General features: G+C 43.8%; 2 protein-coding genes across 3 annotated transcripts in view; both read left to right on the top strand.

Annotated features, from left to right (window-relative positions):
* The first annotated feature begins 18,593 nt into the window (after positions 1-18,593).
* Positions 18,594-55,915, top strand: ptpn11a (protein tyrosine phosphatase non-receptor type 11a). Of its 2 annotated transcripts, XR_014620254.1 has the most exons (17): positions 18,594-18,862; positions 21,629-21,751; positions 22,502-22,696; positions 26,782-26,992; positions 28,821-28,940; positions 34,242-34,355; positions 35,351-35,447; positions 36,092-36,189; positions 37,310-37,468; positions 40,171-40,302; positions 43,357-43,511; positions 46,775-46,842; positions 48,836-48,987; positions 50,170-50,288; positions 51,776-51,881; positions 53,415-54,561; positions 55,868-55,915. XR_014620254.1 is itself a non-coding variant. In XM_084324604.1 (16 exons), exons 1-15 carry the CDS (start codon positions 18,849-18,851, stop codon positions 51,843-51,845), a joined length of 1,827 nt encoding a protein of 608 aa, XP_084180730.1. In that variant the 5' UTR covers positions 18,594-18,848; the 3' UTR covers positions 51,846-51,881; positions 53,415-54,707. The 2 variants fall into 2 exon arrangements, 1 of the variants encoding a protein (XP_084180730.1); XM_084324604.1 differs by lacking the exon at positions 55,868-55,915 and having other exon boundaries at positions 53,415-54,707.
* A 1,641-nt stretch (positions 55,916-57,556) lies between these two features.
* Positions 57,557-72,089, top strand: part of ttc28 (tetratricopeptide repeat domain 28) — a gene marked incomplete at its 5' end in the record, with an annotated part of 70,899 nt that continues 56,366 nt past the window's right edge. Inside the window, 3 exon segments of the mRNA XM_084324161.1 lie at positions 57,557-57,907; positions 60,194-60,212; positions 71,537-71,624. Of these exon segments, the coding sequence (XP_084180287.1) occupies positions 57,557-57,907; positions 60,194-60,212; positions 71,537-71,624 (458 nt within the window).

Raw genomic sequence — 72,089 nt, 5'->3', positions numbered from 1 at the left:
AACATCTCCTCAAAGTGGCACACGATGAAGAGATGGGCCTTGCGCATCAGGTCAGGGCAGCAGTAGATGTCCGCAAACCTCCAGATGCCGACACAGTTTTCCAGAGACAGCTGGCCTTCTAGGAAGTCAGAGCACGCTCCTACTATGCCAGTGACGAGAAGCTGGTCTGCAGCCACCAGAAGCTCTTCCACGTTCTCTGCTGTCACCGGCACAAAGTGTGTGTAGGAGTACTCTATGATGAGCTGCATCATAGCCGCGGACACCCCAGGGATGGTGTAGACTTGTTTCTCTGAGTCACTCCAGCGAGTGAAGAGGGCTCTGTGGGACGCAGAGTATAGAGATATCTGATCAGTAAGCAACATTCTATCCTGTGTACTAATATATATTCACTGTAGAAGTATAGGGTCTTAGCGCAGTAGAGGTATAGTATGTTTTTACAGTAGAAGTACAGTATAGTATCTTTTTACAGTAGAAGTACAGTATAGTATCTGTTTACAGTAGAAGTACAGTATGGTATCTGTTTACTAACCAAGCTAACCTGAACCAAGCTAAACTTACCTGAAATAGGTGCTGCAGCCACACAGGATGTTCTTGTGGGCGTTAAACTCAGTGCTGTTGACTTTAATAACCACATCACAGAGACTTCCCTCCAGACGCAGCTCATTAAGGATTGTACAGGACATTGTTTCCTTTTCCATGTGGTGATTTTTAAATTGTATCTACAGTATATATTCAAGCTTACAGACAAGTAGCCGGAAACAACAAGTGATATCTTCACTTGTCTTCTGAGATCTGAGCCCTTCTGAGAGAATTGTTGAATATATACTGTACACAAATATTCTAGAATGTTTGATTATGACATCATACTGTGACATCACAAATGTTCTAGAATGTTCTATTATGACATCATACTGTGACATCACAAATGTTCTAGAATGTTTGATTTTTGACATCATACTGTGACATCACAAATGTTCTAGAATGTTCTATTATGACATCATACTGTGACATCACAAATGTTCTAGAATGTTTGATTATGACATCATACTGTGACATCACAAATGTTCTAGAGTGTTTGATTATGACATCATACTGTGACATCACAAATGTTCTAGAATGTTCTATTACATCATACTGTGACATCAGAAATGTTCTAGAATGTTTGATTATGACATCATACTGTGACATCACAACGGAACATGTTTGAGGTCCATTTGAATAATTTAAAAAATATGTTGACATTAAAAAAGAACAAATAAAATGATACAAAAACTACATAAAACAATGATACAAATTATAATAAAATATTTAAGTAAAATGTATAGAAATAAAGAAAAATAAGACAATGAAATAAAGATAATAATTAATTTAAAAGCTATTTTAAAAAGGTAAGTTTTGAGCAGTGCCAACCGAGTTTCAAGTTTCAAGTTTCAAGTTTCTTTAATAGTTGTCATACAGAAGTACAGAATACTTTTATACAAAATGCTTCTTACTGTTACGCTCCAGAGACTGTGCTAGACAAGATAAGTATGAAATAAAATAAAATAAGGTAGCATGTAAAAAGAAGTAAAAATAGAGGTCACAGTGTTCAGTATAGACATATGTACAATGTTCAATGCAGACTAGAGGTAACTGAGTTACCATACAATATACAATATACTATGCAATATACTAATATACAATACTATATAGTGCAAAGCAGAATGGGATGAGGTACAATTTAGGTACAATTTACAGTAAGGTGTACTAAAAACCGATATTGTCTGAATTACTAGAAGAAAGAAATGCACCACCTTTGGCTGATAGTAATTTATTAATTTCTTAGGATTTCTTTTGGTCTAATACATGTTTAAGGTTCTTAGATGGATCCCCTGCTGCCTCCTCCTCCTCTTCTTCCTCCTCATCCTCTTCCTCCTAATCCTCCTACTCCTCCTACTCTTCCTCATCTTCCTCCTCCTCCTCCTCCTCTTCCTCCTCCTCCTAATCCTCCTCCTCCTCTTCCTCCTCCTGCTCCTCCTCTTCCTCCTCCTCCTCCTCCTAATCCTCCTCTTCCTCCTCCTCCTGCTCCTAATCCTCCTCTTCCTCCTCTTCCTAATCCTCCTCTTCCTCCTCCTCCTCCTCCTGCTCCTAATCCTCCTCCTCCTGCTCCTAATCCTCCTCTTCCTTTTCCTCCTCCTGCTCCTAATCCTCCTCTTCCTCCTTCTCCTCCTCCTCCTCCTGCTCCTAATCCTCCTCCTCCTCCTTCTCCTCCTCCTCCTCCTGCTCCTAATCATCCTCCTCCTGCTCTTAATCCTCCTCTTCCTCCTCCTCCTGCTCCTCCTCCTGCTCCTAATCCTCCTCTTCCTCCTCCTCCTGCTCCTCCTCCTGCTCCTAATCCTCCTCCTCCTCCTGCTCCTCCTCCTGCTCCTCCCCCTAATCCTCCTCCTCCTCCTGCTCCTCCTCCTCCTGCTCCTCCTCCTAATCATCCACCTCCTCCTGATGATGTTTTAGTAATATTGATGAGCATTCTAAAAGCAATTCTTAAAAAGATTCAATTTTAAAAACAATCTTAAATTGTATTTAACACTGTATTTTGTATTTTGCTTTGTTTTTTTGTTTTCTGTTTCTTTGCTTGCATGTCATTTTAGCCATCTTAATTGTTAGTTTCATTGTGTATTGTATGTTGAGTACTGACTTTTAATAATTCTGTTTTGCAATAATTGTTTTTGTATGTTTTTTTGTGTGGACCCCACCTCCTCCTCCTCCTGCTCCTCCTCCTCCTCTTCCTGCTCCTCCTCCTCCTCCTGCTCCTCCTGCTCCTCCTCCTGCTCCTTATCCTCCTCCTGCTCCTCCTCCTCCTCCTCCTCCTCCTCCTCCTCCTCCTCCTCCTCCTCCTCCTCCTCCTCCTAATCCTTTCCTCCTCCTCCTCCTAATCCTTTCCTCCTCCACGGGGAGCGGTGTACTGGCTCATGTTAGGCAGGCCATGCATTATGCAGCAGCTTAGGCCACCGCGCTGGGTCTTCATGTCCTCTGCTACAGTCCACCTGTCGCTGCTCTGGTCGTAGCGCTCCACGTTGTTGGAGATGGAGGTTAAGCTGAAGTCACTGTAGCCTCCGACCACGAAGAGCAGGCCGTCCAGCACCCCGATGCCAGGGTATCTGTGGGGGGTGAGCGTGGCGGGCAGGGCACGCCAGGAGTCAGTCAAGGGGCTGTAGGCCTCCACGCTACGCAGGACGTTTCTACCGTCCCACCCTCCCACCTGAGGACAGGACACATGAGAGGAATGTTTTAGTGTGTGGTTAAGGCAGGCAGACATGTTATTAATCCACTTAGGCAAATGAGGGCATCACAGCAGCATTGCAAGTCTAATGATACATATCTATATAAAAAATATCTAGTATAAAGCATTTGTCTCCCTGTGCACCTACCGCATAGACTTGTCCTCCGTATGCAGCGACTCCCACTCCGCCACGCCTGCTGCTCATGGGGGCGATCAGAGTCCACTGGTCGGTGTCTGGGCTGTAGCACTCAGCTGTGAGCAGATACTCCGCCCCGTTGAAGCCACCACAGATGTAAACCTGTAATAAGAAAGAATATTCTAATTTAGTTTATATATTCCATTTTATTTCATTGTACTTTAATTGTCTTGTCTGTTAATGTTGATGGACCAAAGGACCCAGACAAAATCCTTGTATGTGCAGCTGACTTGATGAAGACATTTCTGATTCTGAATGATACCCACCTTGCCGTGGAGGGCTGCTGCCCCGGCGCGGCCCCTGTGCTCCAGCATGGGTGAGATCAGTGTCCACTGGTTGGTTTCAGGCTCGTAGCGCTCGGCGGTGTTCAGATCCCTGTGTCCGTCTCTCCCTCCCATGGCGTAGATACAGCCGTCCAACACGACCACGCTGAGCCCACTGCGGCGTGAGTGCATGGGAGCCGCCTGCAGCCAGCTGCGAGTGACGGGGTTGAACCTGCGCACACTGCTGAGACGCTCTCTGCCGCCGTATCTGCCACCGACGCAGTAGACCAGACCGCGGAGATAAGCGGTGCCGTGGAAGGCCCGGGGACTCTCCCCCTCAACGCTCACGTCCATCCATCCACCGGCTCGGATATCGTAAGCCTCCATGGTCAGTTTGCCGCGAGTCTGGCCTCCGATGGCCAATAGAACCTCCTGGGGCAGGCGTGGACGCATCAGGGGGTTTGGGAGCCTGTCGGAGCCAGGGGGGTTCAGGACGCTGAGGATGAGGGGCCTGCAGTCGTGGCTGTCCCTCACGACAGGGTTGTTCTGGACGTTGTTCAGGAAGTAGTCAGGCCTCATCAAGCCCATGCGAACCTGGGAAGAGACAAGCAGACAGCGGGTACAACTTAGACATCGGTTGTAGACGGTTTCTGTTGCTAGGGAACAGTTTGGACCCAAATGTTTGAGAACCACTGTACTAGGGAACCTAGTGTTGTTTTAATGTATTGCAATGCACAGTTATACAATTAGTTACCTTGGGCAGCAGCAAAGGGATGTGTGTTTTACGCTCCTCACGGGAGTGGTCGATCCAACGGAGGACGGCCTCGAACACCGTCTCCTCGCTCTTCACGTTCAGGTCATCCCTCTCGATGATGTCCACCAGTTGCTGCAGGGACAGCTCCACAAACTCCTGTGAGACGTGCAACATCTCCTCAAAGTGGCACACGATGAAGAGATGGGCCTTGCGCATCAGGTCAGGGCAGCAGTAGATGTCCGCAAACCTCCAGATGCCGACACAGTTTTCCAGAGACAGCTGGCCTTCTAGGAAGTCAGAGCACGCTCCTACTATGCCAGTGACGAGAAGCTGGTCTGCAGCCACCAGAAGCTCTTCCACATTCTCTGCTGTCACCGGCACAAAGTGTGTGTAGGAGTACTCTATGATGAGCTGCATCATAGCCGCGGACACCCCAGGGATGGTGTAGACTTGTTTCTCTGAGTCGCTCCAGCGAGTGAAGAGGGCTCTGTGGGATGCAGAGTATAGAGATATCTGATCAGTAAGCAACATTCTATCCTGTGTACTAATATATATTCACTGTAGAAGTATAGGGTCTTAGCACAGTAGAGGTATAGTATCTTTTTACAGTAGAAGTACAGTATAGTATCTTTTTACAGTAGAAGTACAGTATAGTATCTGTTTACAGTAGAAGTACAGTATGGTATCTGTTTACTAACCAAGCTAACCTGAACCAAGCTAACCTGAACCAAGCTAAACTTACCTGAAATAGGTGCTGCAGCCACACAGGATGTTCTTGTGGGCGTTAAACTCAGTGCTGTTGACTTTAATAACCACATCACAGAACCTTCCCTCCAGACGCAGCTCATTAAGGATTGTACAGGACATTGTTTCCTTTTCCATGTGGTGATTTTTAAATTGTATCTACAGTATATATTCAAGCTTACAGACAAGTAGCCGGAAACAACAAGTGATATCTTCACTTGTCTTCTGAGATCTGAGCTCTTCTGAGAGAATTGTTGAATATATACTGTACACAAATATTCTAGAATGTTTGATTATGACATCACAGTGTGACATCACAAATGTTCTAGAATGTTCTATTATGACTTCATACTGTGCCATCACAAATGTTCTAGAATGTTTGATTATGACATCATACTGTGACATCACAAATGTTCTAGAATGTTTGATTATGACATCATACTGTGACATCACAAATGTTCTAGAGTGTTTTATTATGACATCATACTGTGACATCACAAATGTTCTAGAATGTTCTATTACATCATACTGTGACATCAGAAATGTTCTAGAATGTTTGACATCATACTGTGACATCACAACGGAACATGTTTGAGTTCCATTTGAATAATTTAAAAAATATGTTGACATTAAAAAAGAACAAATAAAATGATATAAAAACTACATAAAACAATGATACAAATTATAATAAAATATTTAAGTAAAATGTATAGAAATAAAGAAAAATAAGACAATGAAATAAAGATAATAATTAATTTAAAAGCTATTTTAAAAAGGTACGTTTTGAGCAGTGCCAACCGAGTTTCAAGTTTCAAGTTTCTTTAATAGTTGTCATACAGAAGTACAGAATACTTTTATACAAAATGCTTCTTACTGTTACGCTCCAGAGACTGTGCTAGACAAGATAAGTATGAAATAAAATAAAATAAGGTAGCATGTAAAAAGAAGTAAAAATAGAGGTCACAGTGTTCAGTATAGACATATGTACAATGTTCGATGCAGACTAGAGGTAACTGAGTTACCATACAATATACAATATACTATGCAATATACTAATATACAATACTATATAGTGCAAAGCAGAATGGGATGAGGTACAATTTAGGTACAATTTACAGTAAGGTGTGCGAGTTGTAGTGCAAATCCTTTACCAATAAATATAAAGTGTGTTTAGGTGATCTAAAGTGTGGAGAGTGGGTGCTGCAGTGTGTTGTTTGTTTAAAGTGAGTGTGTGCGTGTGGATGTGTGTGCTGTGTGCATTTGATGGTTGTTGCATAGTGTTTATTGTTCGTTGAGCAGCCTGATGGCCTGGGGATAGAAGCTTCTTCTGAGTCTTTCTGTGCTCGCCTTGAGACTCCGGTATCGCTTGCCTGACCGCAGCAGTTCAAAGAGGCAGTTGTTCGGGTGGCTGGAGTCCTTGATGATTCTCTTAGCCTTGCCCCTGCACCGCTTGTTGTAAATGTTCTGGAGGGTGGGAAGCCCCCCTCCAATTGTGCGTTCCGCTGAACGTGTCACTCTTTGTAGTCTGCTTCAGTCTTGTGCAGTGCTATTCCCAAACCAGGAGGTGATGTTGCCAGTCAGGATGCTCTCTATTGTACATGAGTAGAAGTTCTTAAGGATCTTCTGACTGACTTGGAACTTCCTTAGGCGCCTGAGGAAGTAGAGGCGTTGTCGTGCCTTCTTCACAACACTGTCAATGTGTGTGGTCCATGTCAAGTCCTCGGATATGTGGGCTCCCAGGTACTTGAAACTGTTCACTCTCTCAACCGGTGCCCCGTCGATGCTGAGGGGGCTGTAGTCCTTGACCCCCGACCTCCTAAAGTCCACAATCATCTCTTTTGTTTTGCTGACGTTCAGGGAGAGTCTGTTCTCCTGGCACCATCCCGCCAGGACCTTGACCTCTTCCAGGTAGGCCCTCTCGTCGTTTGCAGAGATCAGGCCAACCACTACTGTGTCGTCAGCAAATTTGATGATTGTGTTGTTGCTCCAGATTCAGATTCAGATTCAGACAACTTTATTGGTCCCCGTGGGGCAATTCATATTTGCAGCTTCACCACAAGCAACAAAGACAGACAAACAAACAACAAAACATCTCAACGACAGCACGGAAAATAAAAAGAGAAACACTCCATGTGATACAATCCAGCAATAAAAGTAAAAACAGACAACCAAGTGCAAAAGGCTACTTAAAATGACTACTGTCTGTGTTTAAAAGTCTGATAGCCGAGGGGACAAAAGATTTGGCGTAGCGGTTGGTCCTACTTGGTGGGACGTCATAACGGCGGCCAGAAGGCAACAGTGAAAACCGCTGAGACAGAGCATGGAGAGGTTGATTTGTGATGCTCGTCCCCTTCTTGACAACCTGGTCCGTCCAGAGAGAACATAGGTCTCTCTGTTTTACTCCAATTATTTTGGAGCACACTTTCACAATATACTGTAGGCTGTTCCTATCTTTAATAGACAGGCCACTGAATCGGCAGATAAAAGAAAAACTTAGGAGGCTGTTGGGGAAAATGTGTATATGAAGTGAACTAGTTTAATATGGGTCAACTAAGCAGTACTGAAAGACGGTCTGGCTGATGTTCTTAAAACAACTTTGAGATAGGCAGATAGACATTTCAGTACATCACGTCGTGTGCTTTTAATCTTGTACATCATATCGTGTGCTTTAATCTTGTACATCATATCTTGTCCTTTTCTCTCTTTCATATACACACATATACACACACACATCTCACTAATCTTTTCTCTCTTTCATACACACACATATACACACACACATCTCACTAATCTTGACTCTCTCTTTCATACACACACATATACACACACACATCTCGCTAATCTTGACTCTCTCTTTCACACACATTTCCCCAACAAGGCTTTCAATAAAATAACTATAAAAAGTGCTCAGGATCTTCGCACTAACATTAAAAGAGTTCAGCTTTCTTAGCAGGTAGATCCTCTGCTGACCTTTTTTAGCATGTGTCATATGTGTGTACAGGGAGTAGAGGAGGGGACTCAGAACACAGCCCTGTGGGGCCCCTATGTTGAGGGTGATGGATGAGGAGGTGCAGTTGCCTGCTCTCACCACCTGGGGTCTGCTCGTCAGGAAGTCCAAGACCCACTGGCAGAGGTCATAGTTCAAGCCCAGGTCCCTGAGCTTGGCTATGAGTTTGGAGGGGACTATGGTATTGAATGCTGAGCTGTATATGATGAATAGCATTCTCACATAGTTCCCCTGCCTCTTGTCCAGGTGTGATGCTGCTGTGTGCAGCACATGGGCTATGGCGTCCTCCGTGGACCTGTTGGGGCGGTATGCAAATTGCAGGGGGTCCAGGTTGATGGGGAGGGAGGAACAGATGTAGCCCTTCACTAGCTTCTCAAAGCACTTCATGGCTATGGAGGTGAGAGCTACAGGGCGGTAGTCGTTGAGGCAAGTGGGCGTAGATTTTTTGGGTACAGGGATGATGGTGGACTTCTTCAAACAGGTGGGGATGACAGCCTGTTCTAAGGACAGGTTAAATATGTCAGTGAATACCGGGGCCAGTTGGTCTGCTGTCCTAACAGACTTGGGGTCTGTAGGGTAAGCACTTATTCCCTCCACCCTCAACATTTATGGAGATGTATGGGCCTTTTAAGTCAGTGATAAAAGTGTCTTTCAAGGATAAGTGAGCTCCTGCACTGATTATTATAGTTCAATATTCAATATTTGATCACCAAAACCCCCCAAAAAGCATAAAAAGGCCCATCCCCGCCCAAAAAGGGCCCCCAAAAATAGCACAGGCCCAGTGCCCTTTTCAGCCTTTGAGCACCTGCCCCTCTAAAGTCCTGTGCACGTCCCTGATCAGAATAATATCTTTAATATCACTGATGTTTTCAAACACACAGCTGCAGCAGGACCTCTGATCCCGTTAAGAACGGAGAACAAAATATTAGCATATTTGATTTCGTTAGCGGCACAGACAGATCCACAGCTACATCGTGATTGACACTTTAACGCATTGATCTATTGATGACAGGTAAAATCCATGTTGTGAAAGTCGTTTTAGTGACTGACTGAGTGAGTGGGTCAACAGCTGGCACCCAGCTCCTCTGGTCGTCATAGGGTTACTGACGTGTGCGTTATAGCTACTCTGTGTTAGGGTTAGTGTTACTGACGTGTGCGTTATAGCTACTCCGTGTTAGGGTTAGTGTTACTGACGTGTGCGTTATAGCTACTCCGTGTTAGGGTTAGTGTTACTGACGTGTGCGTTATAGCTACTCCGTGTTAGGGTTAGTGTTACTGACGTGTGCGTTATAGCTACTCCGTGTTAGGGTTAGTGTTACTGACGTGTGCGTTATAGCTACTCCGTGTTAGGGTTAGTGTTACTGACGTGTGCGTTATAGCTACTCCGTGTTAGGGTTAGTGTTACTGACGTGTGCGTTATAGCTACTCCGTGTTAGGGTTAGTGTTACTGACGTGTGCGTTATAGCTACTCCGTGTTAGGGTTAGTGTTACTGACGTGAGCGTTATAGCTACTCCGTAGTGTGCAGTGTAGTGTGTAGTATAGTGTAGTGTGCAGTGTAGTGTGTAGTATAGTGTAGTGTGCAGTGTAGTGTGCAGTGTAGTGTGCAGTGTAGTGTGCAGTATAGTGTAGTGTGCAGTGTAGTGTAGTGTAGTGTGTAGTGTAGTGTAGTGTGCAGTGTAGTGTAGTGTGTAGTATAGTGTAGTGTGCAGTGTAGTGTGTAGACAGTCATCAATGTGGAACGCCCTACCCAAAGCTGTAAAGGAATGTGAATCACTACCCACTTTCAAAACCACTCTCAAAGAACACCTACGGGAGACTGCAATTCGAAACTGGCCCCTGTAAATGTCCTAACACAACCCCCTCCAATGTAGAGTAAATGACCAAGTATGGTTTTGTCAATATTCCAATGTACAGTTTTGCTTGTACAGTTGTACAGTGTCCCCCACCCACCCACCCACCCCTCCTACCCACCCCCCCCCCCCACCCAACCACCTCCAATGTACAGTCCCCCCCCACCCCCACCCGACCTACCCAACCTCCTCCAATGTACAGTTTCTACGTCAAATGTATATACTCTCTTTTTCTGGACTCTTTTTGTATCACAAACAGTACTGTATTTGCAAATCTGGTATGTCATGAATGTATAGATGTAGCAGTACTGTCTATCTGTATGTCATGTATGTCATATATGTTATGATGAATTGAAAATGGGGGACCCTGATGTAAACAAGATGAAAGCCTTTCTCTGGTCTGCATCCCCTTAACAATTGTATGTATTGAGCTGTACTGTACTGTACTGTACCCATTCTGCAATCTGTTAATAAAGTTTTCAATCAATCAATCAATCAATCAATCAATCAATCAATCAATCAATCGACCACCAAAACATGCATATTTTTTTTCCTAGACGCATTTCTGGCAAGACGCTCTCTGATTGGCCGACGCCTGTTTCTATACTGGTTAAGCTTAGGCACTCTTTCGAAGTTGGTTAAGGTTAGAGTTTGTCTTAGAGCGTGACGATAGAACGCCAGGTAGTTTGCAGGCTGTTAGACGTGGAAATGGGCAAAGACACAGCTCGTCACGCGATTGGGCAAACGCGTCAGTGGCCAATCAGAGAGCGTCAGTCAGTGGCCAATCAGAGAGCGTCTGCCAGTGCCAATCAGAGAGCGTCTGCCAGAAATGCGTCTAGGAAAAAAAATAACCGCATTTTGAGGAGACGCTCTCTGATTGGCTAGCCGCGTACAGCGAAGCCCCTCTCTGTTTGGTTGAGCGAAGCCCCTCTCTGATTGGTTGAGCGAAGCCCCTCTCTGATTGGTTTAGCTCCTCACGCCCCGAGGCGAGCGAAATATGTTATGTTCGAATCCATGAATACATATTTATCAAAACAACTACCAGATTCACTCATAACGTTATTTCGCGTGACAAGACAGCCCAGCTGTCAGAAACTGTACATTGTAACGTTATATAACATAACGTTATATAATGTTATTTCGCGTTTTATTCATAACATGGTACAGTAAGTGGGGAGTGTAAACATTTATAGTTAAAGACAGTAGAGCTTGAGTACTTTCGATAGGGCTTTGATTCAAACCGGTGCATGAGATGAGGTTTTATATGTAGAACATGGTACAGTAAGTGGGGAGTGTAAACATTTATAGTTGTGAATGAATGAATGAAAACTTTATTTAACAGATTGCAGAATGGGTACAATACAGTACGGCTCAATACATACAATTGTTAAGGGGATGCAGACCAGAGAAAGACGTTTGTCTTGTTTCCATCAGGGTCCCCCATTTTCAATTCATATAGACATTTATGACATACACAACATACATGACATTTATGGCATAGGGACATATAGGTATTTAGTACTGATACTGATAGTACCCAACCCCACCCCACCTACCCAACCTCCTCCAATGTACAGTTTCTATGTCAAATGTATGTCAGTATTCCAATGTACAGTGTGTGTCCCCCCTACCCAACCCCCCCCCCCCCCACCTCCAATGTACAGCCCCACCCCACCTACCCAACCTCCCCCAATGCACAGTTTCTATGTCAAATGTATATACACTCTTTTTCTGGATTTTTTTAGTATCACAAACAGTACTGTATTTGAAAATCTGGTATGTCATAAATGTATAGATGTAGCAGTACTGACTATCTGTATGTCGTGTGTGTCATATGATGAATTGAAAATGGGGGACCCTGATGGAAACAAGACGAAAGTCTTTCTCAGGTCTGCATCCTCTTAACAATTGTATGTATTGAGCCGTACTGTACTGTACCCATTCTGCAATCTGTTAATAAACTTTGGTAGCACTTTATAATAACACCCTGTTATAATACATTTATAAGGTATTTGTAGATAATGAACTAATCATGAACAAACCATTTATATACATTCATAAATGATTATTAGATCATTTATAACTATATTTGTATACCATTTACAAAGTATTTATAACGCATTAGTGGATAATGAACTAATCATGAACAAACCATTTATATACATTCATAAATGATTATTAAATCATTTATAACTATATTTGTATAACATTTACAGATTAGTTCTACATTATTTATTATAACTCATTATCAACATTGTTTGTACTTGATTTGTTCATCATTAAATAATGTTGTTTAATGTGTAGTAACACATTTGTAGATGCTTTGAAAAATAGATATGAAAAAACGACTATAGTGTATCTCCATTTATTTTTCATGTTCAACAAATGATTTGTTAAGACATTCATAAAACATCTATAAATCATTTGCAGATGCTATCGTGGGGGCCAATCTAAAGTGAAGCATTCATCATTAACAAGTGTCTAATACAGTTAATTATTTGTTGACTTTTTCATCACATGTTACAAATGTTGTAGGCAGCTTTCGGATACACCCTTCTTTGTGACATCAAACAGTGACAGAATTAGGACTAAAGATAAATGCAATTTTATTAACATATAAAATACATGTGCATGACATATAGTGTAACATCGGGGGGCACTAGGACCCAGGAGTACCCTGGCCAGGTAGAGTATCTAGAGAGGAAGTCTCACGCGAGCGAGACTTGACGTCACGTGTGTTGCACTGTTGCGTCTGTTTGAATGAGATGCTTCCACCTGCAGAACCCCAGATCCCCGCAGGCTGAGGACAGCCGCAGGCTGAGGATCCGCAGGCTGAGGACGCTCGGTTCCATTGGCTGATTTGGGTCACGTGACCGTTGTTGCACCCAATGGCTGAGGGGACCCGCAGGCTGAGGACGCTCGCTTCCATTGGCTGATTTGGGTCACGTGATTTGGAGCGGCGGAAAGGAACCAAAAAATAATAATAATAAACACTGAACAGACGTAGACAAAATGGGGGCATCTTTGGACACCCCTGCGGCTTGTCCTTTGTGTAGTTATGCATATCGGGACCCGATCACGTTGAAGTGCAAGCATCGTTTCTGCAAGTTTCTGGAGTGACTTCGCGACCGGTCCGTTTTATTGTCCCGAGTGGCGGTGCAACACCTCGTACAAGATTGATTGATTGATTGATTGATTGATTGAAAAGTTTATTAACAGATTGCAGAATGGGTACAGTACAGTACAGCTCAACAATACACAGACCAGAGAAAGACTTTCGTCTTGTTTACATCAGGGTCCCCCATTTTCAATTCATCATAAATGTACAGTTCCCTCCCCCTTGTATATATTTACTGTATGTCACAAATGTAACAGTACTGCATGGTCTGCATCCCCTTAACAATTGTGTGTATTGCGCTGTACTGCATTCTGCAATCTGTTAATAAAGTTTTCAATCAATCAATCAATCAATCCGGGCCTGTGACGTCACTGTACCCATTCTGCAATCTGTTAATAAAGTTTTCAATCAATCAATTAATCAATCAATCAATCAATCAATCCGGGCCTGTGACGTCACTGTACCCATTCTGCAATCTGTTAATAAAGTTTTCAATCAATCAATCAATCAATCCGGGCCTGTGACGTCACTGTACCCATTCTGCAATCTGTTAATAAAGTTTTCAATCAATCAATTAATCAATCAATCAATCAATCCGGGCCTGTGACGTCACTGTACCCATTCTGCAATCTGTTAATAAAGTTTTCAATCAATCAATCAATCAATCAATCAATCAATCAACCAATCAATCAAACAATCAATCAATCAATCGGTCACTGTACCCATTCTACAATCTGTTAATAAAGTTTTCAATCAATCAATCAGGGCCTGTGGCGGTCACGTGTACCCATTCTGCAATCTGTTAATAAAGTTTTCAATCAATCAATCAATCAATCCCGCAGTGCAACGTGACCCAAATCAGCCAATGCCCGCAGTGCAACACTCCAATTCAGCCATTGGGTGGGACGGTCACGTGACCCAAATCAGCCAATGGAAGCGAGCGTCCTCAGCCTGCGGATCCTCAGCCTGCGGCTGTCCTCAGCCTGCGGGGATCTGGGGTTCTGCAGGTGGATAGTATTGGTTTGAATGGAAGCACAAGTTATCCGTGCTGCGTCTATACTTTCGATTTTAATAAGGTATGAGCAGGTTAAACACCTTTTTTTGTTGGTAAATCTATTCCATCATTTCCGACCTACAAACAACTCTTATGTTGTGTAGACGTTCGTGTAGATGTGGTGGCCGCTAACGTTACATGTGTTCCTAATGTGTGCTCAGTGTGCTCAGTGATGATGACACGACACAAATAATTATTACTCTTGTGTGTCGTGTCGAACAAATGTAACGTTAGCGGCCACCACATCTACACGAACGTCTACACAACATAAGAGTTGTTTGTAGGTCGGAAATGATGGAATAGATTTACCAACAAAAAAAGGTGTTTAACCTGCTCATCCCTTATTAAAAGCGAAAGTATAGACGCAGCACGGATAACTTGTGCTTCCATTCAAACAGACGGCAACAGTGCAACACACGTGACACAACATACTCTACCTGGCCAGGGTACTCCTGGGTCCTAGTGCCCCCCGATGTTACACTATGTCATGCACATGTATTTTATATGTTAATAAAATTGCATTTATCTTTAGTCCTAATTCTGTCACTGTTTGATGTCACAAAGAAGGGTGTATCCGAAAGCTGCCTACAACATTTGTAACATGTGATGAAAAAGTAAACAAATAATTAACTGTATTAGACACTTGTTAATGATGAATAGGCTTCACTTTAGATTGGCCCCCACGATAGCATCTGCAAATGATTTATAAATGTTTTATGAATGTCTTAACAAATCATTTGTTGAACATGAAAAATAAATGGAGATACACTATAGTCGTTTTTTCATATCCATTTTTCAAAGCATCTACAAATGCGTTACTACACATTAAACAACATTATTTAATGATGAACAAATCAAGTACAAACAATGTTGATAATGAGTTATAAATAATGTAGAACTAATCTGTAAATGTTATACAAATATAGTTATAAATTATTTAATAATCATTTATGAATGTATATAAATGGTTTGTTCATGATTAGTTCATTATCCACTAATGCGTTATAAATACTTTGTAAATGGTATACAAATATGGTTATAAATGATTTAATAATCATTTATGAATGTATATAAATGGTTTGTTCATGATTAGTTCATTATCTACAAATACGTTATAAATGTATTATAACAGGGTGTTATTATAAAGTGCTACCTAAACTTTTCAATCAATCAATCAATCAATACATTTGTGACATAAATGGTATTCAAATATACAGTACTGTTACCCCTAGATCCTGACAGAGTATATACATATGATGGGGAGGGGACTGTACATTAGGAGGGGGTGGGTGGGCGGGAGAGAAATATACATACGGCGGGGAGGGAATATATACATGCGGTGGGGAGGAGACTGTCTATTAGGAGGTGGTGGGGGTTTTGGGCATTTACGGTGGCCAGTTTCGAATTGCAGCCTCCTGTAGGTGCTCTTTAAGAGCGGTTTTGAATGTGGGTAGTGATTCACATTCCTTTACAGCTTTGGGTAGGGCGTTCCACATTGTTGTGGCATAATTGCGAAACATGTTTAGTCCCTTGTTTGAGCCGAATCTGGGTTTAACATGATTTGTTGAGCTTCCTCTGGTGTTTGATTGATTGATTGAAAACTTTATTAACAGATTGCAGAATGGGTACAATACAGTACAGCTCAATACACACAATTGTTAAGGGGATGCAGACCAGAGAACGACTTTCGTCTTGTTTACATCAGGGTCCCCCATTTTCAATTCATCAGGACATATATGACATACATGACATACAGATAGTCAGTACTGCTACATCTATACATTTATGACATACCAGATTTGCAAATACAGTACTGTTTGTGATACAGAAGGAGTCAGGAAAAGGGAGTATATACATTTGACGTAGAAACTGTACATTGGAGGAGGTTGGGTGGGGGGGGTTGGGTACACTGGGATATTGACAACCATACTGGGTAATCTACATTGGAGGTGGTTGGGGGGGGGGGCACACTGTATAAACAAGCAAAACTGTACATTGAGGGGGGGGGGGGGGAGACACTGTACAAACAAACAAAATTGTACATTGGACTATTGACAAAACCATACTAGGTAAATGACTGTACATTGGAGGGGGTTGGGTTAGGATATTTACAGGGGCCAGTGTTGAATTGCAGTCTCCCGTAGGTGTCCCTTGAGAGAGGTTTTGAAAGTGGGTAGTGATCCACATTCCTTTACAGCTATGGGTAGGGCGTTCCACATTGATGTGGCATAATTGCGAAACGTGTTTAGTCCCTTATTTGAGCCGAATCTGGGTTTAACATGATTTGTGGAGCTCCCTCTGGTGTTGTGATCGTGGTATTCACTGACCTTTGGGAAGTATTTTGACATGTACATGGGACATGTAGTGGTTGTGGTATTCACTGACCTTTGGGAAGTATTTTGACATGTACATGGGTACCCCGGTCGTATAGTGTATCTTGTAGACCAGGCCCATTGCAAGTTGCTGTACTCTGTCGTCTACTCTAAGCCATCCTAGGTTGTCAAAGTGGGCATGGGTGAGGTGGGTTCTGGGGTTCAGGTCAAGTAGTAGTCTGACCAGTTTGTTTTGTGATGTTTGTAATTTTGTTTTAAGCGCCTTTGAGGTGCTTTGGTACCATGAGGTGCACGCATAGTCGTAGTACCCTTGAATGAGTGCTCCTGCCAGAGTCTTCAGGGTATTCTTGTTTACCAGAGAGGAGATCCGGTACAAGAATCTAGTTCATTGGTTGACTTTTTTTATTACATTGGATGCCATTTTGTCACAGGAAAGATTTGCCTCTAGGATGGAACCCAGGTAGGTAATTTCGTCTTTCCTTGTGACAGTATTGTCACCCACTGTAACTGAGAAGCCGTCGGTCTTGCTGAGTTTGTTATTTGAACCGAAGAGAATGGACTCTGTTTTGCCCATGTGTAATGATAGTTTGTTATCAGCGAGCCATATGCAGATTTTGCCTAGTTCCGAGCTGAGGGTTTTTTCAACCTGCAACTTGTTCTTGTCAGAGACCAGCAGGGCTGAGTCGTCCGCAAACAGGAACAAGTTGCAGTCACAGGCTGACGACATGTCATTTGCATAAATTAGGAAGAGTAGCGGTCCTAGTATGCTTCCTTGTGGAACACCACAGCTCACTGTGAGGGGGGGGGGGGTAGAGTACCGTTTACCTCTACCATCTGTTCTCTCCCCTCCAGGTAGGATTGCATCCAGCTCACTGATGAGCTATCAAAACCAATTGCTTTTAGCTTGTCCATCAGAATGGAGTGATTGACAGTGTCGAAGGCCTTTTGTAGGTCCAGCATGACCATGCCGCAGTATTTGCCCGCGTCCACCTCTTGTTAAAGTTAAAGACAGTAGAGCTTGAGTACTTTCGATAGGGCTTTGATTCAAACCCCCTCAATGTACAGTGATTCAAACCCCCTCAATGTACAGTTTCTGCACATTGATTTTTTTCCGTAGCCTATGTTTGCGAAGACGCTCTCTGATTGACTAGCCGCGTACAGCGAAGACCCTCTCTGATTGGTTTAGCGCCGAAGGGTCTCTTCCGCCTTGTACATATATATTAGGCGTGTTCGAGATTGATTTCGGCTCGCCTCGAAAGTAGACGAGAGTAGCCGAGTGAAGCCGGGGGAGTAGTCAGAACGTCGGACACTTCAGATTTCACAAGAGTTTTGATTGATTGATAAGTTTATTAACAGATTGCAGAATGGGTACAGTACAGTACAGCTCAATACATACAATTGTTAAGGGGATGCAGACCAGAGAAAGACTTTCGTCTTGTTTACAGCTACAGCTACTCTCGTCTACTTTCGAGGCGAGCCGAAATCAATCTCGAACATGCCTAGGTACTGTGGAGCCTCGCTCTGAAGGCTGTGCGTGGCTCGCTCCCGCGAGAGTTCCGCGCCTCGTCTCTTCAGATTTTCAGAGCAAGTCAGACAACATTCTAACCGTCATGCAACGCGCTTGGCAAGGCCGTAGTAAAACCTGCGCAGATCTGCGTCCGCCTCGCCAATCTCGAACACGCCTATTCTCTGCTTCAAAGTGGTTATGCTTTATCCCACTTTCGAAGTGGGTTATGCTTAGAGTTAGGGTTAGGGTTAAGGTTAGGGTTAGGGAACAACATATCAATTGTTGTTGAATATGCGGAAGAGACCCTTCGGCGCTAAACCAATCAGAGAGGGTCTTCGCTGTACGCGGCTAGCCAATCAGAGAGCGTCTTCGCAAACATAGGCTACGAAAAAAATCACGCGACGCTCACGCCGTTATATCCCGTGTCGCATGTTTGATGACGTCACGCTCCGACAACACTCACCCGTGTCGCATGTTTGGCGACGTCACGGCCCGACACTAGTCTGAAGAAGAAGTGTCCTGAAGGCCTCTCTAACTCAGGGACTTGTTGTTGTCGCTGTTATTAAATATTACAGTACATTGACCCCCCGCTGCCCAGCTGTCTGTGGGGTGTAGCAGTACAGTAGTAGTGTGGTTACTGTAGTACAGTACTGTGCGCCTCTGAAGCGGACAGAAGAACACAGTTAGCGACGCCGAGCAGCGAACTAAACCGCAACTATTGCGAACTCCGAGCGCGGCGGCGGCGGTGAGGAGCGGAGAAGGATGACGTCTCGCAGGTAAAGAGTCTGAGTTCAGGACCTGATCTCTCACCTCCAGCTCGTTAACACTCATCACGTCTCCAGCTACTAACTAACTAACTAACACCGTGTCTGTTGATGACATGTCGACGGTGTAAACATCACCGTGGAGCCGACAAACACACACCGGCAGACTCACTCACAGCCCAGAGCGCATTAGCTTAGCGTTAGCTACTAACACACAGCTATTAGGCTAACGTTGTGTTTTAATGAGTCTGACTGACTTTAATAACTTTAAACGTAGTGTCGGTAAGTAGATGTACAGTGTACAGTTATTGTATTGTAGGTGTACAGTTGTACAGTTATTGTATTGTTAATGGTAGGTGTACAGTTATTGTATTGTAGGTGTACAGTTATTGTATTGTAGTTGTACAGTTATTGTATTGTATTGTAGGTGTACAGTTATTGTATTGTAGGTGTACAGTTGTACAGTTATTGTATTGTAGTTGTACAGTTATTGTATTGTAGTTGTACAGTTGTACAGTTATTGTATTGTAGTTGTACAGTTGTACAGTTATTGTATTGTATTGTAGTTGTACAGTTATTGTATTGTATTGTAGTTGTACAGTTATTGTATTGTATTGTAGGTGTACAGTTATTGTATTGTATTGTAGTTGTACAGTTATTGTATTGTATTGTAGGTGTACAGTTATTGTATTGTAGGTGTACAGTTGTACAGTTATTGTATTGTAGTTGTACAGTTATTGTATTGTAGTTGTACAGTTGTACAGTTATTGTATTGTAGTTGTACAATTATTGTATTGTATTGTAGTTGTACAGTTATTGTATTGTATTGTAGTTGTACAGTTATTGTATTGTATTGTAGGTGTACAGTTATTGTATTGTATTGTAGGTGTACAGTTGTACAGTTATTGTAGTTGTACAGTTGTACAGTTATTGTATTGTAGTTGTACAGTTGTACAGTTATTGTATTGTAGTTGTACAGTTATTGTATTGTAGGTGTACAGTTATTGTATTGTATTGTAGGTGTACAGTTATTGTATTGTATTGTAGGTGTACAGTTGTACAGTTATTGTAGTTGTACAGTTGTACAGTTATTGTATTGTAGTTGTACAGTTGTACAGTTATTGTAGTTGTACAGTTGTACAGTTATTGTATTGTATTGTAGGTGTACAGTTATTGTATTGTATTGTAGTTGTACAGTTATTGTATTGTAGGTGTACAGTTATTGTATTGTATTGTAGGTGTACAGTTGTACAGTTATTGTATTGTAGTAGTTGTACAGTTATTGTATTGTAGGTGTACAGTTGTACAGTTATTGTATTGTAGGTGTACAGTTGTACACTGAGTCTGTACACCTACAATGTACAGTTTCTTCGTCAAATGTATATACTCTCTTTTTTAGACTATTTTTGTATCAAACAGTACTGTATATTTGTAAATCTGGTATGTCATAAATGTATAGATGTAGCAGTACTGTCTCTGTTTGTCGTGTGTGTCATATATGTTATGATCATAATGTACAGTCTCCTCCCCACTGTATGTATATTTCTCTCCCACCCACCCACCCCTCCTAATGTACAGTCTCCTCTCCTCCCCATCATATGTATATTGTTTAACCTTTATTTACCCAGGGTAGGTTCGCTGAGCACAGATGCTCTTTTTCAGCTACGCCCTGCTTCACATTCACACAGTTCCATTCATACCTGGGAGCTGCCCAGTACAACCACAGTCTGACACCATTGGCCACTGAGCAACTCCACTGGAGCAGTTGGGGGTTAAGTGCCTTGCTCAAGGGCACTTCAGCGGCAGATTTTTCCTGCCGGTCCCGGGGATCGAACCGGCGACTCTGTCGGGATCTATTCTATGGCTAACAGTACTGTATATTTGCATATCGTATATGTCACAAATGTAACAGTACTAAATACCTGTATGTCATTTACTCATTTGTCATGTATGTCCCTATGCCATAAATGTCATGTATGTTGTGTATGTCATAAATGTCACTATGAATTGAAAATGGGGGACCCTGATGTAAACAAGACCAACGTCTTTCTCTGGTCTGCATCCCCTTAATAACAATTGTGTGTATTGAGCCGTACTGTATTGTACCCATTCTGCAATCTGTTAAATAAAGTTTTCATTCATTCATTCATTCAGGAATTGAAAATGGGGGACCCTGATGTAAACAAGACGAAAGTCTTTCTCTGGTCTGCATCCCCTTAACAATTGTGTGTATTGAGCTGTACTGTATTGTACCCATTCTGCAATCGGTTAATAACATGTTCAATCAATCAATAGATGACGTTACAGTGTGTGCAAGGTCGGCATGACTGTTTAGTAGTAAAGTGAAGTGTTAAAGTTGTCTATTCTGCATTAACTTGGTGCTCAGAAAACTTGACAACTAATGTTATTAATGGGGCAGCTAGCTTACAGAGTGGGCGTCCCCTGATTGATTGATTGAAAACTTTATTAACAGATTGCAGAATGGGTACAATACAGTACAGCTCAATACACACAATTGTTAAGGGGATGCAAACCAGAGAAAGACTTTCGTCTTGTTTACATCAGGGTCCCCCATTTTAAATTCATAGTCAAATGTCCCAATGTCATTGTAAAATGTCCCTTTCGGTGTCATTTCTTGTTGTGGACTATTGTTTACCACAACGTGAACGTGCATGGATATACTTTGTAGGGATGTTGGATTGAAATTCTGTCTGTGATAAAAAAAAAAACGAAATAAATGCAAGCCACCAAATTTAACCTGAGGTTCCCCCCTGCCAGGTGGTTCCACCCGAACATCACAGGTGTGGAGGCTGAGAATCTACTATTGACCCGAGGGGTCGATGGAAGCTTCTTGGCTCGACCCAGCAAGAGTAACCCCGGAGACTTCACTCTCTCTGTAAGGTGAGTGTTGATTTCACACTGACGTTATTCGAGATTGTTTGGCGCCTTGACACATAAATCTTATGTAGGAGGGGAGCTCCAGTAGCTCACCGCGTACCTCGGACGCTATTTCGGCGTCGGGGACAACCGTGCGCGTCACGGATCTGGGGTACACGAGTTCGACTCCCGGACTCGCCGTATTTTCTCAGTGTCTTTCCCCCGATCTATACCCTATTCAACCTGTTTCTGTCGGTCATGCTTGACCAGAAAAAGCGATAAACGCTAAAAGAACCAGCTGACTGGTCAAAGTTAAAAAAAAAAAAAAAATCTTATGTAGGAACAGAAGCTACCTACTAGTCAGACTCGTCAAGTCTCTCTCGTCAATCCACTTTCCGATTTGCTGCTCCTTCAATTGGAACGAGATGCAAAATACTTTGATCCCCCCCCTCACTACTTTTAAGGTCAATATCACAGAGTTGTTTATACACACCTGCAACTGCCACCCAGCCTTTTAACTAATTTGTCTGTTCTGCTTCATGTTTGGTGTGTGTTTTAATTATTTCCCTTACCTCTGTGACGTATGTATCCTCTGTCTCTGTTCTATTTAATTTCTTTGTCCTCCTCTTTCCCTGTTTCCCTTCGAGAGGTCCTTTTGTCCGTCATTGTAAATTAGAACAAGTTCTTAATTGACCTGCCTGGTTAAATATAATGGTTAAATAAAACCGACGATATTCCTCCTCTCTACATACGGGTTGTGTTTTTTTTCTGCAGGCGAAATGGAGCGGTCACCCACATTAAGATACAGAACACGGGGGACTATTATGATCTCTACGGTGGAGAGAAGTTCGCCACGCTGGCCGAACTGGTGCAGTATTACATGGAGCACCACGGGCAGCTGAAGGAAAAGAACGGAGATGTCATCGAACTCAAGTATCCTCTCAACTGTGCAGACCCCACCTCCGAGAGGTGAGCTGGGAGGTTCAGCCCTGGGAGGTTTACATTTACATTTAGTCATTTAGCTGACGCTTTTATCCAAAGCGACTGTACGACAAGTCCAGGGAGGTATAGCCCTGGGAGTTTCAGTTCTGGGAGGTTCATCTCTGGGAGGCTTGCTCAGACGTGAAGCAGCCGGCCTGTTCCAGGTTATGCTGAGGCCAACGAGACTAGTATTTTTACCAGCTCTATTATTACTACCGTGTCACCATCTCTCCCGAGGCCAGTGGAGGATGTAGAAGAGAGGGAGGGGCTTGGTGTGCTGGGTGTCACGGTTTGATGTAAACTCTATTCTCAATTCATCACGATTATCTCGTTGGATTTAGAGATTCTAGATTTGACATGAACCCCTCTGTGTTACAAAGCGTGAAGCCATAATATATTATTATTATTATCACAATTCACTGAAGATTTAAATTGTGGATTTTAGGAATTCGTGAATCGATTTTTAATCTCGGAAGATAGATTCTTGATCGATTTGGATTCACTTCATTGCCACAACAAAGCACAGCGAAATACAGTTGACATCCAACCAGAGTACAAGTAGTCAAGTCAACTTTATTTATAGAGCAGGTTTAAAAACAACTGTTGACCAGTGCTGCTGTACAAGGCCTTATAAATAGGGATGCACCGAAATTTCGGCCACCGAAAGTTTTCGGCCGAAAATGGCAAAAAATGTCCTTTCGGCTTTCAGCCGAAAGAGTTTTTTCACCGAAAATATATCACCGAAACAGAAACAAAGTGTAACCTAACGCGTGTTGTTGTGATGATGTCGCGCTGTCGGGAGTCGCGCTGTTTCTATGTAAACTCTGCGCGCAACGCGTCCAATAAATGCGTCTTTAACATGCTTTATATCCTTATTTACTATATGCCCGTCGCGGTTAATCACTGAGTGATCTAATATGCATATTCTTCAGAGCGAGAGGGGGGGGGGATTGTGTTTCTCACATTGGCGCTGTCTGTCGTTGATAATATTATCTGAAGAGCATTATTATTATCATTCTCGAGCATACACGTCGCACGTCTACTGTGCCGAGTCAAGAGAGCACATTCATCTGGGGACTAGAAAGGTGCGCTCAGTAGAGCACAGATGTCCGCCGCGGCAGCCAGAGAAAAGATGGAATTAATGTACTGTATGCATTCAGAAGTGCTGAATTAATGTTTTATGGACCCATAATAGTGATTATTTATTATTTAAGTAAAGTTTTGCCATAATCATATATTTTTCCATAATCATAATGTTCCACAACATTGGTAAAAAAAAATTCTATTCTATGAATCATTTTCGGCCTTTCGGCATTCGGTTTTCGGCCAACTCTTTCCTATTTTCGGTATCGGTTTCGGCCAAGAATTTCCCATTCGGTGCATCCCTACTTATAAATAATAACATTCAAATACGGTAAAGCAGGCATACAAAGATCGGTACATAGAAGAGATATTATACACTGACTGTATACAAGCAACACAAAACCCACTAAGAAGAATGAAACGCTAGTGAATAGAACTATGCTTTAAATCGAGACTTGAAAGAATGGACGGATGGGGCGAGTCTTGATGGAAGAGGGAAGGCTATTCCATAGTCTAGGGGCTGTAACTGCGAAAGCACGGCCCTCATCTCAGTTTGAGTTTTGAGTGGAATAGCAGCAAAGTATACAGACATGGTAAATAGATGAGCTAATAATTGATAAATAGGTTAATGAATAAATAGATACAAGTATGCATACTGTACATATGGATGTGCATAGTGTGTAGATAGATGGGTAAACTCTACAGTGCCATTTAGAATAGAATATACTTTATTGTCATTATACTTGCGTACAACGAGATCAGGGACTCGAACTTAAGGTGCTGGTAATAGAAAATAAGCATAAAATCACTATACTATACAATGATACTATACACACAACAAGTAATACAAAATAAATATAATATCACAATACTATACAATATGATACTATACACACAACAAGTAATACAAAATAAATATAAAATCACAATACTATACAATATGATACTATACACACAACAAGTAATACAAAATAAATATAAAATCACAATACTATACAATATGATACTATACACACAAGTAATACAAAATAAATATAATATCACAATACTATACAATATGATACTATATACTAGGGCTGACCCCTATTAGTCGATTAGTCGACTAATCGGTCGAAAGGAGCCGTAGTCGACTGCCAACCTCTTAGTCGAATAAAAAAAAAAAAAGATTAAAAATATATATATATATTTTTTTATCATTCTTTCCAAAAGAAAAGAGGCCTAGAAGTGTGGCTAACGCTAATGGCACGCATACCAGAGGCTAACTGCCTAAGAAAACAGGCACAGAGGCACTGAAAGAGGATTTCACCATCTAATGAACACACTAGACTAGACAACTATCAAGATGTATCCATCAGTGGACCAATTGCATGCTTTTGCAGAGGACAAGAAGCCTTCAGTCGACTCCTTCAGACATTAAGCACCCCCCACAGCCCAAATGGAATGATACAAAAAAAAAATATAATAATAATAATAATATATATATATATATATTTTTTTTAGTCGACTAACGGCAAATTTTGGCCAATCATAGTCGACTATCCAAATCCTTAGTTGGGGACAGCCCTACTATATACACACAAGTAATACAAAAGAAACATAATATCACAATACTATACAATATGAAATTATACAAATGAGTAATAAAAAAGAAACAATGTCACAATACTATACAATATACAACAGTCACAGTGTCAGACAGTAGTGGGTAGATGATTGCACTTGTGAATATAGCACTAGTGGAAAGCAGAGGAGTGAGACGTGGAGCTAATAGCACTAGTGGAAAGCAGAGGGGTGAGACGTGGAGCTAATAGCACTAGTGGAAAGCAGAGGAGTGAGACGTGGAGCTAATAGCACTAGTGGAAAGCAGAGGAGTGAGACGCGGAGCTAATAGCACTAGTGGAAAGCAGAGGAGTGAGATGCGGAGCTAATAGCACTAGTGGAAAGCAGAGGAGTGAGACGTGGAGGTAATAGCACTAGTGGAAAGCAGAGGGGTGAGACGTGGAGCTAATAGCACTAGTGGAAAGCAGAGGAGTGAGATGTGTGGAGGTAATAGCACTAGTGGAAAGCAGAGGAGTGAGATGTGGAGCTAATAGCACTAGTGGAAAGCAGAGGGGTGAGACGTGGAGCTAATAGCACTAGTGGAAAGCAGAGGAGTGAGATGTGTGGAGGTAATAGCACTAGTGGAAAGCAGAGGAGTGAGATGTGGAGGTAATAGCACTAGTGGAAAGCAGAGGAGTGAGATGTGGACCTAAATAGCACTAGTGGAAAGCAGAGGGGTGAGACGTGGAGCTAATAGCACTAGTGGAAAGCAGAGGAGTGAGACGTGGAGCTAATAGCACTAGTGGAAAGCAGAGGAGTGAGATGTGGAGGTAATAGTAGGACTGTCACCGACTAAGGATTTGGATGGTCGACTAGGATTGGCCAAAATTAGCCATTAGTCGACTATTGGTCGACTTAATTTTTTTTTTTTTTTTTTTTTTTAACATTTTTTATCATTCCATTTAGGCTGTGGGGGTGCTTAATGTCTGAAGGAGTCGACTGAAGGCTTCTTGTCCTCTGCAAAAGCATGCAATTGGTCCACTGATGGATACATCTTGATATTTGTCTTGTCTAGTGTGTTCATTAGATGAGTGAAATCCTCTTTTAGTGCCTCTGTGCCTGTTTTCTTAGGCAGTTAGCCTCTGGTATGCGTGCCATTAGCGTTAGCCACACTTCTAGGCCTCTTTTCTTCATTTTTTTTTTTTTTTTAATATTATATTCTACTAAGAGGTTGGCCAGTCGACTACGGCTCCTTTCGACCGATTAGTCGACTAATCGATTAATAGGGGTCAGCCCTAGGTAATAGCACTAGTGGAAAGCAGAGGAGAGTGAGATGTGGAGCTAATAGCACTAGTGGAAAGCAGAGGAGTGAGATGTGGAGCTAATAGCACTAGTGGAAAGCAGAGGAGTGAGACGTGGAGGTAACAGCACCAGTGTCTCTCCTCTCCCAGGTGGTTCCACGGCCACTTGTCGGGCCGGGAGGCGGAGAAGCTGCTGACGGAGAAAGGGAAGAACGGCAGCTTCCTGGTGCGGGAGAGCCAGAGTCACCCCGGAGACTTCGTGCTCTCTGTGCGCACTGGGGACGACAAGACGGAGAGCAAGGCGACGGCGGACAGCGGCGACAACAAGCCCAAAGTCACGCACGTCATGATCCGCTGCCAGGTGACTGACGTGCTTCCTCTCTCTCTCTGCACCTCCCTCCGCCGTCGTCACTCCTTTCTGTCATCCCTCCTTTCTCTGTCATCTCTCCTTTCTGTCATCCCTCCTTTCTCTGTCATCTCTCCTTTCTCTGTCATCTCTCCTTTCTGTCATCCCTCCTTTCTCTGTCATCTCTCCTTTCTGTCATCTCTCCTTTCTGTCATCCCTCCTTTCTCTGTCATCTCTCCTTTCTGTCATCTCTCCTTTCTGTCATCCCTCCTTTCTGTCATCTCCTCTCTATTTCATCTCCTCTCTATTTCATCTCTCCTCTCTATTTCATCTCTCCTCTCTATTTCATCTCTCCTCTCTATTTCATCTCTCCTCTCTATTTCATCTCTCCTCTCTATTTCATCTCTCCTTTCTGCTGTCATCCCTCCTTTCTATCATCTCTCCTCTCTATTTCATCTCCTCTATTTCATCTCTCCTCTATTTTATCTCTCCTCTCTATTTAATCTCCTCTCTATTTCATCTCTCTTCTCTATTTCATCTCTCTTCTCTATTTCATCTCTCCTTTCTGTCATCTCTCCTCTATATCATCTCTTCTCTATATCATCTCTTCTCTCTATATCATATCTCTATCATCTCTCTTCTCTATATCATCTCTGCTGTCATCTCTTCTCTCTATATCATCTACTCTATATCATAGGGACATGGAAGTAAAACTGTATATTTTATACATACATGTACATGGGACCCAGTGCCTTTTTTAAGTCGTAGCTCAACATTGTATTGCAATTATCTATTATTTATTAACATGTCTATTTTATCATGTCTATTCTACTTATTTTATTTACTATTATTTACTATTTTATTCTTGCACAATCGTAGCGGGCATGGCCAACCGCATTTCACTGTATGCCCTGGTATGTATGTGATGAATAAACCTTCACTTCAAAGTCTCCTCCGGTTGGCCAGATCCCTAAGTCTATATGCGTGTCACGTGTAATTACAGGTACACAACATTTTTTATTTTTTTATCAAATTTTTCTCCCTTTTTCAATTTTTTCTCCCATCCCAATTCCACTGTGCCAATTCTTTCCCCCCCTGTCTTGAACGTTGCTCGCATGTGCCCCCCACTGTTCGGTTGTAGGGAGGATAGAAGCCTTGCATCACATGTCCCCTCTGATACACCAGGAGGCAGCCTGTCACATCTTTTCACCTGCCAGCGCGGACTCTCATTGGCGAGGTGTAACGTGTGGGAGGCTCACACTACCCCCGCCACTTCCTGTCTCTGCTGTGCAGGCATCCCCAACCGACCTGTAGGAGTCGCTGTCCACAACGTCCAGATGTCCGCAGCGCCACCCAGCCGCCCCACACAACATCTATCTCTGAAAGCTAAGTGGATCTTCCCAAAACGAGTCAATTTGAAACGGAAAGTAGAACTGCCTGCTACACACGGTGTGCTGCATTTAACGAGAGGTTTTCAACGAGCGCAAGTGTCATTTACCCAACTCTCGTGCAACAGAAATTGCTTTCCGTTTACTTCATCAAATCAAATTTATCTGTAAGGCCCGACAACACACGTTAATGTCCCCATGGGCCGGACACGTCTTCTTTAAACAAGTCAAGAAGAAACATCACGAATAAATCAACAACGAAACAAAAATCACCATGAAACCCAAAATAAAATGTAAAATAAATAAATGCAACACTCCCAGACATCCGCTCGCAGGGCGACGGGGACGGGCGTCCCTGGTTTAAGGAGTACGCTCCATTCAGAGACACGTCATCGCATGGCCGCCTGGTGTCGTTGTGCCGTGCCTGTTGCTAACGTGACGTTGTCATTATTCAGCACGACCTGAAGTACGACGTGGGTGGAGGGGAGAAGTTTGACTCCCTCACTGACCTGGTGGAGCACTACAAGAAGAACCCCATGGTGGAGACCTTAGGCACCGTGCTGCAGCTCAAACAGGTAACCTCCTCTACTGTCACACACGCAGCTCAAACAGGTCACCTCCTCTACTGTCACACACGCAGCTCAAACAGGTCACCTCCTCTACTGTCACACACGCAGCTCAAACAGGTCACCTCCTCTACTGTCACACACGCAGCTCAAACAGGTAACCTCCTCTACTGTCACACACGCAGCTCAAACACGTAACCTCCTCTACTGTCACACACGCAGCTCAAACAGGTAACCTCCTCTACTGTCACACACGCAGCTCAAACAGGTCACCTCCTCTACTGTCACACACGCAGCTCAAACAGGTAACCTCCTCTACTGTCGCACACGCAGCTCAAACAGGTAACCTCCTCTACTGTCACACACGCAGCTCAAACAGGTAACCTCCTCTACTGTCACACACGCAGCTCAAACAGGTAACCTCATCTACTGTCACACACGCAGCTCAAACAGGTCACCTCCTCTACTGTCACACACGCAGCTCAAACACATAACCTCCTCTACTGTCGCACACGCAGTTCAAACAGGTAACCTCCTCTACTGTCACACACGCAGCTCAAACAGGTAACCTCCTCTACTGTCACACACGCAGCTCAAACAGGTAACCTCCTCTACTGTCACACACCCAGCTCAAACAGGTAACCTCCTCTACTGTCACACACGCAGCTCAAACAGGTAACCTCCTCTACTGTCACACACGCAGCTCAAACAGGTAACCTCCTCTACTGTCACACACGCAGCTCAAACAGGTAACCTCCTCTACTGTCACACACGCAGCTCAAACAGGTAACCTCCTCTACTGTCACACGCAGCTCAAACAGGTAACCTCCTCTACTGTCACACGCAGCTCAAACAGGTAACCTCCTCTACTGTCACACACGCAGCTCAAACAGGTAACCTCATCTACTGTCACACACGCAGCTCAAACAGGTCACCTCCTCTACTGTCACACACGCAGCTCAAACAGGTCACCTCCTCTACTGTCACACACGCAGCTCAAACAGGTAACCTCCTCTACTGTCACACACGCAGCTCAAACAGGTAACCTCCTCTACTGTCACACACGCAGCTCAAACAGGTAACCTCCTCTACTGTCACACACGCAGCTCAAACAGGTAACCTCCTCTACTGTCACACGCAGCTCAAACAGGTAACCTCCTCTACTGTCACACGCAGCTCAAACAGGTCACCTCCTCTACTGTCACACACGCAGCTCAAACAGGTCACCTCCTCTACTGTCACACACGCAGCTCAAACAGGTAACCTCACACCTCCTCTACTGTCACACACGCAGCTCAAACAGGTAACCTCCTCTACTGTCACACACGCAGCTCAAACAGGTAACCTCACACCTCTACTGTCACACACGCAGCTCAAACAGGTAACCTGCTCTACTGTCACACACGCAGCTCAAACAGGTCACCTCCTCTACTGTCACACGCAGCTCAAACAGGTAACCTCCTCTACTGTCACACACGCAGCTCAAACAGGTAACCTCCTCTACTGTCACACACGCAGCTCAAACAGGTAACCTCCTCTACTGTCACACACGCAGCTCAAACAGGTAACCTCCTCTACTGTCACACACGCAGCTCAAACAGGTAACCTCACACCTCCTCTACTGTCACACATGCAGCTCAAACAGGTTACCTCCTCTACTGTCACACGCAGCTCAAACAGGTAACCTCCTCTACTGTCACACACGCAGCTCAAACAGGTAACCTCCTCTACTGTCACACACGCAGCTCAAACAGGTAACCTCCTCTACTGTCACACACGCAGCTCAAACAGGTAACCTCCTCTACTGTCACACACGCAGCTCAAACAGGTAACCTCCTCTACTGTCACACACGCAGCTCAAACAGGTAACCTCACACCTCTACTGTCACACACGCAGCTCAAACAGGTCACCTCCTCTACTGTCACACACGCAGCTCAAACAGGTAACCTCCTCTACTGTCACACACGCAGCTCAAACAGGTAACCTCCTCTACTGTCACACACGCAGCTCAAACAGGTAACCTCCTCTACTGTCGCACACGCAGCTCAAACAGGTAACCTCTACTGTCACACACGCAGCTCAAACAGGTAACCTCCTCTACTGTCACACACGCAGCTCAAACAGGTCACCTCCTCTACTGTCGCACACGCAGCTCAAACAGGTCACCTCCTCTACTGTCACACACGCAGCTCAAACAGGTAACCTCCTCTACTGTCACACACGCAGCTCAAACAGGTAACCACCTCTACTGTCACACACGCAGCTCAAACAGGTAACCTCACACCTCCTCTACTGTCACACACGCAGCTCAAACAGGTAACCTCACACCTCTACGGTCACACACGCAGCTCAAACAGGTCACCTCCTCTACTGTCACACACGCAGCTCAAACAGGTCACCTCCTCTACTGTCACACACGCAGCTCAAACAGGTAACCTCCTCTACTGTCACACACGCAGCTCAAACAGGTAACCTCTACTGTCACACACGCAGCTCAAACAGGTCACCTCCTCTACTGTCACACACGCAGCTCAAACAGGTAACCTCCTCTACTGTCGCACACGCAGCTCAAACAGGTAACCTCCTCTACTGTCGCACACGCAGCTCAAACAGGTAACCTCACACCTCTACTGTCACACACGCAGCTCAAACAGGTAACCTCCTCTACTGTCACACACGCAGCTCAAACAGGTAACCTGCTCTACTGTCGCACACGCAGCTCAAACAGGTAACCTCCTCTACTGTCACACACGCAGCTCAAACAGGTCACCTCTACTGTCGCACACGCAGCTCAAACAGGTAACCTCCTCTACTGTCGCACACGCAGCTCAAACAGGTCACCTCCTCTACTGTCGCACACGCAGCTCAAACAGGTAACCTCCTCTACTGTCACACACGCAGCTCAAACAGGTAACCTCCTCTACTGTCACACACGCAGCTCAAACAGGTCACCTCCTCTACTGTCACACACGCAGCTCAAACAGGTCACCTCCTCTACTGTCACACACACAGCTCAAACAGGTAACCTCACACCTCTACTGTCACACACGCAGCTCAAACAGGTAACCTCACACCTCTACTGTCACACACGCAGCTCAAACAGGTAACCTCACACCTCCTCTACTGTCACACACGCAGCTAGTGATGCACCGATGTGAAAATTGTGGCCGATACCGATAACCGATATTAATATTGCTGTTCTGGCCGATACCGATATTTAACTATGTCGATATCTCTGTATAGAAAACACTTTTTTTATGATAATCAAATAAAGAGCTATTTTCCGAAACGCATATTTTTTTAATCTTTTGTAACTTATTTTCAGAAATTACTGATATTTTGAAACTATTTAAGACCAAAACATGTATATATAAAAAAAAAAAAGATAAAAAAATCGTGATATCGGACCGATACCATGTGTAAGAAAATGACCATATCGGCCGATATTATATCGGCGGCCGATATATCGTGCATCATACACGCAGCTCAAACACGTAACCTCCTCTAGACTGGCCCCTCCTCACACACCTCTACTGACAGGATATCAGTTTTCCATCTAAAGGGAGTTGCCAGATTGATGCGTTTTGTACATTCGTTGGACAAGTATCCCTTTGGACGAGACGGAAAGTCCAGACGGTGAAAACGCATTGGAACTGACCGATTACTGCTATATATACTGTATATGTATATCAAATCAAATCAAATCAAATTTATTTGTAAGGCCCGACAACACACGTTAATGTCCCCATGGGCCGGACTCGTCTTCTTTAAACGAGTCAAGAAGAAACATCACAATAAGTCAAGAACAAAACAAGAACACCATACAGTCAAAAAAAAATTAAATAAACAAAATAAATGCAACACTCCCAGACGTACCCCACGCGGAGGTAAGGAAAAACTCACTAAAACCTACGTAGCAATAGGAAAAAAATGCACCACAGGCAATGTGGAGGAGAGAAACCTTAGAAGGGCCGTTCAAGGGGGGATCTCCCTTCTTAGATGTCGGTGATGGTAGTGTTGCAGTAAAACAGGCGAACAGTTGTTGGTAAGCATGCACTCGTGTGTGTAGTGAAACGCGGATAAGTGCATGCGATAGCAACTGAACATTTTGAAAGATTAAAGATAGAGCTGATAGCGGATCTATTTGAGGCAAAGGGGCGGCGCAGAGATATATATAATATATATTCTTACCATATCTGTCTGTACATACCTGCATACTGTATAGGCCTAATCCTTTTTTACATATCTGTAGATACTATATCGGCATTCCTATATCTGTACTTTATTGATCCCGAGGGGAAATTCAGCACCGCACACAGATTGCTCACACTAAACATTTACTTAGGTAGTCAAACATCACAAATAAAAATACAGTCAAGGATATAGATTCTAAAATATAACTGTATTTTTGGCTGTATATTTTAGAAGGTATATCCCCTTGACTGTGTTTTTATTCTTATTTGTGATTTTCTTTGACCACCTACCTACATGTTGTCACTGTGAGCGATCGATCTGTGGTGCTGAATTTCCCTCGGGATCAATAAAGTACTTTTATTGCGTCGTGCCGGTGAGTCTGTGTGCAAAGGCCACCGCGGGTCCAAACGACGACACGACCCGCCGCCCCGTGGTGCCCCCCTCTCACCGAGACGTGATGCCCGCTCCCTCACTCTGTCCTCCTGCCTATTCCAAGGTTCAAAACTAGGGATGTCCGATATTATCGGCCGATATTGGCATTAAAATGTGATATAGGAAAATATCTTATCGGTTAAAAAAAATAAAAAACGTTTTTTTAATTTGTTTACATTTCTATAACCTTTATTTACCCAGGCTGAGCCACCTTCACAGCTAAAATGCATCAGTAGCCGACACAATTTTAAGAAAAAAGTCAAATCATGGCTCCTCGACAATGTCCAAAACTAGATTTAAAAAAATGCATGAAAATGTTGTCTGTGGCTACGTCTGTACTGCATTTAAAATGTTCATGTGTATGTAGTTTGTCAAATTGTTATTTATCGTCATGTTTTGTATCGTGTGTCTCTCTGAGACCAAGGACCACAATGGAAATAAGTCTTGACTTTTTTGTGTAGCATCCTTGACGTTTGTCTGGAATCTTGTATTTTTTTTTTTAAATGTCTAATAAAATCAAATCAAATCACTCACGCTTCTCATCGAGACACGACGTGTTTCTCTCCCTGAGGGAGACGACATCTGTCCGCTCCCTCACTCTCTCCGACACTTAAGTCAATTGAACATTTCCTGATTACGACGCTAAAGAAAGTGTCATTCTGTCTCCTCGTCCTCCTCCGCAGCCCCTGAACACGACGCGCATCAACGCCGCGGAGATCGAGAGTCGAGTGCGAGAGCTGAGCAAGCTGGCCGAGGCCACCGACAAGGTCAAGCAGGGCTTCTGGGAGGAGTTTGAGGTAAGAGACCACTGGCTGAGGCCTTGCAAGTAGAAATATACTATGTCTATACTACTACCTACTAGGGCTGACCCCGATTAGTCGATTAGTCGACAAATCGGTCGAAAGGCGCCGTAGTCGACTAACCAACCTCTTAGTCGAATAGTAAAAAAGAAAAAAATAATAATAATATTTTTTAAATTTATAAATTTGTTATCATCCTTTCCAAAAGAAAAGAGGCCTAGAAGCGTGGCTAACGCTAATGGCGCGCATACCAGAGGCTAACTGCCTACGAAAACAGGCACAGAGGCACTGAAAGAGGATTTCACCATCTAATGAACACACTAGTCTAGACAAATATCAAGATGTATCCATCAGTGGACCAATTGCATGCTTTTGCAGAGGACAAGAAGCCTTCAGTCGACTCCTTCAGACATTAAGCACCCCCCACAGCCCAAATGCAATGATAAAAAAATAATAATAATAATAAAAAAAATATATTATATATATATATATATATATTTTTTAGTCAACCTATAGTCGACTAACGGCAAATTTTGGCCAATCATAGTCGACCATCCAAATCCTTAGTCGGGGACAGCCCTACTACCTACTATGCAAATATGTCTATATTACTACCTACTACTATGCTAATATGTCTATACTACTACCTACTATACTAATATGTCTATACTACTACCTACTATGCTAATTTGTCTATATTACTACCTACTATGCTAATTTGTCTATACGACTATGCTAATATGCCTACCACTACCTACTATACTAATATGTATTTACTACTACTATACACTCAAGACTGTAGCACTCAAGTTCAACACTGTTTGTCTACAATCTCACTGACCTTTAGCTGCCAGAGTTGTACCTTCCTCCTGCTGACATGTTAATCTACACAACCTGTGAGGTGCTTTGGATAAAAGCGTTCAGCTAACTAGTTGTTGTTAACAGCGTTGTGACGGTTGGATCTTCTTCTTCTTCTTCTTCTGCGTCTCCAGACGTTACAGCAGCAGGAGTGCAAGCTGCTCTACAGCCGCAAGGAGGGACAGAGACCAGAGAACAAGAACAAGAACAGATACAAGAACATCCTGCCTTGTGAGATCACTTCCTGTTCACTATCATCATAACTCCGCCTTCCGTTGTGTGTCGAGGTGTCGCTCCAGGGGGGGGGATCTGGACGGCGGGTCGCTGATGATGAGTGTCTCTTTCACGGACTGTGCTTCTCTCTCTCTCTGTCTGTCTGTCTGTCTGTCTGTCTGTCTGTCTGTCTGTCTGTCTGTCTGTCTGTCTGTCTGTCTGTCTGTCTGTCTCCCTCTCCCTCTCCCTCTCCCTCTCCCCCTCCCTCTCTCTCTCTCTCTCTCTCTCTCCCTCTCCCTCTCCCTCTCCCTCTCTCTCTCCCTCTCCCTCTCCCTCTCCCTCTCTCTCTCTCTCCTCTCCCTCTCCCTCTCCCTCTCCCTCTCCCTCTCCCTCTCCCTCTCCCTCTCTCTCTCTCTCTCTCTCTCTCTCTCTCTCTCTCTCTCTCTCTCTCTCTCTCTCTCTCTCTCCCTCTCCCTCTCCCTCTCCCTCTCTCTCTCTCTCTCTCTCTCTCTCTCTCTCTCTCTCTCTCTCCCTCTCCCTCTCCCTCTCCCTCTCCCTCTCCCTCTCCCTCTCCCTCTCCCTCTCCCTCTCCCTCTCCCTCTCCCTCTCCCTCTCCCTCTCCCTCTCCCTCTCCCTCTCCCTCTCTCTCTCTCTCTCTCTAGTCGACCACACCCGCGTGGTCCTGAACGACGGGGACATGAGCGAGCAGGGATCAGACTACATCAATGCCAACATCATCATGGTGGTGCCCGCCATCATGGTAACACTCCTATACAGATGTTTTATTATCCCCCTGTGTTACTGTATCACACTCCTATACAGATGTTTTATTATATACCTGTTACTGTATCACACTCCTATACAGATGTTTAGTGTTTTATTATCTACCTGTGTTATTGTATCACACTCATATACAGATGTTTTATTATCCACCTGTGTTACTGTATCACACTCCTATACAGATGTTTAGTGTTTTATTATCCACCTGTGTTACTGTATCACACTCCTATACAGATGTTTTATTATATACCTGTTACTGTATCACACTCCTATACAGATGTTTTATTATCTACCTGTTACTGTATCACACTCCTATACAGATGTTTAGTGTTTTATTATCTACCTGTGTTATTGTATCACACTCATATACAGATGTTTTATTATCCACCTGTGTTACTGTATCACACTCCTATACAGATGTTTAGTGTTTTATTATCCACCTGTGTTACTGTATCACACTCCTATACAGATGTTTTATTATCCACCTGTGTTACTGTATCACACTCCTATACAGATGTTTTATTATCCACCTGTGTTACTGTATCACACTCCTATACAGATGTTTAGTGTTTTATTATCTACCTGTGTTATTGTATCATACTCCTATACAGATGTTTAGTGTTTTATTATCTACCTGTGTTATTGTATCACACTCATATACAGATGTTTTATTATCTACCTGTGTTACTGTATCACACTCCTATACAGATGTTTAGTGTTTTATTATCTACCTGTGTTATTGTATCATACTCCTATACAGATGTTTAGTGTTTTATTATCTACCTGTGTTATTGTATCGTGGCATGCTTCGATATCGTGAAATGTGATATGCAGATTTCTCACAAAATAATCTCTGAAATATGTAAGAATATTTATTGATACTCTTTATCACACATTCGATTATCAAGCAGTGCAGTGTGATGACCAGTATTGATTGGGTTATCTCTACATATACCTTTCCATAGCTAAATAAATATTGTAATATACTCTTCTCTGTTTCTCTCTCTGTCTCTCTGTCTCCGTCTCTCTCGCTCTCTCTCTCTCTCTCTCCCCCCTCTCTGTCTCTCTATCTGTCTCTTCCCCCCCCCCCCCCCCCCCAGCCTGAGCTAGAGTCCAGGTGTACCAGCACCAAGCTGAAGAAGAGCTACATCGCCACGCAGGGCTGCCTGCAGAACACCATCAGTGACTTCTGGAGGATGGTGTTCCAGGAGAACTCCAGGGTCATCGTCATGACGACCAAGGAGGTGGAGCGGGGAAAGGTAGAGGTCGAACCTTCTGCCGTGATGTCATAAAAACGGGAGCTCCGCCCCCCACAATAGTATTCGGAACGCAGTTTCGGCTCCTTACGTTTTCAGGCCACTTCCCTCACACGTCCTTGACGGAACATAATCGATTATTATTAGGGATGGGTACCGAATTCGGTACTTTTGAGGTACCGAACCGAAACACGTCGGTACTACCGAGTATCGATTCAAGTGAGATACAGAGGATTTTTATTTTATTTTATTTCATTTTTATTTTTTTATTTTTTATTTTCATGTCAACGTTCACACGCACAATATATGCTTACCTAGGATTTGACTTGATTCAACAACAAAGCAGTCGGGGCAATGGCAAGCTGAAAACTGTCGAAATTGTAGTTATTTGAAGTTTGGATTTTTTTTTTTTACGACTGAGGTAGGTAAATAAAATGTCTTGAGACTAAAGTACCGAAAAAAGGTACCGTTGGGTACCGGTATCGATTCAAATGTGAAAGGTACCCATCCCTAATTATTATAGCCTGCTAACGTTGATGTGTGCCTTTAAGCACATTTACGCATATAACGTAGAACAATTTATGCAAAATTGCTGCTGTGAAAAGAGTAATAGTAAGAGTTAGACGTACATAGTACCTACTTTCTGGTCACAGGAGTCTTCAATAACGTGTGGATGCTAATCCATTTTGTGAATACATTTGTTGAAACAACATCTTTGTTGGCAGACGGCTCCTGCTATCTTAACGTTAGCCAGCTAAGCATGCGTAGCGCGACCCTGTAATGTTAATTCACTTGTGTTCCGCTGGGAAAGACTGTTCATCACTGCATACAACTTGGTTTAATCCAAACATCCATTCAGAAACGTTGTATTATGAAATAAATAAGACATTCAGCGATATCTGTGAATATTCCCAAGCCTTGGTTTGTGTTCTGCTGACACTGTTGACACGGCCACTACGCAAAGCTAGTGCCCCGGTCATCTAAAAGCAGTGTTTCCCCTACCATTGCATTGGCGGGCCGGCACGCTTGGCGAGCTAGCTAAATTGTACATAAATCGGTTTTCATATAAATCAATCAATTCACTAAGACTTTAAAACGGTGGTGTGGCACGGTCTACGGAGATCCAGAAAAAACCTACCAAATCCATTCCGAGAAAATCCTGTGGGAAACACTGTCCCTGTATTGTAAATAGTTCATGTGTGTTGTCACTACTGTATGTACAATTGTAAATAAGCTACATATTGTTTAAAAAAAAGAAAAAAATGTAAATAAGTTAATTTATGTGTTAATATTTATTTACCTAATTTATGTGCAATTGTTTAATTTCAGCTCAGTGAAATGCACAGATACTAACAACCGCCTTACTGCGCGCGTCTATGACGACACTGTTGACACCACATATCCGTGACACGCCGCGACAACACTAGAAGTTTGGTGGGCCTACCACCCCCCCCTGAAAGAAATCCTAGGGGAAACACTGAAAAGTATTGATACTAATAAAATGGAGTATTGAACCGTTTGAAAATGGAGTATTGAACAGCTGGGTATCGAGATACCTTCCTAGTATTTGTGTATCATGCAACGCTAGTAAAGACATTTATTTAGACATTCTGATTTAAGAACTTTCTAAATAAAAGTAAATTTATCTGACTGCTTGTATTAATTGCTGAAAAAGTTGCCATGTGCAGTAATATAGATTATAAAATTGAGGATGTAATTAGGGATGTCCGATATTATCGGCCTACCGATATTGGCATTCAAATGTAATATCGGAAATGATCGGTATCGGTTTTCAAAAGAAAAGGTTATTTTTAAATCTTTTTATTTAACATTTATTTACCCAGGCAAGAAAGTAAGAACAAATTCTTATTTTATTTATTGTCAAAAGTATGTATAATGTTGTGTTTATTCCACGACAAGAGATATGTAATGTTAATTACCTGAAATTATTCCGTTATTTCGGGGGGAAACCCTGCATGTATTGGTTGATATCGGTATCGGAAATTAAGAGTTGGACAATATCGGTATATCGGATATCGGTAAAAAAGCCAATATTGAACATCACTAGATGTAATATATTATTGAGATGCATCGTAGAATTGAATCGAATAGAATCGTGGACAGCTGAATCGAATAGAACCGTGGACAGCTGAATCTAATAGAATCGTGGGACAGCTGAATCTAATAGAACCGTGCATATCTAAATCTAATAGAATTGTAGCCGGCTGAATCTAATAGAATCGTGGACAGCTGAATCTAATAGTATCGTGGACAGCTGAATCTAATAGAATCGTGGACAGCTGAATCTAATAGAATCGTGGACAGCTGAATCTAATAGAATTGTAGCCGGCTGAATCTAATAGTATCGTGGACAGCTGAATCTAATAGTATCGTGGACAGCTGAATCTAATAGAATCGTGGACAGCTGAATCTAATAGAATCGTGGACAGCTGACTCGAATAGAATCGTGGACAGCTGAATCTAATAGAATCGTGAGGCCAGCTGAATCGAATAGAATCGTGGACAGCTGAATCTAATAGTATCGTGGACAGCTGAATCTAATAGAATCGTGGACAGCTGAATCCTAATGGAATCGTGAGGCCAGTGAAGATTCACAGCTCTGCTCCCGTGCTCCTGAAGTGAAGGCCACACAGTAAACACCAGCGGGTTCACGGAGCATCTCTGTTCTTCTTGTGCCTCGACAGAGCAAGTGTGTGAAGTACTGGCCGGACATGTCCGCGCTGAAGGAGTACGGAGCCATGCGCGTCCGCAACGTCAAGGAGACGGCCGCCCACGACTACATCCTGAGGGAGCTGAAGCTGTCCAAGGTGGGCCAGGTGAGTCCTGGTTGTGTTCGTGTGAGGACCAGAGAGGAGCCACCACGACTACATCCTGAGGGAGCTGAAGCTGTCCAAGGTGGGCCAGGTGAGTCCTGTCTGTGTTCAGCGTGAGGACCAGAGAGGAGCCACCACGACTACATCCTGAGGGAGCTGAAGCTGTCCAAGGTGGGCCAGGTGAGTCCTGTCTGTGTTCGCGTGAGGACCAGAGAGGAGCCACCACGACTACATCCTGAGGGAGCTGAAGCTGTCCAAGGTGGGCCAGGTGAGTCCTGTCTGTGTTCGCGTGAGGACCAGAGAGGAGCCACCACGACTACATCCTGAGGAGGTAGCTGAAGCTGTCCAAGGTGGGCCAGGTGAGTCCTGTCTGTGTTCGCGTGAGTGAGGACCAGAGAGGAGCCACGACTACATCCTGAGGGAGCTGAAGCTGTCCAAGGTGGGCCAGGTGAGTCCTGTCTGTGTTCGCGTGAGGACCAGAGAGGAGCCACCACGCCTACATCCTGAGGGGGAGCTGAAGCTGTCCAAGGTGGGCCAGGTGAGTCCTGTCTGTGTTCGCGTGAGGACCAGAGAGGAGCCACGCGCTGGGGGCTGGAGGGCTGGGAGGCTGGGGGGCTGGAGGGTGATAAGAACCCACCCTGTTGAGACAGTTCAGCTGTGACACGAGAACCCACCCTGTTGAGACAGTTCAGCTGTGACAAGAGAACCCACCCTGTTGAGACAGTTCAGCTGTGACAAGAGAACCCACCCTGTTGAGAAAGTTCAGCTGTGACAAGAACCCACTCTGTTGAGACAGTTCAGCTGTGACAAGAACCCACCCTGTTGAGACAGTTCAGCTGTGACAAGAGAACCCACCCTGTTGAGAAAGTTCAGCTGTGACAAGAACCCACTCTGTTGAGACAGTTCAGCTGTGACAAGAACCCACCCTGTTGAGACAGTTCAGCTGTGACAAGAACCCACCCTGTTGAGACAGTTCAGCTGTGACAAGAGCCCACCCTGTTGAAACAGTTCAGCTGTGTGACAAGAGCCCACCCTGTTGAGACAGTTCAGCTGTGACAAGAACCCACCCTGTTGAGACAGTTCAGCTGTGACGAGAACCCACCCTGTTGAAACAGTTCAGCTGTGACAAGAGCCCACCCTGTTGAGACAGTTCAGCTGTGACAAGAGTCCACCCTGTTGAGACAGTTCAGCTGTGACAAGAACCCACCCTGTTGAGACAGTTCAGCTGTGACAAGAACCCACCCTGTTGAGACAGTTCAGCTGTGACAAGAGCCCACCCTGTTGAGACAGTTCAGCTGTGACAAGAACCCACCCTGTTGAGACAGTTCAGCTGTGTGACAAGAACCCACCCTGTTGAGACAGTTCAGCTGTGACAAGAACCCACCCTGTTGAGACAGTTCAGCTGTGACAAGAACCCACCCTGTTGAGACAGTTCAGCTGTGACAAGAACCCACCCTGTTGAGACAGTTCAGCTGTGACAAGAACCCACCCTGTTGAGACAGTTCAGCTGTGTGACAAGAACCCACCCTGTTGAGACAGTTCAGCTGTGACGAGAACCCACCCTGTTGAGACAGTTCAGCTGTGACAAGAACCCACCCTGTTGAGACAGTTCAGCTGTGACAAGAACCCACCCTGTTGAGACAGTTCAGCTGTGTGACAAGAACCCACCCTGTTGAGACAGTTCAGCTGTGACAAGAACCCACCCTGTTGAGACAGTTCAGCTGTGACAAGAACCCACCCTGTTGAGACAGTTCAGCTGTGACAAGAACCCACCCTGTTGAGACAGTTCAGCTGTGACAAGAACCCACCCTGTTGAGACAGTTCAGCTGTGACAAGAGAACCCACCCTGTTGAGACAGTTCAGCCGTGACAAGAACCCACCCTGTTGAGACAGTTCAGCTGTGACAAGAACCCACCCTGTTGAGACAGTTCAGCTGTGACAAGAACCCACCCTGTTGAGACAGTTCAGCTGTGACAAGAACCCACCCTGTTGAGACAGTTCAGCTGTGTGACAAGAACCCACCCTGTTGAGACAGTTCAGCTGTGACAAGAACCCACCCTGTTGAAACAGTTCAGCTGTGACAAGAACCCACCCTGTTGAGACAGTTCAGCTGTGACAAGAACCCACCCTGTTGAGACAGTTCAGCTGTGACAAGAACCCACCCTGTTGAGACAGTTCAGCTGTGACGAGAACCCACCCTGTTGAGACAGTTCAGCTGTGACAAGAACCCACCCTGTTGAGACAGTTCAGCTGTGACAAGAACCCACCCTGTTGAGACAGTTCAGCTGTGACGAGAACCCACCCTGTTGAGACAGTTCAGCTGTGACAAGAACCCACCCTGTTGAGACAGTTCAGCTGTGACAAGAACCCACTCTGTTGAGACAGTTCAGCTGTGACAAGAGAACCCACCCTGTTGAGACAGTTCAGCTGTGTGACAAGAACCCACCCTGTTGAGACAGTTCAGCTGTGACAAGAGAACCCACCCTGTTGAGACAGTTCAGCTGTGACAAGAACCCACCCTGTTGAGACAGTTCAGCTGTGACAAGAACCCACCCTGTTGAGACAGTTCAGCTGTGACAAGAACCCACCCTGTTGAGACAGTTCAGTACCACTTCAGGGCCCGGTGGCACTATATGATGTTGTGTGTGTGATGTGTTACCAGGGCGACACGGAGCGCACGTAGGGCTGGGCGATTAATCGATATTTTGATTAATTCGAATTAATGATTTAGGACGATTTAGAAAAAAAAAAAAGAAAAAAAAAAAAAAAAAATTTTTTTAGTCTCCTTTTGTTTTACAAAAAGTGATGTTTGGTGAAAGTTAGATTTGCACTTTATTAATCCCAATAGGGACATTCATCTTGGTTTGAATTTTTTTTGTCAAATAAAAAATAATATAAATTTTTTTTGCTCAAGAGAAAAAAATCGGTTAAAATCGTAAATCGTATAAAAAAAATAATAATAATAATCTGGGATTTTATTTTTAGGCCATATCGCCCAGCCCTAAGCGCACGGTGTGGCACTATGTGATGTTGTGTGTGTGTGTGATGTGTTACCAGGGCAACACGGAGCGCACGGTGTGGCAGTACCACTTCAGGGCCTGGCCGGACCACGGCGTGCCCACCGACCCGGGGGGGGTGCTGGACTTCTTAGAGGAGGTGAACCTGAAACAAGAGAGCATCGTGGAAGCCGGGCCCATAGTGGTCCACTGCAGGTAAACACACACGTATTTTTTTGTGGTACATTTTAAAGTTAAACGCATCAATCTTGTGCACTTTGAGAGCAAAATAAAGAGGCCAGATCTATGATGAACTTTGTGCTCAAAACACTAAATCGACTAGAGCAGCGTACATTTGAGCCGCCAAAGAAATGAAGCAAAACCTGTGTTGAACTGTTTTTTTTTTTTTTTTTTTAATAAATAAATATACTGGATTACTATTACGACTACTCCTGCCACTGCCAATACTACTGATACATCCCTATTGGCAAACTTTATAGTCTTAATTTGTCCCGCCACAGTTTTATAATGAACCGATTTTTTTTTGTATAATAAACAAATATAATTTTTTTTTTTTTTGTTAATTATACAAAAAACATTTTCGGTTCATTATAAAACTGTGGCGGGACAAATGAGAGGCCGCCACACTCTAGGTAATATATGGGAAGCACTGCATGTATTGCTGGATTGGAGCTCTGGACCGTATCATACTTTCTCTTAATTTGATTTATTTATTTATTTAACCTTTATTTATCCAGGGAAGCGATTACGTAAGAACAAATTCTTCTTAATACACTTAAGGTTCCTAGAGTTTGCACTGAATTAGGAAAACCTGCTTTTAGCGTCTGTGCCCCGGACACATTCATTAGTATCTATTGGTCAGTTTAAATATTTAATAGCAAACCACTTCACCACAGTTAATTATTTAAAAATGTTTAATTAATTAACTTTCTGTTGCCGACTGTATTTATTGCATGTTGTATTTCTCGACGTCGTTGTAAATGAGAGCTCGCTCTCGACGATCCTTTGAGATTAAATCAAAGATTATTTACAGTGTGATCTAATGTATCATTTACAGTGTGATCTAATGTATCATCTACAGTAGGATCTAATGTATCATCTACAGTAGGATCTAATGTATCATTTACAGTAGGATCTAATGTATCATTTAATGTATCATTTACAGTAGGATCTAATGTATCATCTACAGTAGGATCTAATGTATCATTTACAGTGTGATCTAATGTATCATTTACAGTGTGATCTAATGTATCATTTACAGTAGGATCTAATGTATCATTTACAGTGTGATCTAATGTATCATTTACAGTGTGATCTAATGTATCATTTACAGTAGGATCTAATGTATCATTTACAGTAGGATCTAATGTATCATTTACAGTAGGATCTAATGTATCATCTACAGTGTGATCTAATGTATCATTTACAGTGTGATCTAGTGTATCATTTACCTAATGTATCATTTACAGTGTGATCTAATGTATCATTTACAGTAGGATCTAATGTATCATTTACAGTAGGATCTAATGTATCATTTACAGTAGGATCTAATGTATCATTTACAGTGTGATCTAATGTATCATTTACAGTGTGATCTAATGTATCATTTACAGTAGGATCTAATGTATCATTTACCTAATGTATCATTTACAGTAGGATCTAATGTATCATTTACAGTGTGATCTAATGTATCATTTACAGTGTGATCTAATGTATCATTTACAGTGTGATCTAATGTATCATTTACAGTGTGATCTAATGTATCATTTACAGTGTGATATAATGTATCATTTACCTAATGTATCATTTACAGTGTGATCTAATGTATCATCTACAGTAGGATCTAATGTATCATTTACAGTGTGATCTAATGTATCATCTACAGTAGGATCTAATGTATCATTTACAGTAGGATCTAATGTATCATCTACAGTAGGATCTAATGTATCATCTACAGTAGGATCTAATGTATCATCTACAGTAGGATCTAATGTCTAATGTATCATCTACAGTAGGATCTAATGTATCATTTACAGTAGGATCTAATGTCTAATGTATCATCTACAGTAGGATCTAATGTATCATCTACAGTAGGATCTAATGTCTAATGTATCATCTACAGTAGGATCTAATGTATCATCTACAGTAGGATCTAATGTCTAATGTATCATCTACAGTAGGATCTAATGTATCATTTACAGTAGGATCTAATGTATCATCTACAGTAGGATCTAATGTATCATCTACAGTAGGATCTAATGTATCATTTACAGTAGGATCTAATGTCTAATGTATCATCTACAGTGTGATCTAATGTATCATTTACAGTAGGATCTAATGTCTAATGTATCATCTACAGTGTGATATAATGTATCATTTACAGTGTGATATAATGTATCATTTACAGTGTGATCTAATGTATCATCTACAGTAGGATCTAATGTATCATTTACAGTGTGATCTAATGGATCATTTACAGTGTGATCTAATGGATCATTTACAGTGTGATCTAATGTATCATTTACAGTGTGATCTAATGTATCATTTACAGTGTGATCTAATGTATCATTTACAGTGTGATCTAATGTATCATTTACAGTAGGATCTAATGTATCATTTACAGTGTGATCTAATGTATCATTTACAGTAGGATCTAATGTATCATTTACAGTAGGATCTAATGTATCATTTACAGTGTGATATAATGTATCATCTACAGTAGGATCTAATGTATCATCTACAGTGTGATCTAATGTATCATTTACAGTGTGATCTAATGTATCATCTACAGTAGGATCTAATGTATCATTTACAGTGTGATCTAATGTATCATTTACAGTGTGATCTAATGTATCATCTACAGTAGGATCTAATGGATCATTTACAGTGTGATATAATGTATCATCTACAGTAGGATCTAATGTATCATCTACAGTGGGATCTAATGTATCATCTACAGTAGGATCTAATGTATCATCTACAGTAGGATCTAATGTATCATTTACAGTAGGATCTAATGTATCATCTACAGTAGGATCTAATGTATCATCTACAGTGTGATCTAATGGATCATTTACAGTGTGATCTAATGTATCATTTACAGTGTGATCTAATGTATCATTAACAGTAGGATATAATGTATCATTTACAGTAGGATCTAATGTATCATTTACAGTGTGATCTAATGTATCATTTACAGTGTGATCTAATGGATCATTTACAGTGTGATCTAATGTATCATTTACAGTGTGATCTAATGGATCATTTACAGTGTGATCTAATGTATCATTTACAGTGTGATCTAATGTATCATTTACAGTAGGATCTAATGTCCAGATGCTATGACCATATATAGGCAGCTCTTCCTGAAGCGGAGGGGAGGTGGGCCCTGTGGGGCTCTACTGTTATTATTAAAACATGTCAAACTCACTCTGCTCTTCTCCCCCTCGTCTCTCCAGTGCTGGGATTGGTCGAACGGGAACATTTATAGTGATTGACATCCTCATCGATGTCATCCGAGAAAAAGGTAACTGCATCTTAAACACAGAGACAGTGTGTGTGTGTCACAGATGGGATTGAGTGGTGTGTGTGACACAGATGGGATTGAGGGGTGTGTGTGTGTCACAGATGGGATTGAGGGGTGTGTGTGTGTCACAGATGGGATTGAGTGGTGTGTGTGTCTCACAGATGGGATTGAGGGGTGTGTGTGTGACACAGATGGGATTGAGGGGTGTGTGTGTGTCACAGATGGGATTGAGGGGTGTGTGTGTGTCACAGATGGGATTGAGGTGTGTGTGTGTGTGTGTGTGTGTGTGACACAGATGGGATTGAGGCAGGGCTGTACGTTAACTTTTTTTGCACATAGCAGCACTGGTGCTACAGACGTTGATAGTTTTGTAGCACAGGCCAAAATCTTGTAGCACAAGTATAAAACGTGTTATATTTGTAACAGTCACAAATGTGCCTATTGTATTTGTGTTATTTAGTTGCAGTGCCATGTTTGGCTGTCATTTTCATGCTGACAAGTTGACGTCACACAGCCAGACACGTTACGTGTAAGGAATTATGGGATTTGGTGTTGGATGTATGGACTCTACTATATGGTGGGAATCACCAGTTTCATCACGGTACGATATCGATTCTTTGGACAACGATACGATATTTGCCAATATCTGCCACGATACGATACGATGCAGGTGCCTGCAATCGATATGAGACGATATCATAAGCCCATTTAACACAATATAATTTGAAAAGAATTTATTTAGCTCTTCCAGACATTTAAATGAAAAAACTATCTATTTTTAATACAAATAGACCTCCTGTTCACTGTAAAGTGCCACGTTTTGATATATTGAGCTTTAAACTTCAAGTAAATTATTTTGGAACAACTCACAACACGCAAGCTAAAACCCCTTCCTCTCCCAAACCGTTTCTACAATTGTTTTATGTTGCATGATGATCATGAATTCATTTATTATTATTTATTTTTTTATATTTGAATATCAAACATTATCTGTCCATCCTCAGTAATCCTCAGTTTACTATAATATACTCCTGACTTCATCGTCTTTCCAAACGCACGCACACACACAGAGAAAGGGAGAGTGCCCCCCCCTTCCCCAGTCCACACTGCTGTTCTCTCTATGGCTCCGCCTCCGATCAGGATTAGCTTGTTAGCTTACGCTAACGTAACGTTAATTGTGCGATGTGGGCATAAAGGAGGAATGGCGACGATGCAAAGCATGATGGGTGCATTTCACCCGTTGTGAGAGGAAAAAAAACAGCACAGACTTATTTCAGGTCGCAAAATAGGCGCACTGCTGTGTAGCCCTGCTCCTCTGCTTTAATGCCAGCAGACATTAGCAGCATGGACTGGGGGCGGATACGACTCGCCGAGTTGCCACGGGATTTTCAAAATAAGAGTATCGATATGAACGAACGTTGTTAGCTGCCGGAGCCATAGATATTATTATGGCTGGAGCTGCGCTTGGGGCGGAAATGAGACCCGCCACGGGATTTTCAAAATAAGAGTATCGATATGAACCGAATGCCTATCGCACCGGTGCTGCTGAAGTAAATCCATTCATCGCACAGATCGATGTTGCTGTAGCACGTGCAACATATATCTGGCACTGTACAGCCCTGGATTGAGGGGTGTGTGTGTGTGTGTGACACAGATGGGATTGAGGGGTGTGTGTGTGTGTGTGTGTGTGTGTGTGTGTGTCACAGATGGGATTGAGGGGTGTGTGTGTGTGTGTGTCACAGATGGGATTGAGGGGTGTGTGTGTGTGTGTGTGTGTCACAGATGGGATTGAGGGGTGTGTGTGTGTGTGTGTCACAGATGGGATTGAGGGGTGTGTGTGTGTGTGTGTGTGTGTGTGTCACAGATGGGATTGAGGGGTGTGTGTGTGTGTGTGTGTGTGTGTCACAGATGGGATTGAGGGGTGTGTGTGTGTGTGTGTCACAGATGGGATTAATGGGTGCGTGTACCAATGCGTTGTGCTGATCTCCTGCAGGCGTGGACTGTGATATCGACGTGCCTAAGACCATCCAGATGGTGCGCTCTCAGCGCTCGGGCATGGTGCAGACGGAGGCCCAGTACAGGTTCATCTACATGGCCGTGCAGCATTACATCGAGACGCTGCAGAGACGCATCGAGGAGGAGCAGGTGGGTGGTGGACAAGGTCTCTCTTCCACTCTCTCTCTCTCTCTCTCTGTGTCTCTCTGTGTGTGTCTCTCTCTCTCTCTCTCTCTCTCTCTGTCTCTCTCTCTCTCTCTCTCTGTCTCTCTGTGTCTCTCTCTCTCTGTCTCTCTCTCTCTCTCTCTCTGTCTCTGTGTCTCTCTCTCTCTCTCTCTCTCTCTCTCTCTGTGTCTCTCTCTCTCTCTCTCTCTCTCTCTGTGTCTCTCTCTCTCTGTCTCTCTCTCTCTCTCCCAACAGAAGAGTAAGATTACACGCAGAGAGTACACTAACATTAAGTTCCCTCTCTCTCTCTCTCTCTCTCTCTCTCTCTCTCTCTCTCTCTCTCTCTCTTTCTCTTTCTCTTTCTCTCTCTCTCTCTCTCTCTCTCTCTCTCTCTCTGTCTCTGTCTCTGTCTCTGTCTCTGTCTCTGTCTCTGTCTCTCTCTCTCTCTCTCTCTCTCTCTCTCTCTCTCTCTCTCTCTCTCTCTCTCTCTCTCTCTCTCTCTCAATTCAAATGGCTTTATTGGCATGACGTACTTCTACATGTTGCCAAAGCAATATTAAACATAAACATGGATTACAAACAGATATAAGTACATACAAAATATCATCGTAAAATAAAACATCAAGTATTACGGTGTAAACATGTCAGGTGACTGTCACTCACTGTCCCTCAGTTTGTGGCAGGCAGCAACATAGGCTGCTGCTAGCTCACAGCATGTTGAGTCCTCCCCTAGTAGGACCGGTAGTTTTCCTGTATCTGGTAGTGCAAGAAAGCCTTTTTTTATTAATTCAAATTTTTTAAAATGCATTTCTCTAATATATTTATATTTTTCACATTTGGTGAGGAAGTGCAACTCAGTTTCAGGCTCACTGAGGATGCAATGACAGCACAGCCTTTGCTCTGCAGGAAGCCAGGTTTTCCTGTGCCTCCCCTTTTCAACAGAGAGGCTGTGCTCACTCAGTCTGTATTTTGTCAAGGTTCTTTTTAGTTGTTGATCAGTCTCTCTTTCTCTCTCTTTCTCTCTCTCTCTCTCTCTCTCTCTCCCAACAGAAGAGTAAGATTAAAGGCAGAGAGTACACTAACATTAAGTACTCTCTCTCTCTCTCTCTCTCTCTCTCTCTCTCTCTCTCTCTCTCTCTCTCTCTCTCTCTCTCTCTCTCCCAACAGAAGAGTAAGATTAAAGGCAGAGAGTACACTAACATTAAGTACTCTCTCTGCGACCTGACTGGAGGAGAACAGAGTCCCCTGCCTCCCGGCACGCCCCTCCCCACCCCCACCTGTACAGAGTGAGTCCAGCCCGCCTCGTCCAATCACGATCTGCCTCTCATCCAATCACGCTCTGCCTCTCATCCATTCACGCTGCCTCTCATCCAATCACGCTGCCTCTCATCCATTCACGCTGTCTCTCATCCATTCACACTTTTTAACCCTTTCACTGCCACACTACCAAACGGTTAACCTTTTCACTTCCACACAACAGCAGGTTAACCCTTTCACTGCCACACTACAGAAGGTTAACCCTTAGGGCGGCTGGGTGGCGTAGAGGAGATTGCGCTCGTCACCAATGCAAGAGACTCCGGCCCCGACTCCCAGAGTCATATACTATCTCAATTGGCAGAGGTAGCGGGTGGAAAGTCGATGGGTGGGGATTGGACGTTGTGGACAGCGACTCCTACAGGTCGGTCGGGGGACGCCTGTACAGCAGAGACAGGAAGTATCGGGGGGGCAGCGTGAGCCTCCCACGCGTTACTCCTCGCCACTGAGAGACCGCGCTGTCTGGTGAAAAGATGCAACAGGCTGCCTCCTCGTGTACCGGAGGGGACACGTGATGCAGCAAGGCTTCTATCCTCACTACAGCCGACCAGTGGGAGGCATAGTCTAGCAACGTTCAAGACAGGGGGAGGGGAGAATTTAAGGGGAGAATTGGCAATATGAAATTGGGATGGGAGAAACATTTTAAAATAAGGAGGAAAAAGTGGATAACCGTCGGTAGTGTGATAGTAAAGGGTTAACCTTCTGTAGTGTGGCAGTGAAAGGGTTGATGATGTCCTTATCACATGCTGCATAAAGCACTGCACAGTCTCACTGGCGTGTGTGTGGTGGTGTGTTTGATTGATTGATTGATTGAAAACTTATTTAACAGATTGCAGAATGGGTACAGTACAGTACAGCTCAATACACACAATTGTTAAGGGGATGCAGACCAGAGAAAGACTTTCGTCTTGTTTATATCAGGGTCCCCCATTTTCAATTCATCAGGACATATATGACATACAGATAGACAGTACTGCTACATCTATACATTTATGACATACCAGATTTGCAAATACAGTACTGTTTGTGATACAAAAAGAGTCCAGAAAAGGGAGTATATACATTTGACGTAGAAACTGTACATTGGAGGAGGTTGGGTGGGGTTGTGTGGGGGGGGTTGGGTACATTGGGATATTGACAACCATACTGGGTAATTTACATTGGAGGTGGTTGGGGGGGGGGGGGGGAAACACTGTATAAACAAGCAAAACTGTACATTGGGGGGGGGGGAGACAATGTACAAACAAGCAAAATTGTACATTGGAATATTGACAACCATAAATGTAAATGACTGTACATTGGAGGGGGTTGGGTTAGGACATTTACAGGGGCCAGTTTCGAATTGCAGTCTCCCGTAGGTGTCCCTTGAGAGTAGTTTTGAAAGTGGGTAGTGATTCACATTGAGTGTGTGTGGTGTGTGTGTTGTGTGTGGTGTGTGTGTGCGTGCGTGCGCTCCCAGGATGAGGGACGACAGCTCCAGAGTGTATGAGAACGTGGGACTGATGCAGCAGCAGAAAAGCTACAGATGAGATTCGACTTGGACTCCGGTGCCGCACCAGTTCCAGGTAAATAACATGTTCAAGTCATAACCATTATCTGAAAAAGGAATATTGTATATAATAAAAAATTTAAAAAAATCGAACCCTAACTAATAGGGGTGGGAATCACCAGAGGCCTCACGATACAATACTATCACGATACTTGAGTCACGATACGATAGTATTGCGATACTAAATATATTGCGATATTAATATTGCGATATATTGCGATTTATTACCTTTTTTCAACTGCAAAGTAAAACTTTGTCGACGTGTTTTATCTAATAAAATAAAGTTTTCAGTCTGTTCATCTCACTTCAATCATCTTTATTGCAGAACATCGTATTTTCTCAAACAGACGGATGTCAACACTGTAATCTGTGTTGCATGACAAACTGAACTGTTTGTATTACAGTCATATTCCAACTTAACTGAATGCACATGTGTGTGTGGACTACTGTACTATTACAGGTATTGAAATGAACAATGCAACTTCCTTATACAAAAAAAAATATATACAAAAAATACAACAAATAATAATTTATTTTTTTATGAATAATTAAATATCGATACTTGGCCTCCATGTATCGATACAGTATCGCCACGCAAAGTATCGCGATACTACTACGTATAAATGTTTTCCCCCCCACCCCTACTAACTAACCTTACTGTCGTGCACTTGTCCTAATAAACTAACCTACACTGTAGCACTCAACACTTTGATGAACATTGTTGCTCAGCTGATAGAGTTGTGCCCTCTTCCTGATGACTTGTCGTACAGAACTTGTAAGTCGCTTTGGATAAAAGCGTCAGCTAAATGACTAAATGTAAATGTAAATAAACCAAATATCACATTCTCCCAGTTTAATATCACAATAACATGTAATCATAACCAAATATCACTTTCTCCCAGTTTAATATCACAATAACATGTAATCATAACCAAATATCACCCCAGTTTAATATCACAATAACATGTAATCATAACCAAATATCACCCCAGTTTAATATCACAATAACATGTTCAAGTCATAACCAAATATCACCCTTTCCCAGTTTACGACAACTCTTCCTCTCCTCTCTCTCTCTGTCTCTCCCTCTCTGTCTCTCCCTCTCTGTCTCTCCCTCCCTCCCTGTCTCTCCCTCTCTGTCTCTCCCTCCCTCTCTCTCTCTCTCTCTCTCTCTCTGTCTCTCTCCCTCTCTCTGTCTCACCCTCTCTCTGTCTCTCCCTCTCTCCGTCTCTCTCTCTCTCTGTCTCTCCCTCTGTCTCTCCCTCCCTCCCTGTCTCTCCCTCTCTGTCTCTCTCTCCCTCTCTCTGTCTCTCCCTCTCTCTGTCTCTCCCTCTCTCCGTCTCTCTCTCTCTCTGTCTCTCCCTCTCTGTCTCTCCCTCCCTCCCTGTCTCTCCCTCTCTGTCTCTCTCCCTCTCTCTGTCTCTCCCTCTCTCTCTCCCTCTCTCTGTCTCCCTCTCTGTCTCTCTCTCTGTCTCTCTCTCCCTCTCTGTCTCTCTCTCTCCCTCTCTCTGTCTCTCCCTCTCTCCGTCTCTCTCTCTCCCTCCTATAGGAACCTGCCACCTGATAAAGTTTTGTTGCCAGCCGCACCTTGAGGCCTGAGACTTGACCATGATGACATGGAACAATAGAAAAGATGAAAACAAAGTGTGAGAGAGATCAGACACCAGGAGGAAGAGGTCTTAACTCCTCCTCTTCCTCCTCCTCCTCCTCCTCTCCGTCATGTCATTCTAAATGAACAGTTGCTCTCGAGTTGTATTCTAAACCACTGTGATTGTCAGAAGAGCCTTTCTTGAGAAGCCTAACCCGCTTCTTTTAAACCCTTAACTAAACCTGACTTTGGGTTTAGAATCTAAAGCTCACCCCGACGAGGGCTGTGACTAGCAAGCTCTTCTCAAGAGGGGAAACAAACCTAGCTAACTTTCTCATCTCTCCTTTTTTTGTATGTATTGTATTTTCTGTCTTTTTCTTTTTTTTTCTTTTTTTTTTTCTTCTCTATTAACCAAAGGAAAACATGTACGTATATATTGTTTAGTCGGAAGTGAGGAGATAACGGAGAAGTCGCCAGAGTCAAGAAAAAAAAGGCCAAAAACACAAAGTGGTGTCATCTCACCGACGTCTCTCAGCCAATGAAATTTCTCCCTTTTTTCGCCGGTTAAGCCTTCTGAGCAGCAGCGCGAGGGACGACTCCTCCGTCTGCGGGCACGTCTCCACCCCAGAGCGCCCCCTTGTGGAGTCTGGTCGTCACTGTGTTTGTTGTATGTTGTATTCTGTTACTGAATGAAGAATCCTTGGCATTATTGTAGTGTATTTTCCATGTCCCGCTGTTAATCTCTAATCTCTCTAATCCACAAAACCTTTTAATCAAGAATTCCCTTTCTGTCACATGAGACCCACCTTGATAAGGAGCCACTCAGACCGTGGAGAGACCTGGCTTTGGGTTAGTTTCCATCCCAGAGCCGAAGCCTTAGTGTGTCCTTAATGCTGCGTCTCCTCAGCAGAGACCACCTGCTATACGGTCCTTCATAACCCGACGGAGAGAATTGTAACCACAGCCGTGAAAGAAACACAACGCAATCCATTTTCCAGTTTGCCTTTTTTAGGCCTCTTTAGGGGGTCGGGAAGAATCTGCTAGCGGCTGACGTGTCTAATAGTAATCCTGCACTTGTCAAAGTTACTACTATATGGAGATATATAAAGTTTCAGGATGGGCGCGGCTACGTGGCGTAGTGGGCAAGGCGCTCGCCACGAAATGCTGGAGACGCTGGTCTCGTCAGTTCGAGCCCAGCGCTCCACATTTGCTTTCAGTTTAGCTGGTCGTCCGTACTAATACACATTGGCCGTATTAGGGGGTGGGAAACTGATGGGTGGGGATCGGGCGTTGTGGACAGCGACTCCTACAGGTCGGTTGGTGCGCCTGCGCAGTAGAATCAGGAAGTGTCAGGGGCAGCGTGAGCCTCCCACGCGTTACTCCTCGCCACTGAGAGATCGAGCTGCGCAGGTGAAAAGATGCGACTGCTGTTACCTCAAGTACCGGAGGGGACTTGTGCTATGTATGACTTAGTCCACATTGCAGCCGGCTTGTGGGAGGCAAGAAACAGCGTCCGTGACAGGGGAGGGTTGAATTGGATGATACGAAATTGGGATGGGAGAAAAATATAGAAAATGGGAGAAAAAGTGGATAAAAAAAAAAAAAAATTCAGGAGACATGTTGACACCAGACGTCTTCTAGCAGGTTTCAGGACGGACATGTTGACACCAGACGGCAGGTTTCAGGAGACATGTTGACACCAGACGGCAGGTTTCAGGACGGACATGTTGACACCAGACGTCCTCTAGCAGGTTTCAGGACGGACATGTTGACACCAGACGTCCTCTAGCAGGTTTCAGGAGACATGTTGACACCAGACGGCAGGTTTCAGGACGGACATGTTGACACCAGACGTCCTCTAGCAGGTTTCAGGACGGACATGTTGACACCAGACGTCCTCTAGCAGGTTTCAGGAGACATGTTGACACCAGACGTCCTCTAGCAGGTTTCAGGAGACATGTTGACACCAGACGTCCTCTAGCAGGTTTCAGGAGACATGTTGACACCAGACGTCCTCTAGCAGGTTTCAGGAGACATGTTGACACCAGACGGCAGGTTTCAGGAGACATGTTGACACCAGACGTCCTCTAGCAGGTTTCAGGAGACATGTTGACACCAGACGTCCTCTAGCAGGTTTCAGGACGGACATGTTGACACCAGACGTCCTCTAGCAGGTTTCAGGAGACATGTTGACACCAGACGTCCTCTAGCAGGTTTCAGGAGACATGTTGACACCAGACGTCCTCTAGCAGGTTTCAGGACGGACATGTTGACACCAGACGTCCTCTAGCAGGTTTCAGGAGACATGTTGACACCAGACGTCCTCTAGCAGGTTTCAGGACGGACATGTTGACACCAGACGTCTTCTAGCAGGTTTCAGGACGGACATGTTGACACCAGACGTCCTCTAGCAGGTTTCAGGAGACATGTTGACACCAGACGTCTTCTAGCAGGTTTCAGGACGGACATGTTGACACCAGACGTCTTCTAGCAGGTTTCAGGAGACATGTTGACACCAGACGTCCTCTAGCAGGTTTCAGGAGACATGTTGACACCAGACGTCCTCTAGCAGGTTTCAGGACGGACATGTTGACACCAGACGTCCTCTAGCAGGTTTCAGGAGACATGTTGACACCAGACGTCTTCTAGCAGGTTTCAGGAGACATGTTGACACCAGACGTCCTCTAGCAGGTTTCAGGAGACATGTTGACACCAGACGTCTTCTAGCAGGTTTCAGGAGACATGTTGACACCAGACGTCTTCTAGCAGGTTTCAGGAGACATGTTGACACCAGACGTCCTCTAGCAGGTTTCAGGAGACATGTTGACACCAGACGTCTTCTAGCAGGTTTCAGGACGGACATGTTGACACCAGACGTCCTCTAGCAGGTTTCAGGAGACATGTTGACACCAGACGTCCTCTAGCAGGTTTCAGGAGACATGTTGACACCAGACGTCCTCTAGCAGGTTTCAGGAGACATGTTGACACCAGACGTCCTCTAGCAGGTTTCAGGAGACATGTTGACACCAGACGTCCTCTAGCAGGTTTCAGGAGACATGTTGACACCAGACGTCCTCTAGCAGGTTTCAGGAGACATGTTGACACCAGACGTCCTCTAGCAGGTTTCAGGAGACATGTTGACACCAGACGTCCTCTAGCAGGTTTCAGGAGACATGTTGACACCAGACGGCAGGTTTCAGGAGACATGTTGACACCAGACGTCTTCTAGCAGGTTTCAGGAGACATGTTGACACCAGACGTCCTCTAGCAGGTTTCAGGAGACATGTTGACACCAGACGTCTCTTCTAGCAGGTTTCAGGAGACATGTTGACACCAGACGTCTCTTCTAGCAGGTTTCAGGACGGACATGTTGACACCAGACGTCTCTTCTAGCAGGTTTTGCCACAGAGACACGGCGGCCATTTCTTTTTAACACTGTGCATAATGATGTTGCCTTTTTTTCTTTTGTTCTTTTTAAAGATAAATGCCTATCGTGTACCTCTGCCTTTGTGAGCGCCACACTACGCCACATTACACCACACTATACCACACCATGTCATTACACCACGCTACACCACATTATTATACCACGCTACACCACACCATTACACCACACTACACCACATCATGTCATTACACCATGTCATTACACCACACTACACCACATTATTACACCACATCATTACACCACACTACACCACACTATTACATCACATTATTACATTACAGCACATCATTACAACAACACTATTGCATCACTATTACTTAATTTTCAGAGTCCCTGTTTTAAGAAGCAGCCACACATTGTATGAGCTTTTGGCAGAATATATATATTTGTTCTGTGATGATGTTTTTATAGAAACTGTTGGCCCTCTGCCCGTCGGTCGGCTGGCCTCCATAGATTGTCCTCTCGAGCTTCACGCCCCGCACTCTGAACACGCTCCTCCATTCCATGTGGACTTCTATGTCGTCTAGTTCTGTGTTTCCACTTCACTCGGGACGAACTGTGTGACTCTTTTGTTTTTCATGTGCAAAGTCAAGTGCTTCTCGTCAGCTTCCATGTCATGTGCTCCATCACGCTTGTGAGAACTCACGCTGCTGACATGTGCTCCATCACGCTAGTGAGAACTCAGGCCGACATGTGCTCCGTCACGCTAGTGAGAACTCAGGCCGACATGTGCTCCGTCACGCTAGTGAGAACTCAGGCCGACATGTGCTCCATCACGCTAGTGAGAACTCACGCTGCTGACATGTGCTCCATCACGCTAGTGAGAACTCAGGCCGACATGTGCTCCATCACGCTAGTGAGAACTCACGCTGCTGACATGTGCTCCATCACGCTAGTGAGAACTCAGGCCGACATGTGCTCCATCACGCTAGTGAGAACTCACGCTGCTGACATGTGCTCCATCACGCTAGTGAGAACTCAGGCCGACATGTGCTCCATCACGCTAGTGAGAACCCACGCACTCACGCTCACATGCGCTTCATCACGCTAGTGAGAACCCACGCTGACATGTGCTCCGTCACGCTAGTGAGAACCCACGCTGACATGTGCTCCGTCACGCTAGTGAGAACCCACACCCTCGGGTTGTTGTCATGCTGCCTTTTGAGACGTCCTCTTATTGGAACTCGGGCCAGGCTTTTGTTCTTCTCGTCCCCGAAGGGTTCCCAAACGACAGGGTTCCCAAAACAACAGGTTTCCCAAAACGACAGGGTTCCCCAAACGACAGCGTTCCCAAAACAACAGGTTGCCCAAAACGACAGGGTTCCCAAACGACAGCGTTCCCAAAACGACAGGGTTCCCCACAAACGACAGGGTTCCCCAAAACGACAGGGTTCCCCACAAACGACAGGGTTCCCAAAACGACAGACCGGAGAACGTTCAAAGTTAAAGGAGTTAAAAGTGTAATGACTCCCCTGGGCGCCGCCCCCTTCTCAGAGTCCATAAAACAGGACGGTAAAAAGCACTGTTTCTCTCGGCCTGAGTGGAAGTTCTAATCAAGGTCTATAAATTAGGAGCCACAGAGTCGTGATTTGTGTTAAGTAAACAAGTCCGGAGCAGCTGCCAGAGGCTCTGTGTTTTACTGCCCCGCGGGCCTGGCAGCCAGCGCTGCCCAAACACACTTCGGATCGCGCCCCCGCTCACCCATTGGTGGCCGCCGCCGGATCTGCCATAGAAACAAGACCGTCGTCGTGATCTAGACCCACCGATGAGTCCGAAGTACCTCGCTAGATGTAATAGGTGACCGTGAACCTCGCATTCCTTCGTGTCGGAGGAGGTGACCTCGGATCCGGGATGAGACGACGGCCCTCGGTGCTGCTCTCTCTCTACTACTACTATGCTTCCCGTTGACGGCAAAACAAACTGGCCTGAGATCAGTGTTTTGTTTGTTTTGATGTGCCTGGCGGCTCGGCAGAGAGGACTGTGGGACGCCTGGCTGCGGCACGGGGCCGGCGGCGTGTTTTTAAAGTGATTCCATATTTCCATCGAGAGTCGAGACCGCGCACCTGTTGACTGTGGAGTGTCTCACTGTCACTCTCTTACTGTCTCTCTGTTACTGTCTCACTCTGTTACTGTCTCACTCTGTTACTGTCTCACTGTCACTCACTCTTACTGTCTTACTGTTACCGTCTTCTTACTGTCACACTCGCGCACTCTTTTACTGTCTTACTACATTCACTCTCACAGTCTTACTCTCACCGTCTCACTCTTTCTGTCTCACTGTCTCATTTGATCTTACTGTCCTTTTCTCCATTCACTGTAAGAATGCCTGGTGGGGTCAGTGTGTGTGTGTGTGCGTGCGCGCCGTTGTCTTCATGTTCAGTGGAGTGCTTGTGGCTTTTGTGTACTGTGTGTACGACGTGTGTGCGTACCGTGTGTGTGTGCGTGCCAAGAGAACACTGCTGTCTCAGCGTCTGCTCCTGGTCTGTCTCTCTCTCTCTCTCTCTCTCTCTCTCTCTCTCCGATCATGCTTCTTTTTCACGAGCGATTTACATGCATAGATGTGCCTTCTATGCATACTGTACGCCTGTGTGATGATAACTATAATAGAAACACAGTAATCTCTTCAGTCCAGGACTTGGAACCCAGTTACACTTAAATGTGAATATTCTGTCATCCTGAACGAGAGACGTGGTGGAGAGGAACGGTCGCGATGCAAAAAAAACAAACTATATTTTTTAACTTGTATATTGTACATGAATTATCTTGTAGAAGAGAATGTACTTACTAAAAACATATCTAAATGCCAATAAGATATAGTGTATGTGTATTTCCTAGAGCTCTCTCTCTCTCTCTCTCTCTCTCGGTCGTGGAGTGGAAGCTCCAGAGGTTTATCGTATTGTATGACTTTCAATGCAGGTAACCAACGTGTTAAACTTCCTCCAATAACAATAAATGGCTAGCTCACGCCTCATTTTGCATTGTTGTTTTTGTGTGTGTGTGAGAGAGATTCACATAGTCCTACAATTGGTTCTCTTTCGTGTGCATAAAGAAAGCCACATCTACTTCGCTTCTTTAGGACACCTTGTGTATACCTAGAACAAGAAGGGGGACCCTGATGGAAACAAGACAAACGTCTTTCTCTGGTCTGCATCCCCTTATTAACAATTGTGTGTATTGAGCCGTACTGTATATTGTACCCATTCTGCAATCTGTTAAATAAAGTTTTCATTCATTCATTCATTCAAGGAGGGCTGCAGCGTATTTGTGGTGTGAATCCTGTGTCTTTTTGAAGGTGCTCTTGGATGAGGGAAGTCAGTTGAATACAAATAAGGACGTTCCAGGCACTCTTCTTGTATATAAAAAAGGCTTTAATAAATAGCTTACCGTACTTTTCGCACTATAAGCCGCACCTGACTATAAGCCGCAGCAGCTAAATTGAATGATGTGTACATATATAAGCCGCACTGGACTATAAGCTGCAGGTGTTTTAATGTTTAATTACCATTATGTAATTAGCATTGGGACACAATACTGTCGGACAAATAACAAGAATTAACTCATTTACAAGTTGTATTAAGTTTAGCAAATAAGGGAACAGATAAATAACATTTCAATGCAGTCAAAAAAAGCTATATTTTGATTTTTACATTTTCGGGTTTGGTCACGTCGAGTCACATATAAGCCGCACCGTTATATAAGCCGCAGGGTCGAAAAATGGGGGGAAAAGCCGCGGCTTATAGTCCGAAAAGTACGGTAGTTCATATTAGAACCATTAAAAAAACACCCACATGTTTCGGCCTCTCTATTGGCCTTTTATTGGCCTTCTTCAGGGCATACATACGTACAAATGACTAGTAAACAGAGCTATATACAAGATGGAGGCTGTGCTGATTGCTCTATTGAGCTCAGGTGGTCTCTAGGTGTTTGAGGACCTCTAGAGGCTCATACTGTTGTGACAGCTAGACCTCAGGCTGACTAGGTACACACACACCTGAGCTCAATAGAGCAATCAGCACAGCCTCCACCTTGTATATAGCTCTGTTCACTCATTTGTATGTCTGTATGCCCTGAAGAAGGCCGATACTAGAGAGGCCGAAACATGTTGGGTGTTTTCTAATGGTTCTAATATGAACTAAGCTATTTATTAAAGCCTTTTTTTTTTATATACAAGAAGAGTGCCTGGAACTTCCTTATTTTTATTCACCTTGTTGTGTATACCGTTTACTTTGACTTTTTTTCTCATAGTATATATTCAAATTCTTTGCCATATTTATTGTAACATATAATATAACCGATAGGGCATTATACATAAGACCCTCATCTGCACCTTTGTTTACACTGCTTATTTTTCCTCATATTCAGTTAATTATATTGTTTACACGTGTTTATTTGTATCATATTTTTTTATATTCAGATTGAATTGTATCGCCTATATATTTATGTCTTTCTACTGTTACCCTGCCCATACCTGCACCTCCCCTCCCCCTCCCCATGCTGCTATGCAGCCTGAATTTCCCCCAGGAGATCAATAAAGGAATCATCTCTAACCAACCGAGGTGCTTGGATGTGAGTGCAGGCCAGAGTGAGGGGTGAATTCAGCTACGCTTGGGAGGACAATGTAATAAAACCTCTTTTTATTTAAATCAAAGCATCTCAGGTTCATTGTTATGCAGCCCTGGTGCAGGTTTGCATATAGCTGCAACATTATTTATTTTAATATAGTATAGGCCGAATTCATCCTTTATTTATTTTAAGCCTTAACACATTCCCTGCCACGCTTATATCTATCAATGTTTGATCTCTGCCACCAGTCTAAGCCTATGGAGATATTTACCTTCTTTGCAGGCCTATAACTTTTTTAATTGTATTGCTAAATTGACATTACTATGGCCCATTCAACGTCAATTATCTATCATTCAGAACGTTTTACTTTTTCATTCACAGGTTCATACGAAAATACCGTCTAGAATATAAATATGTTTTTATCGTTTTCTGCAGTAATCCCTAGAACGTGAGCTATAGGCATAAACGCATATATAGATTATCAAATGCCGTTTGTTGGCGTTACACGCTATATTAAAAATGTCAACTGTACATGATCCTAAACGTTATGACTGATCATGCGCGGGGGGGGGGGGGTCGTTTATAGTTCCGTGATCGTCGGTAAATGCTTTATGTAGTATGGGTGATATATTGATCGGAGCAGTTTGCGTGGATAATAATAAACAAACGCGCTGAAAATTACGTCAGCGTCCTCTTACCGTTGGCCGGTGAGACTGGAGCAAAAAGATCCCACTTATGTGACGTCGATCCATTTCCGGTTTGTATAATAATAATAACAGCCCAAATCATGTCGATTATTGAGTTATGGCAGCGATCCATATACACGGTGTGTGTCTCGAGTCCCGCGACAATATGCGAGTGCCGGACGCATTTCCAAGACGCACCGAGATTGACTCTGCCATTTCTGGTTTGGCAACTCGCCGATCATCCACCAGGGGGCAGTATTGAAGTGTTGCAGAGTTGTGCCGGCTCACACAGCATCAGACCAGGCTCTGTGAGGGAAATATGAATAACATGGCGAAAAAATGAAATATGATCTCAATAACGTCGTACGCCGTGGAATGGCAGATTTAGCATGAACTTGAATCACGTATGACGTTTTTGGCGCAGGATGTGTTAAATATGGTTTTGGTATAGGAAGGTATTGGTAACAGGGTTTTGTATGTTTCAAGAATCAAGAGGTTTATTTGTCACATACATACCAGGGCATACAGTGAAATGCGGCTGGTCATGCCCGCATCGATTGTGCAATAATACAATAATAAAATAGACGGAAGAAAAACAGGTAAGACATACGATGTGCATGATAAAAATAGACATGCTAAATTCCTGAGAAGGCACTGGTTCCTATGTACACTACTATACAATATACAATTTTAACTCCGTCATTATGTTATACTTACTATATCTATACTATACAAGAACCACATCTGTTCTTTCCTTAAAGTGACTTATCCTCTTAGCATGTGCCGTCCCTCTCACAGGACGTTTTTTAGGACGATTTGCCCACCGGCACTTTGGCGACCCCTAGTGGCTCGGGTGTGCATATTTTGTAATACAATATATATATCGAATTGAAGGCTTATTTGTTGCCCGTCGATAGCGATAAAATCCGACAGAATCCGTTCAGCGGTTCTCGAGTTACATGCCGGTATTTGAGGCTTGTGCAAAATACCACTCCCGACTCTTGGCGCAGTAGTTCCGTCAATCTAGATCCGATCTCGAAAATGATTGTGGAGGTGGCTTTCCAATGAGTGTGGCTTTCCAATGATACCCCACCTGGGGATGTATGAATCAGGGATCTGGTGAAAAACTTAACGAGCGAAAACAGGACGAGAAAAACAGCCGAATGCACACTTTACCAAAATCACTCATTTCTCAATGGATCTTTATGAAATTTGGACATGTACTACATAAGGCTTCAGGCTATGGCTGTCTGGATTTGTAAGCCATACCACCTTCTGGGGAAATACTACCTCTGGACTACTAACTACTACAGAAAAACTTGAGTAACAAGTTTTTATTTTTTTTTTTTATTTTTTTTATTATTGCAAAACAAAACTTATTAAAAGTCAGTACTCAACACACAATGTATAATGAAACTTTCAGTAAAGGTGGTTAAAATATATGCAAGTACAGAAACAGGATAAAACAAAAATAGTCAATAATAGTAACACGTTTTTCTACAACTCAAGTTCAGACCTATGTTACTCTATTACGCATTAGCACTAAAAGTGAAATTTCTTTCTGGAATCAGAAACTTCATAATGTCATCTTTCAAAAGAGACCAGGCTCATGCATGTGCTATAAGTATAAAGTATGTTGTTTTGGTTTGCAAAAAAAAGTATGCAGTCCTCAAAAACGAAAACTAAAATGGCCAGGAGACTCATTGCAGGTAGTTTGACCTGTAGACCAGGTAGGAAGGGAACGGGGTTCATATTAATATTACACTGGCTGTGGTGTAATAGCTTGTCTCCTAATTTTGTATTTGGGTCAGGTTGACGGGTCATCATCTCCTGGTTCCCCACTGCAGCGGCAAAAGATCTTGCCAAGCTGCAGCGGGTGATTCGCTCTGCGGAGAGGGTGATCGGCTGTCCCCTGCCCTCCCTCAGGTCCCTGCACGACTCCAGGGCGCTGAAGAGGGCGAGGAAGATCATGGCCGACCCCTCCCACCCCGGTCACAGCCTCTTCACCCTGCTCCCCTCTGGGAGAAGGCTGAGGATCCCAAAGGCTGTGAAAGCTCGTCACAGACTGAGCTTCTTCCCCTCAGCCGCCAGGCTGATCAATGCCTCAGGCCCCCCTCCCCCCCTCGGTCCCCCCCCCCTCCCCCACTCTGCCCCCAAGTGACACTGGCACAATGACACTGACTGCACTGCACTAGTCCTTACTGGAACTCTGCACTCTTCACTTTATATATATGTATTTATTTAATTGATTAATCCCCCACTGCACTGTTTTTTGTCCTGTGTCTGTGTTAGTGTTTGTCGTTTATTGTGAAAAAAAGAAAGGAAAAAACGCATAAACTAACGCTGCAACAATTACCAATGTGTTTTACACAAATGGCTTAATAAAGGAATCTGAATCTGACCCAGTTTCATCTATACCGCTTCGTGTATTACATACCTTGTGATTTTATTTGGTTGTTAGATGTGTGTTTTAAATTATTTCCCTTCTTACATCTGTGATGTATGTATCATCTGTCTCTTCTATTCTATTTTATTGTCTTTTCCCCTTTCCTTGTCACCCTTCGAGAGGTCCTTTTGTCCTCTCGCATCATTGTAAATAAGAATTGGTTAACTAAAAGGTTAAATTAAATACCCCAGAAAGGCTGAAAAACGCAACCCCCGGAACAAAGTACATTTTCCACCCTGTTGTAGACCCACGTGTCCCCCCCCCCCCCCCCCTGTGTTGTACACCCATGTGTGTCCCCCCCCCCCCCCTCCATCACACCATGCTGTGGCAGCCCCCCCCCCCATCACACCATGGCTGTGGACGATGACCAAACGTCTGAGGTGCGTTCGCTGCCAATTTATGTTCCCCGCATGCGATAATACCGCTGAGTGGATGCAGGGTCTCATTGGAGCAGCGGGGCAGTTAGCGCGGCTGGAGAACGGCCAATCGGAGTGCAGGATTTGAAGGGCAAGCATTCCACGAGGAAAGAGAGCCTAATAGCTTAACTGAAGTGGACACTTAATGATCGAAGAATCCCGCTGTATTGATCCATGTTCCTCCTCCCAGGACCAGCGCAGAGCTCCCCGCGCGCAGCCGTATAGCTCAGGAGCCCCGTCAGTGCTGTTGTTGAGCGGCGGCCATTGATCGCATTGGCCTTCTTCCAGGATTGCATTAGGCCTCGCCCGCTGATGCGTAAACCCCCGAGCGCTGGCTGGCTTCACACCAGTGTTATTTTAGCTTAATCCCCGTTCTAACACTGTGGATGTAGGCGGTGGCGATGGCCAAGATCATCATCATCATCAAACCTTTATTTGTATCTAGGCAGGTTAGTTATAAGAACAAGTTTTTATTATTTTCAATAACTGCCTATTTGGGGGTAAGAAGCCCCCTAGGGGAAAGGGGATGGGGGATGAAATTAAATAAAACACAAAGGAACATTATTAAAAAGGCAGGACATACGATACAGAGCAACAACTGAACTGAGCAGCAACAACAACTGACGGACAACAGAACAGACCATTTTCACTGTGAATTGAAAATGGGGGACCCTGATGTAAACAAGACGAAAGTCTTTCTCTGGTCTGCATCCCCATATTAACAATTGTGTGTATTGAGCCGTACTGTATTGTACCCATTCTGCAATCTGTTAAATAAAGTTTTCATTAATTCATTAATTCATTCATTCATTCATTCATTCATTCATTCATTCATTCATTCAACAATAGTGGCAGCATGGTGTTGGCACACGGAGAAGCAGCTACATGAGTGCTCTAGGGAGTTTGTTAAAGTTTCCTTACAATCTAATTGAAATAAACGTTTCCATATTTAAGTTTTTTTTGTAGTGTGTTCCAGCTATCAGCTGCCTCGTACTGAAAGGAGGAACGGCCTTGTGAGGAGTTGGCATGGGGGGGGGGGGGGCGTTTACCAGGATATGTGTGGCTGCTGACCGGGTGTGGTCATTCGGGAGTGGACGAGGGTGGACTAGGCGAGTAAGGCGAGGGGGAGTACGGCCTAGAAGTGTTTTATATACAAAGGTCAGCCAGTGGATGTTGCGTCTAATTTCCAGGGAGGAAATTATGCGATCCTCTCTGCTTCACAAATGGATCCGAACGGAATACATAACTCGCTTGCAAATCGGAATATGACGGATATTTTGAGCTCCGAGCCTTGACATTAAAGCCTTTGTCCTATTTCAATACAAGCGCTTGTTTCCCTATGCTTTCTCTTTTGTTGTTGCTGTTCTTAGCTCTATTCTATTTAAATCTTTCAAAAATGTTCTTATGTACCCCAGTTGCTATTGCATGTACATATACGTGTAATAAAACACAAATTGTGTTTTATTACACGTATATGTAGTATGTACATGCATACCAACAATTTCGCCTGTTTTATTCTCCACCCATCGTTCATCCATAGCGACACTACCATCACCGACATCCAAGAAGGGGGATACCCCCTTTGAACGGCCCTTCTAAGGTTTCTCTCCTCCACATTGCCTGTGGTGCATTTTTTCCTATTGCTAGGTGTTTTGTTGAATCTTTCGGCCGCGTGATTGAAGCTGTTCTCCAGGATGGGACTGTTGATTGTTCTCTTTGTGGTTCTGCTTCAGCCTCAGAGACCCAGGAACACATGTGCCATGTGCCATGTCTAGTATTGGTGGGTTGTAGTTCTGACCACAAAGACTCAGGTTGACCAACTTTACAAATAATAAACTAAAACGATGCCTCCATTGAATGAACTCCAATGAACGGTCCTTTTTTTTTTTTTTGATCCACTTTTTCTCCCATTTTTTCTATATTTTCTCCCATCCCAATTTCGTATCATCCAATTCAACCCTCCCCTGTCACGAACGCTGTTTCTTGCCTCCCACAAGCCGGCTGCAATGTGGACTAAGTCATACATAGCACAAGTCCCCTCCGTTACTTGAGGTAACAGCAGTCGCATCTTTTCACCTGCGCAGCTCGATCTCTCAGATGTCGAGGAGTAACGCGTGGGAGGCTCACGCTGCCCCCGACACTTCCTGATTCTACTGCGCAGGCACACCAACCGACCTGTAGGAGTCGCTTGTTCACAACGTTCGATCCCCACCCTTCAGTTTTCCCTCCCCGTAATACGGCCAATGTGTATTACTGCGGACGACCAGCTAAACTGAAAACAATGTGGAGAGCTGGATTCGAACACGCGAATCCTAGCGTCTCCACACTGGTGGCGAGTGCCTTGCCCACTACACCACCTAGCCGCCCTCCAATGAACGGTCCTTAAAGCTCGAGATTCTCCCCTCTGTTGCAGAGTTTAAAGCCTTGATCTCCAACTTTTGTCAATCAAGTTGTACGTGTTTTAATTAGTGCTGTCAGGCGATAATTTTTTTTTATCTAATTAATTACAGGATTTGTAATTAATTAATCTAATTAATCGCATTTTAATCGCATAACCATTTAGGCCTGATATTTTATATTCTATAATCATATTTCAAATGGCATGTGTCCGGATGGCAGAATTCAGTACTGTATCTACAAAACCTTCTGTTTAATCATCTTCCATTTATTAATTTGCTTAGATTTTTCAGGTCTGGTCAATTTTAGCATTTAGTGTTATTCACAGTTAAAGATAAAAAAAAAATCTCATTTGGTTCATCACAATTGACTCAAGCCTAGTAACAGACACAGTATTTCTGACACTGGGAATACATTCCCTGAGATCCATACATGTCCCTAGAATCAGATACCAAGAACATGCAAATGGACCATATTAAAAAAAAGTCTGTAAATGTGTATTCTATCTTCTTATGGAATGAATGAGATAAAAAAAAGTATTTAAAAAAGAATTATATATATATATTTTTTTTATTATTCATTTTGAGTTAATTTTCATAACGCGATAATTTGCTGTGTAATTAATTAATCTAATTAACGTGATAAACTGACAGCCCTAGTTTTAATTAATTTGTTATCCTTACTTTTGTCTCACCTTGTTGTCTTATTGTTATGGTTTTATATGCTGTGTGATTTTATATGTTATATGTCTGTACACTCGACGTGACTGTAAATGAGGGAAACCTCGTCGCCTCTCGAGTTTCAATAAAGGTTTGAAACTGAATGAAAGGGGGCGGCTGGGTGGCGCAGCGGAAATTGCGCTCGTCACCAACGCATGAGACACCGGGTTCGACTCCGGCTGTCGGCGTTGCCTCCGGCTTTAGGCCGGCCGTCATACTAACTCAATTGGCAGAGTTAGCGGGTGGAAGTGGATGGGTGGTAATCTGGACGTTGTGGACAGCGACTCCTACAGGTCGGTTGGGGGACGCCTGCACAGCAGAGACAGGAAGTAGCGGGGGTAGTGTGAGCCTCCCACACGTTACACCTCGCCAATGAGAGTCCGCGCTGGCAGGTGAAAAGATGTGACAGGCTGCCTCCTCGTGTACCGGAGGGGACATGTGATGCAAGGCTTCTATCCTCCCTACAACCGACCTGTGGGGGGCATATGCGAGCAATGTTCAAGACAGGGGAGGGGAGAATTGGAAAGAGCGAAATTGGGATGGGAGAAAAAAATGTATAAAAATTAAATAAGGAGAAAAAGTGGATAAAAAAAAACTGAATGAAAGGCAGCATTTCATCAGAGAACGCACGATCAGCAAAGAGACTGAAACAGAAACAGGAAGGCTCATCTTGCAGGGAATGAGGTTCTTATTACACGTACTGCTGAGATACACGAGAGCTGTTCCACGAGAGACCTTCACAGAGGTCCTGAGAGCTCCTCTCCTCTCCGTTAACGTTCCATAAAACCCTCAAATACACACAGAAGCCGTCTGGATGGAGAGATATTACTCCAGGTAAAGGGGGAAGTGTGTTTTTTTTTATTTATTTATTTGTTATTTTGGTTAAACTGCCCCTTTAAGTATTTATGTTAGCTAACATGTCTAGAGAGGATAAGATAAGATATTCCTTTATTGATCCCTTCGGGGAACATCATAGCAGCAGGGGGGGAGGGGAGGTACAGGTAGGGCAGGGTAATAGTAGAAAGACATAGATATAAGCAATGCAATTAGATCTGAAATATAGAAATATGAGAAGAACAATATTTCTTTCTAACCCGTTTACCACTCATTCAGAAAGTTAAAGGAATACTTCACCCATTTCTACATCAGTTCACTCTCCAATATGATGCCTTGAATTTGTGAAGATTTTTCTTTTTTCCATCCATGGTGAAGGTAGAATAAATACATGGTGGCATGTTTCCTCCTGGCTGTGCGTCTATAGATATAGTATCTACAGATATAGATATAGTATCACTATCTACAGATATAGATATAGTATCTACATATATATAGTACACAGTAAATTTTACTCAAACTGAGTCCATTTGAGCCCAAGTGAGTACAATTTTACTCAGTTTGAGTAAAATTTACTCAGCAAAATTTACTGTGTATCTACAGATATAATTATAGTATCTACATATATATAGTATCTACAGATATATAGTATCTACAGATATATAATATTTACATATATATAGTATCTACAGATATATAGTATCTACAGATATATAGTATCTACAGATATATAGTATCTACAGATATATAATATTTACATATATATAGTATCTACAGATATATAGTATCTACAGATATATAGTATCTACAGATATATATATATATCTACAGAGTTATGGGTTATATGCAGGTGTATAAGTAGTTATATAGAATAGAATAGAAGTACTTTATTAATCCCGAGTGAAATTCAGCACTACAGATAAACATTTACGTGGTCAAACATTTAAATAAGAGTACACAGTCAAGATATACATTCTAAAATATGTATATAAATTCTCAAACATACAGTCCAAAAATATAAAATGTACAGGAAGATACACAGGGTTTTATACAGTCCGGTGCAAAAAAACTGTAGTGCAGAGAAAAAAATCCCATTGATAGATTGTCACTCAGTGCTCAGTGAGGCACTGGACTGGTTGGTATAAGGTGTAGAATCCAAGGCGGGCTGGGTGGCGCAGCGGACATTGCGCTCGTCACCAACGCAAGAGACACCGGGTTCGAATCCGGCTGTCAGCGTTGCCTCCGGCTTGGGCCGGCCATCATACTACCTAACTCAATTGGCAGAGTTAGCGGGTGGGAAGTCGAAGGGTGGTAGTAGTCTGGTCGTTGTGAACAGCGACTCCTACAGGTCGGTTTGGGGACGCCTGCACAGCAGAGACAGGAAAATGGCGGGGGGTAGTGTGAGCCTCCCACACGTTACACCTCGCCAATGAGAGTCCCCGCTGGTGGCAGGTGAAAAGATGTGACAGGCTGCCTCCTCGTGTACCGGAGGGGACACGTGATGCAAGGCTTCTATCCTCCCTACAACCGGCCAGTGGGGGGGCATATGCGAGCAACGATCAGGGGAGGGGAGGGGAGAATTGGCACGAGAGGTCAAATTGGGACGGGGAGAAAAATCACAGAAAAAAGGAGGAGAAAAAGTAGATAAAAAAATAAAAAAATCCAGTGTATAAGGATTATATTGACACGTTAAAAGAACTGCGGTGAGTGTAGAATCAAATAAATGGTCGCTTGTCTCCTGCAGGAAGAGCTCTGGGGAAAACTGACCTCACGTGACCTGCAGGAGACTGTTTGGACGTCACGTACTGCGAGCAGCGTACACACACACACACACACACACACATACACACACACACACATACATACACACACACACACACACACACACACACACACATCAAACACTCACCATTCCTTTCTGTTATTGTACTGAGAACGTCAAACCCCCCCCCCCCCCATCATTAATTTCCTTTTACCGTCAGCAGCACAACCAAGGGTACACACCTGGGAGTGCTACATTCATTCATATTATCATACATACATTCATTTCATACATATATTTATTTATATCATCTGCTGATTTGTAGATTAATTAATTTATGTGTAGCACCTGTGTAGGACGTGTTAATTAATGATGTGTAGCACCTGTGTATGACGTGTTAATTAATGATGTGTGGCACCTGTGTAGGAAATTGTTAATTAATGATGTGTAGCACCTGTGTAGGAAGTGTTAATTAATGATGTGTAGCACCTGTGTAGGAAGTGTTAATTAATGAAGTGTAGCACCTGTGTAGGTCCAAGACACCTTCCCCCGCCCTCTCTCCACTCCTGCAGATCTAAGATGCCTTCCCCCGCCCTCTCTCCCCTCCTGCAGATCTAAGATGCCTTCCCCCGCCCTCTCTCCACTCCTGCAGATCTAAGACGCCTTCCCCCGCCCTCTCTCCCCTCCTGCAGATCTAAGATGCCTTCCCCCGCCCTCTCTCCACTCCTGCAGATCTAAGACGCCTTCCCCCGCCCTCTCTCCCCTCCTGCAGATCTAAGACGCCTTCCCCCGCCCTCTCTCCACTCCTGCAGATCTAAGACGCCTTCCCCCGCCCGCGGGACGTCACAGACCGCTCTCTGGACGAGATCTGGAGAAGGTCAGCAGCGGGCGCACCGGCGCGTGCCTTTCTGAATAATTAAGACCCACTTTGACCCTTTCAGCAGTCGGTTAATTATGCATTCATCATCTTTAACTACCCGCCGCACCCCCCTCGCTGACGTCGTGAGGCTCGGGGCGTGACGGGGCGTGACGGGGCTGTGTGTCCCTCTCTTGCTCGCTGAAGGACAGTGTGTCCCTCTCTTGCTCCCTGGAGAGGCTTGGTGGTGGTGGTCGGTAGAGCAGCTAGCAGTGTTCTGGATGAGTTGGAGGGGCTTGGTGGTGGTGGTCGGTAGAGCAGCTAGCAGTGTTCTGGATGAGTTGGAGGGGCTTGGTGGTGGTGGTCGGTAGAGCAGCTAGCAGTGTTCTGGATGAGTTGAAGAGGCTTGGTGGTGGTGGTCGGTAGAGCAGCTAGCAGTGTTCTGGATGAGTTGAAGAGGCTTGGTGGTGGAGGTCGGTAGAGCAGCTATAGCAGTGTTCTGGATGAGT

The sequence above is a fragment of the Notolepis coatsorum genome (assembly GCF_963971535.1).
Source record: "Notolepis coatsorum genome assembly, chromosome: 11".
In the NCBI taxonomy this organism is placed as follows: Eukaryota; Metazoa; Chordata; class Actinopteri; order Aulopiformes; family Paralepididae; genus Notolepis; species Notolepis coatsorum.
Note: the sequence above shows the minus strand (reverse complement) of the source record. Positions and strands in the feature narration are given on the sequence as shown.

Bases quoted from the DNA above. Each gene is read 5' to 3' on its own strand.
- ptpn11a (XM_084324604.1), top strand. The intron at 37,469-40,170 runs GTAGAGGTCGAA...GTGCCTCGACAG, and splicing joins AGGAGGTGGAGCGGGGAAAG to AGCAAGTGTGTGAAGTACTG. The intron at 40,303-43,356 runs GTGAGTCCTGGT...ATGTGTTACCAG, and splicing joins AGCTGTCCAAGGTGGGCCAG to GGCAACACGGAGCGCACGGT.